Source organism: Anomaloglossus baeobatrachus, chromosome 4 (genome assembly GCF_048569485.1).
Source record: "Anomaloglossus baeobatrachus isolate aAnoBae1 chromosome 4, aAnoBae1.hap1, whole genome shotgun sequence".
Classification (NCBI taxonomy): Eukaryota; Metazoa; Chordata; class Amphibia; order Anura; family Aromobatidae; genus Anomaloglossus; species Anomaloglossus baeobatrachus.
This window is the reverse complement of record NC_134356.1, coordinates 280,972,099-281,044,187: the sequence shown is the minus strand read 5'-3', so window position 1 is coordinate 281,044,187 and position 72,089 is coordinate 280,972,099.

The following is a 72,089-nucleotide window of genomic DNA, read 5'->3' as shown; positions in this document are numbered from 1 at the left end:
TACCGCAGCCCCTTACCACAGATTACCGGAGACGTGCACATTACCGCAGCCCCTTACCACAGATTACCGGAGACGTGCACATTACCGCAGCCCCTTACCACAGATTACCGGAGACGTGCACATTACCGCAGCCCCTTACCACAGATTACCGGAGACGTGCACATTACTGCAGCCCCTTCCCACAGATTACCGGAGACGTGCACATTACCGCAGCCCCTTACCACAGATTACCGGAGACGTGCACATTACCGCAGCCCCTTACCACAGATTACCGGAGACGTGCACATTACCGCAGCCCCTTACCACAGATTACCGGAGACGTGCACATTACTGCAGCCCCTTACCACAGATTACCGGAGACGTGCACATTACCGCAGCCCCTTACCACAGCCTACCGGAGACGTGCACATTACTGCAGCCCCTTACCACAGATTACCGGAGACGTGCACATTACCGCAGCCCCTTACCACAGATTACCGGAGACGTGCACATTACTGCAGCCCCTTACCACAGATTACCGGAGACGTGCACATTACTGCAGCCCCTTCCCACAGATTACCGGAGACGTGCACATTACTGCAGCCCCTTACCACAGATTACCGGAGACGTGCACATTACCGCAGCCCCTTACCACAGCCTAGCGGAGACGTGCACATTACCGGACCTCCTCACCGCCCCGCTAGTTACCGCAGCCCTTAGCACTAATTACCGGAGGTCTGCACATTACCGGAGTCCAGCATGTCACCGGAGCCCCATACGTTACTGGTGACCCTCACCCCAGGTTACAGCAGCCCCTAACTGCAGATTACCAAAGCTCCACTCCGCCATGTACATTATCAGAGACCATATTACCGGAGCTCCGCTTCACCCCCACACGTTACTGGAGCCCCTAACTGCAGATAACCAGAGACCCGCATATTACTCTGTTACCGGGGTCCGGCGCTGCCCTGCGCGTTACCGGGGTCCGGCGCTGCCCTGCGCGTTACCGGGGTCCGGCGCTGCCCTGCGCGTTACCGGGGTCCGGCGCTGCCCTGCGCGTTACCGGGGTCCGGCGCTGCCCTGCGCGTTACCGGGGTCCGGCGCTGCCCTGCGCGTTACCGGGGTCCGGCGCTGCCCTGCGCGTTACCGGGGTCCGGCGCTGCCCTGCGCGTTACCGGGGTCCGGCGCTGCCCTGCGCGTTACCGGGGTCCGGCGCCATTCCTACCTTTATAACCCTATCTCACACCACCTTTCCTTATACCAGTCATGGCGAACCTTTTACAGGCCGAGTGCCCAAACTGTAGCCCTAAACCCAATTTTTTTTTTCCGAAGTGCCAACCAATCCTATTGTATAAAGAATTGATTTTAATCTTACCTTCGCCGTCTTCTCTTCAGCAGGGGGCATCACGCTCATACATGCTTACCACACATTGGAGCTGAGCCCCTGACCTTTCCAGACACAGCAGTTGGATTGATCTTTCTGGAAAAAATTGCAGCATATTAGACAGAGATTTTAGCCTGGAATGCAATCAGATTTCACCCTGTAATCCACATCTACATGTCAAAGTCTGAACATCTCGAAATCCCATAAAGACGTTCGAGTTGCTCCCCTCCTCTTCATTCTGTAGTTCTGTCCCTCTTCCTGGCCACTTCCTGGTAAACATGTCCCCCATCCTGATATATATTTCCTACATTCTGTTATATTTGTCCCCACCACGGCCCCATCCTGGTAAATGTCCTCCATCCTGGTAAATGTCCTCCATCCTGGTAAATGTCCTCCATCCTGGTAAATGTTATCCATTCTGGCATGTTCCCCCATGCTGGTAAATGTACCCCATCCTGACATATTGCCCATCCTTGTAAATGTTCCCCCATCCCAGCATGTACCCCATTCCTGGTAAATGTTCCCAATCCTGGTTAATTTACCCCATCCAGGTAAATGTACCCCTTCCTGGTAAATGTACCCTATCGTGGCATGTTTCCTCCATCCTGGCATGCATGTTTCCTCCATCCTGGCATGCATGTTTCCCCCATCCTGGCATGCATGTTTCCCCCATCCTGGCATGCATGTTTCCCCCATCCTGGCATGCATGTTTCCCCCATCCTGGCATGCATGTTTCCTCCATCCTGGCATGCATGTTTCCCCCATCCTGGCATGCATGTTTCCTCCATCCTGGCATGCATGTTTCCTCCATCCTGGCATGCATGTTTCCCCCATCCTGGCATGCATGTTTCCCCCATCCTGGCATGCATGTTTCCCCCATCCTGGCATGCATGTTTCCTCCATCCTGGCATGCATGTTTCCCCCATCCTGGCATGTATGTTTCCTCCATCCTGGCATGCATGTTTCCCCCATCCTGGCATGCATGTTTCCCCCATCCTGGCATGCATGTTTCCTCCATCCTGGCATGCATGTTTCCCCCATCCTGGCATGCATGTTTCCCCCATCCTGGCATGCATGTTTCCCCCATCCTGGCATGCATGTTTCCTCCATCCTGGCATGCATGTTTCCTCCATCCTGGCATGCATGTTTCCTCCATCCTGGCATGCATGTTTCCTCCATCCTGGCATGCATGTTTCCTCCATCCTGGCATGCATGTTTCCTCCATCCTGGCATGCATGTTTCCTCCATCCTGGCATGCATGTTTTCCCCCATCCTGGCATGCATGTTTCCTCCATCCTGGCATGCATGTTTCCCCCCATCCTGGCATGCATGTTTCCCCCCATCCTGGCATGCATGTCTCCTCCATCCTGGCATGCATGTTTCCCCCCCACACTGGCATGTGCGTCCCCCCCCCACCCCACGCTGGCATGTGCGTCCCACCCCACGCTGGCATGTGCGTCCCCCCCCACCCCACGCTGGCATGTGCGTCCCCCCCCACCCCAGGCTGGCATGTGCGTCCCCCCCCCCACCCCAGGCTGGCATGTGCGTCCCCCCCCACCCCACGCTGGCATGTGCGTCCCCACCCCACGCTGGCATGTTCGTCCCACCCCACGCTGGCATGTTCGTCCCCCCCCACCCCACGCTGGCATGTGCGTTCCCCCACCCCACGCTGGCATGTGCGTTCCCCCACCCCACGCTGGCATGTGCGTTCCCCCACCCCACGCTGCCATGTGCGTTCCCCCACCCCCCCCCACGCTGCCATGTGCGTCCCCCCCCACGCTGGCATGTTCGTCCCCCCCCCACCCCACGCTGGCATGTTCGTCCCCCCCACCCCACGCTGGCATGTGCGTTCCCCCTCTCCCACCCCACGCTGCCATGTGCGTTCCCCCACCCCATGCTGGCGCTGCCGCACACGAGTTATAAAAAAAAAAAAAGCAACACACAACTTACCTTCCTGCACCCGCTGCACGCTGCTCAGTTCCCACGTGGCCAGCAGACGGCGCTGGCGCCGCTCTCTGACGCTTTTCCGTCTCCTAGGCAACACACCTGCAGCCTGGGGGAGGAGGAGTGTCAGAGCGGAGGAGAAATGTCTCCTCCGCTCCAACACAGATTTGATCTGCCGGCGCGACTGCACTAGCAGACCAAAACTGCAGGATCGGGCGACAGCACGCGTGCCAACAGAATGGGCTCAGCGTGCCCCTGGTGGCATGCGTGCCATAGGTTCGCCATCACTGCCTTATACGTTCCTTCACATAGTAGAGTGCATCTGACAATTCATTTCCACTGGAGCGGTGCTCGTGGACATGAGGGCTTCACCTGACATTAAAAGGGTTATCCGGCTTCTTTTGACTTTTTCTTATTACACTATTGGGCTACATTGGGGCAGGTAAGTAGATCGTGACTACCTACCTGCCCTGCTGTCAGCCCCTCTCCCCCGGATCAGTGTGGTCATGTGTCCGCTCCTGCCAGGATTTTGCAGTTTCCTGTGATGTCACGACGAGTGGGCATGCGCTTATGCTGCCTTGTCTACGGCCATCCCAGCCGACATCATGTAGCTGCCCTGCTGGGCAGGTACATGGCGCCGGAGTCACCGCCCCTTCCTCCCCACATTCCATAGTGCAGGGGTCTCGCCGCCTGTACACTGCATACAGCCCCTGATGCTGCTGGTGGCGTGCAGGCAGTGGCCCCCTTGCTGATCACAGCCTGTGCAGGTGCCCATGCAGTCAGTGCTGTATAGCAGATGATAGATTCCCTAGCGCTGTATACAGCGATTATCAGCCACCGGCCACACAGGCCAGCAGCGGATCATTGCAGTAGATGTATACAGAGTTTTGGCTGTGCAGAGTGCCCTGGAATCTGTATCTGATATAAAGCGCTGTCAGTGGCCTGTGCAGTCAGCGCTTTATAACAGATGACAGATTCCCGGGCACTCTGCACTGCAGCGCCGAGCTCTGTCCAATTAGAGGCCAGCAGCAGATCACTGCAGAAGCTGCATCAAGAGCGCGTCCTGCACAGTGCCTAGAGATCAGTCATGTGATATACAGCGCTGACTGCAAGGCCCCTGCACAGGCAGCGATCAGCAAGGAGGAGGCTGCAAGAGGCAGACAGGACACCGAGGGAACCAGGACAGGTGAGGAAAATGTTTTTTGTTTTTTTTTTGTGTGTGTGTGAAGACTGGCAGACTACAAGGCAATTCTACAGGACAGAGCATTACTACAAGGAGCCCTATTAAAGGGGACAGTGCCATGGTATGGGGACAGGGATGGGCACAGTGCCATGGTATGGGGACAGGGATGGGCACAGTGCCATGGTATGGGGACAGGGATGGGCACAGTGCCATGGTATGGGGACAGGGATGGGCACAGTGCCATGGTATGGGGACAGGGATGGGCACAGTGCCATGGTATGGGGACAGGGATGGGCACAGTGCCATGGTATGGGGACAGGGATGGGCACAGTGCCATGGTATGGGGACAGGGATGGGCACAGTGCCATGGTATGGGGACAGGGAGGGGCACAGTGCCATGGTATGGGGACAGGGAGGGGCACAGTGCCATGGTATGGGGACAGGGAGGGGCACAGTGCCATGGTATGGGGACAGGGAGGGGCACAGTGCCATGGTATGGGGACAGGGAGGGGCACAGTGCCATGGTATGGGGACAGGGAGGGGCACAGTCCCATGGTATGGGGACAGGGATGGGCACAGTCCCATGGTATGGGGACAGGGATGGGCACAGTGCCATGGTATGGGGACAGGGAGGGGCACAGTGCCATGGTATGGGGACAGGGATGGGCACAGTGCCATGGTATGGGGACAGGGAGGGGCACAGTGCCATGGTATGGGGACAGGGATGGGCACAGTCCCATGGTATGGGGACAGGGATGGGCACAGTGCCATGGTATGGGGACAGGGATGTGAGGATCACTGCTCTGTACTACCAATGATTGGATATAGGCTTCTTTCACACATCCGTTTTTTGCGGTGCAGCTCAATCCGGCTCAAAAACCTATGCAACGGATGCGGCGAAAAAAAAACTGATCCGTTGCATACGTTTTTCCATGCGGCTCGTCCGGTTTTTGACTGATGCGGCTTGATATTGAGCATGCTCAGTACAAAAAAACCGCATCCGGCGGTGGGATGTGGTTTTTGCCACAGGACGCCGCATCCGGCGTCCATAGGCTTGCATTGTGAATCTGTGAATCGCGCCGGATCCCCGGCGCAATGCGTTTTTTTTTTTTTTTTTTTGCCGCACAAAAAAAAGTGCCAGGCAACGTTCCGGCCGCCGCATGGGCTAAATATGCCGCATCCGGCAAAAACCGGACGCAACACAAGGCCATGTGGCACAATACGGCGCTAATGCAAGTCTATGCGGAAAACGCAACCGGCGGCAAAAAAAAGGTTGCGTTTTTTCTGCTGAGCTCCTTATTGTGCCGCACGGCAAAAAACGGATGTGTGAAAGCGGCCTTACAGAGCAGTGATATCTCCTCTTTGACAGCACGATCACTGCACATATAATGTAGTAATGGTCAGTGCTGGAGCAGAATACTGACAGCCAATAAGTGTGCAGGGGGCGGGGTTGGTAAGTGAGGCCGGGCGGTGCAAGCTCTGACTGAAGTTCGGCAGTCAGGCATGTCATGTTTGGTTGAGCTGTATGTAAACAAAGAGCTTCAGAGAAGAAAGTGATAATTCAAGAGGAACAAAAGTTAGAAAACAAAAAAAAAAATAATGTAGGGGTGATTTATATAACAATACAGCACAGATTAGCTTAAAAAAATTTTGGGAGTTTGTCGGACAACTCCTTTAACCCCTTCACGACCATGGACTGATATATCCGTCATGGATCGTGTCCCGTTAAGCCCCGCCCCCTGCCGCGAGCAGGCGGTGATCAGCACACATTTTTTCAACAGCTGACATGTGTGCCTGCATGTTGCCAGTGGAATCGCTTCCACTCGCAACATTTAACCCCTTAAATCTCGCTGCCAAAGTCTGGCAGCGAGATCTATATGCGCGCGGCCATGATTTTTACTTACCGCCGCCCCCACGGGAAGTCACATGCGTGATCACGTGACTTTCGGTGGTTGCCATCGTAGCACAGGGTCATGTGATGACGCCTGCAGCTATGAAGTTTTACTTTCGTTTTCCCTCGGCCGGGAGCAGAGGGAAACAGGAAGTGACTGTATCTGCTGTTTACAGCTGTATAGCTGTGATCAGGAGATGGATAAAAGCGATTGGATTGCTGATCGCTATAGCCCCCTAGGGGGACTAGTAAAATAAAAAAAAAGTTTAAAAAAAAAAGTTCAAATCACCCCCCCTTTCCCCCCATTGAAAATTAAAGGGTTAAAAAATAAATAAATATACACATATTTGGTATCGCCGCGTTCAGAAATGCCCGATTTATCAAAATATAAAATCAATTAATCTGATTGGTAAACGGCGTAGTGGCAAAAAAATTCCAAACGCCAAAATTACGTTTTTTGGTCGCCGCAAGTTTTAGCAAAATGCAATAACAGGCGATCAAAACGTAGCATCTGCGCAAAAATTGTACCATTAGAAACGTCAGCTCGAGACGCAAAAAATAAGCCGTCACTGAGCCATAGATCCCGAAAAATGAGAACACTACATGTTTCTGAAAATGGCGCAAAACGTGCACCACTTTTATTGGACAAGCTTGTGAATTTTTTTTTACCCTTACCCCTTAGATACAAGTAAACCTATACATGTTTGGTGTCTACAAACTCGCACCGACCTGTGTCATCACACTGAGACATCAGTTTTACCATATAGTGAACACCGTGAATAAAACATCCCAAAAACTATTGTGCCATCACTTTTTTTGCAGTTTTTCCACACTTGGAATTTTTTTTGCTGTTTTCCAGTACACCATATGGTAAAACTTATGGTTTCATTTAATCCCTTCACGACCGGCCGATTTTTCGCTTTCCGTTTTTTTTTTGCCATTCTTTTTCTGAGACGTAACTTTTTTATTTTTCAGTCAATATGGTCATGTGAGGGCTCATTTTTTGCGGAACGAGCTCTACTTTTAAATTAAACCATCAGTTGTACCATATAGTGTACTGGAAAACGGCAAAAAAATTCCAAATGCAGAAAAATTGCAAAAAAAGTGCGATAGCACTATGGTTTTTGAGATATTTTATTCAGTGTTCACTATATGGTAAAACGGATGTGTGGGTGTGATGCCTCAGGTCAGTGCCAGTTTGTAGACAACAAACATGTATAGGTTTACTTTTATATAAGGGGTTAAAAATAAATCTGACGTTTGTCCAAAAAAAGTGGCGCACGTTTTAGCCATATTCCGTGACCCGTAGCGTTCTCAGTTTTCGGGATCTATGGCTCAGTGACGGCTTATTTTTTGCGTCTTGAGCTGACGTTTTTAACGGTACCATTTTTGCGCAGATGCTACGTTTTGATCGCCTCTTATTGCATTTTCCGCAAAAGTTGTGCCGACAAAAAGTCGTTTTGGCGTTTGGAATTTTTTGCCGTTACGCCGTATACTGATCAGATTAATTGATTTTATATTTTGATAGGGCGTTTCTGAACGCAGCGATACCAAATGTGTGTATATTTTTTATTTTTTTAACCCTTTAATTTTCTATAGGGCGAATGGGGGGGTGATTTGAACTTTTTAGGTTTTTTTTTTTTTTTTATTTTTTAAAACTTTTTTTTTTATTTTACTAGTCCCCCTAGGGGGCTATTGCGATCAGCAATTCGATCGCTCTGCAGTATCTGCTGATCACAGCTACAAGGCTGTAAACAGCAGATACGCTCTTTCTCTTTTGCTGTGCCGCTGGCACAGCGAAAGTGAAAGCAAGTCAGGTGTAGTACAGGAGTCATCACATGACCCTGTGCTACCATGACAACTATCGGAAGTCACATGATCGCGTCACGTGACTTCCGGTATCGGGCGGTAAGTAAAAGTTTACCGTGATCGCGCTTATAATGGCGCTGTCACATATTGACAGCACCATATAAGGGGTTAAACGGCACGAGCAGATAACGATTCTGCTCGTGCCTATCAGGCACACATCTCAGCTGTGAAAATCAGCTGAGATGTGTGCCGATCGCAGCATGATGCTGCCGGCAGACCGCGGGCAGTAACGTTATGACCGCAAGGACGTAATTTTACGGCCCGCGGTCATTAAGGGGTTAAAAGTACAAGTCGTCCCGCAAAAAACAAGTCCTCATATGGCAAGATTGATGGAAAAATAAAAAAGTTACGGCTCTCGGAAGAAGGGGAGCATAAAACAAAAACTGAAAGTGCCCGGGGGCTGAAGGGGTTAAGGCTCGGCTCCATTCTGGTTGTAGCATCTGTGTGTCACATTTATCAGCTTGTGATTGAGTACATGTTAGATATTTTCACTGTGAATCCACAGGAAAATCATTGTGTGTAACGTGCAATTCACTGGTGAAAATTGTGAGGATGGGGGTGAGATTTTACAGATCTCATCAGAATTCCTAACAGTATAAATCATTTACCTGCACAAATCCAGAATCTTTCCAGCCTGTGTGGACCTACCTGTGCGGCCTTTAGAAATGAGGCCATGTTCGGACAAGTATAAACACAATTATTACTTTTTATTCAGAAAATAAACTTGACTTTTTCATATGTACGGCCATGTTTTACATCAATGTGTCTCTTTTGTACACCTGTATGTTGTCTGGTTTTTACATGAACAATTTAATAAATAATCAAGGACAAATAGTTACTAATTATAATGGATCTGTGAGTGTGCGTGATGTACAGGTGGTAACCTTTCTGTGATCAGATTTTTATTTATATAATGGGCAAGTGTGATCTGAAATGCGGATCAGATTAGTGGATACTGTGGTTTATTTTTATATGAAGATTGTCAATTCGTATGTAAAACGATCATGTAAGCTATCACGTGGACTTGTGCTGTATATAGACTACCCGGTTTGCATACAGACAGCAGAGAGACTGATTATGCGGTCATCAGAACAAACCCTTCGGTTATTACCGTCTAAACCAGCCAATTTTGGTCAGACCAGCTACCGTATTGTGAGCCGAAAGACACATTATCATGTTGAATACTTAGTGCAAAACACACGTAAGGAGACTTATTCAAATATAAATATAATTTTTATTGAAAAATAGACATACAATGATAAAAATGTGCATTTTCCATATGATCAATAAATGAGGTAGGTGGATTCAATCACACCCACCCACCAGGGAAACCAGCCACATTAACCCATCCTTGCTCCATAGGCTAAATAGTAAATACTAAGTCTAGTGAACCATGTGCTGGAGATGCACTACAGGATCAAATTGATCATAGTATAGAAAAAGAGCGTTTCAAACTTACCCATAGTGTAAAGATAGAGGGTCTACAGCTGGCAGTCCCAAAGTTGGTGAGTGAGCAACCTTTCTCCCGGACGCGCGTTATCGCAAATGCTTCATCACGGGGCACAGGTAAGTGGATCCATTTTTATCATTGTATGTCTATTTTTCAATAAAAATTAGATTTATATTTGAATAAGTCTCCTTACGTGTGTTTTGCACTAAGTATTCAGTTGTTTGGGAGTATATTCGATAATATTATCCGTACAGGGGATTGTGACTGTTTTCACTATGATAAAATTGAAAAACTTTATTTTTTTTTTAATTTACATCTACTGGGTTAGTAATGGTGGTGTCTGATATATGCACATGTATATATACAGCTGGCCTCAACTCCATAAACTATTACCCCCATTGCCACCGCACCAGGGCAATCGGGAAAAGCCAGGTTCAGAGCCAGAATTGGTAAATCTAATGGATGTGCCACTTGTGCCAATAACCATGGGCCTTCCCACCCTAATAATACCAGCCCCCAGCTGTTTGCTGCTCCATGGGTAAATTATGAAAAATGGAAGGGGGGGGACTCCCCAAGCCATTTTTTTTAAACTAAATAATTAAAAATAGAGGGAATCCCATGCTGGGTTATTTTTCTTAACCAGCTAAGGTACAGCAGACAGCTGAGGGTGCAGTCCAAAGTTTTACCTGTGCTGGTTATGAAAAATAGGGGAACCCCACATAATTGTTTGGGTAAATAGCTGTACAGGCACTATGTAGCTGTGTATCTCAGCATTTATATATCATGTATCTAGCCTTTATCTCTCTTTGCACATATTTAAACATAAAAGAACCATTAATTTTAGTATTATCAGTTTGTTCTCGATACGTGCCTCACAGGTGCAATCCATGTGATGTCCATATAATTAGTCCATGCTGCCGGAAAAAAAATGGACATCTGTGTGGAACACACAGTCCGTGTGAAAACACGGAAACACAAAAGGTGTGACGATACCAATGTGTCTCGGGCAAGTGTTAAAACGGACACCATAGGTACTGGAGACATGGACCTGTGAAGGGGGTCTAAGACAGTCATGTTATATTCTTTTTATATGAAAAAATGTCTCAAAATATATATATTTTTTTTTATTTCAGCCCTTGGAAATAGCTCAACATGATGATGTCAAATAGGTCATAGACAAAAAGGGGAAAAAATCATTTAAATAAAAAAAACCTCCTGACTATCCATCATTCCAAAATGTATTACAGTCATATGAAAAAGTTTGGGCACCCCTATTAATGTTAACCTTTTTTCTTTATAACAATTTGGGTTTTTGCAACAGCTATTTCAGTTTCATATATCTAATAACTGATGGACTCGGTAATATTTCTAGATTGAAATGAGGTTTATTGTACTAACAGAAAATGTGCAATCCGCATTTAAACAAAATTTGACCGGTGCAAAAGTATGGGCACCTCAACATAAAAGTGACATTAATATTTTGTAGATCCTCCTTTTGCAAAAATCACAACCTCTAGTCTCTTCCTGTAGCTTTTAATGAGTTCCTGGATGAAGGTATATTTGACCATTCCTGTTTACAAAACAATTCCAGTTCAGTTAAGTTTACTGATCGCCGAGCATGGACAGCTCGCTTCAAATCATCCCACAGATTTTCAATGATATTCAAGTCTGGGGACTGGGATGGCCATTCCAGAACATTGTAATTGTTCCTCTGCATGAATGCCTGAGTATATTTGGAGCAGTGTTTTGGATCACTGTCTTGCTGAAATATCCATCCCCTGCTCTGCTGATACTGAGTTGAATCCATGCGACCCTCAACTTTAACAAGATTCCCGGTGCCGGCATTGGCCACACAGCCCCAAAGCATGATGGAACTTCCACCAAATTTTACCGTGTGTAACAAGTGCTTTTCTTGGAATGCCGTGTGTTTTTGCCTCCATGCATAATGCCTTTTTGTATGACCAAGCAACTCAATCTTTGTTTCATCAGTCCACAGGACCTTCTTCCAAAATGTATCTGGCTTGTCCAAATGTGCTTTTGCATACCTCAGGCGACTCTGCTTGTGGCGTGCTTGCAGAAACTGCTTCTTTCGCATCACTCTCCCATACAGCTTCTCCTTGTGCAACGTGCGCTGTATTGTTGACCGATGTACATTGACACCATGTGCAGCAAGATAATGCTGAAGGTCTTTGGAGGTGGTCTGTGGATTGTCCTTGACCAGGGTTCCCCAACTCCAGTCCTCGAGGGCCGCCAACAGTGCATGTTTTCAGGATTTCCTTAGCATTGCATGGGTGTTGGAATCATCAACTGTGCAGGTGATTAAATTATCACCTGTGCAATACTAAGGAAATCCTGAAAACTTGCACTGTTGGCGGCCCTTGAGGACTGGAATTGGGGACCCATGTCCTTGACTGTTCTCACCATCATTCTTCTCTGCCTTTCTGATATTTTTCTTGGCCTGCCACTTCTGGGCCTAACAAGAACTGTACCTGTGTTCTTCCATTTCCTTACTATGTTCCTTTTTGTATCCTTCCCCTGAACAACTATGTTGAATAATCTTTGTTTTCAGATCATTTGAGAGTTGTTTTGAGGAGCCCATGATGCCACTCTTCAAGGAGATTCAAATAGGAGAACAACTTGCAAGTGGCCACCTTAAATACCTTTTCTCATGATTGGATACACCTGCCTATGAAGTTTAAAGCTCAATGAGGTTACAAAACCAATTTAGTGCTTTAGTAAGTAAAAAGTAGTTAGGAGTGTTCAAATCAAGAAATTGGTAAGGGTGCACATACTTTTGCACCGGTCAAATTTTGTTTAAATGCAGATTACACATTTTCTGTTATAAGAAAGAAGTCCAGCGCAGTCCTCAGGATGTAGACTTTAAAATCATCAATATTTATTTGTGAAATCCAATAAAAGCCATAAGGTGTAAAGCGGTCAGCAAAAAATACAGGGGATACAGATATGAAGACCCCACAGAACTACGCGTTTCGACACACAGTCTTACTCATGTTCTAGTGAGGAAAGAATGTCGGTCTCCTAAATGGTGTAGCACACACCCTCCATAATTGCATACACATGTGAGTTACCTACCGTATTTTTCGGACCATAAGACGCACTTTTTTCCCCCCAAATGTTGGGGGAAAGTTGGGGGTGCGTCTTATGGTCTGACTATAGGGCTGCGGCTGGGAATGAGGGTGCTGTGGGTCATCGGGGGCACGAGCAGGCAGCAGCAGCGCCTGCTCGTGACCACGTGGGCCCGCTCATTACATATGCACGCCCATCCTCCCGCCCATCTCTCAGCGCTGAAGCCGGCACTGACAGGTGGGCGGGAGGACGAGCGGGGACGCGCGCATAGTAAAGAGCCGGCATGATCACCCCTGGCAATTACAGCCTGGAGTGATCATGTGCGGCTGTATTCACTGCACCCCGCGCGTCATTACCAGCGCGGGGTGCAGTGAATCAGTACACTCACCCGTCCCCGTGTGTGGAGCCGCCCCCCTGCTGCACGCGATGACTTCCTGTCTGTGCCGGTCAGCTGAGCTGGTCAGCTGATCGGCACAGACAGGAAGACATCGCGTGCTGCAGGGGAACGGCTCCACACACACAGATCAGCGTGCCAGAGAGGAAGATATGATCGGTGCTGCAGGGAGTGAGGAAAAGGTGAGTATAAACGTTTATTTTTTTCTCTGTGCTATAGGATACAGGCCATATACCAGGATGGTATATGAGCAGGCAGGATGGGGGGGCATGTGAACAGGCAGGATGGGGGGGGCATGTGAACAGGCAGGATGGGGGGGGCATGTGAACAGGCAGGATGGGGGGGGCATGTGAACAGGCAGGATGGGGGGGGCATGTGAACAGGCAGGATGGGGGGGGCATGTGAACAGGCAGGATTGGGGGGGCATGTGAACAGGCAGGATGGGGGGGGCATGTGAACAGGCAGGATGGGGGGGGCATGTGAACAGGCAGGATGGGGGGGGCATGTGAACAGGCAGGATGGGGGGGGCATGTGAACAGGCAGGATGGGGGGGGCATGTGAACAGGCAGGATGGGGGGGGCATGTGAACAGGCAGGATGGGGGGGGCATGTGAACAGGCAGGATGGGGGGGGCATGTGAACAGGCAGGATGGGGGGGGCATGTGAACAGGCAGGATGGGGGGGGCATGTGAACAGGCAGGATGGGGGGGGCATGTGAACAGGCAGGATGGGGGGGGGCATGTGAACAGGCAGGATGGGGGGGGCATGTGAACAGGCAGGATGGGGGGGGGCATGTGAACAGGCAGGATGGGGGGGGGCATGTGAACAGGCAGGATGGGGGGGGGCATGTGAACAGGCAGGATGGGGGGGGGCATGTGAACAGGCAGGATGGGGGGGGGCATGTGAACAGGCAGGATGGGGGGGGGCATGTGAACAGGCAGGATGGGGGGGGCATGTGAACAGGCAGGATGGGGGGGGCATGTGAACAGGCAGGATGGGGGGGGGGCATGTGAACAGGCAGGATGGGGGGGGGCATGTGAACAGGCAGGATGGGGGGGGGCATGTGAACAGGCAGGATGGGGGGGGGCATGTGAACAGGCAGGATGGGGGGGGCATGTGAACAGGCAGGATGGGGGGGGGCATGTGAACAGGCAGGATGGGGGGGGGCATGTGAACAGGCAGGATGGGGGGGGCATGTGAACAGGCAGGATGGGGGGGGGCATGTGAACAGGCAGGATGGGGGGGGGCATGTGAACAGGCTGGATGGGGGGGGCATGTGAACAGGCTGGATGGGGGGGGCATGTGAACAGGCTGGATGGGGGGGGGGCATGTGAACAGGCTGGATGGGGGGGGGGCATGTGAACAGGCTGGATGGGGGGGGGGCATGTGAACAGGCTGGATGGGGGGGGGGGCATGTGAACAGGCTGGATGGGGGGGGGCATGTGAACAGGCTGGATGGGGGGGGCATGTGAACAGGCTGGATGGGGGGGGCATGTGAACAGGCTGGATGGGGGGGGGGCATGTGAACAGGCTGGATGGGGGGGGGCATGTGAACAGGCTGGATGGGGGGGGGCATGTGAACAGGCTGGATGGGGGGGGGGCATGTGAACAGGCTGGATGGGGGGGGGCATGTGAACAGGCTGGATGGGGGGGGCATGTGAACAGGCTGGATGGGGGGGGGGCATGTGAACAGGCTGGATGGGGGGGGGGCATGTGAACAGGCTGGATGGGGGGGGGGCATGTGAACAGGCTGGATGGGGGGGGGGCATGTGAACAGGCTGGATGGGGGGGGGGGCATGTGAACAGGCTGGATGGGGGGGGGGGCATGTGAACAGGCTGGATGGGGGGGGGCATGTGAACAGGCTGGATGGGGGGGGGGCATGTGAACAGGCTGGATGGGGGGGGCATGTGAACAGGCTGGATGGGGGGGGGGCATGTGAACAGGCTGGATGGGGGGGGCATGTGAACAGGCTGGATGGGGGGGGGCATGTGAACAGGCTGGATGGGGGGGGGCATGTGAACAGGCTGGATGGGGGGGGCATGTGAACAGGCTGGATGGGGGGGGGGCATGTGAACAGGCTGGATGGGGGGGGCATGTGAACAGGCTGGATGGGGGGGGGGCATGTGAACAGGCTGGATGGGGGGGGGGGGTATGTGAACAGGATGGATGGGGGTTTACAGCAGGATCATATACAAGGCAGGAGGATCATTACCAGGATGGGGTACCTTAGTAGAGAATTTGGGGACATTACCCCCATAACAGTGTCAGCAGCAGATCCTCGCCCTATAACAGTGTGTCATGACCACATTTTTTGCTTAAAGTTTTATTTTCCCATTTTCCTCCTCTAAAACCAGGGTGCGTCTTATAGTCCGGTGCGTCTTATAGTCCGAAAAATACGGTACATGGGTTCCATATACATAGTAAATGGTTGCAATGCGGTTTTTTAAATAAAATTAAGGAGAAGTGAAAGAAAAAATGATAGTGGTTTAAAATAGTAAAATCACATGTTGCTAAACATGTATATCTTGGTATTCTATGCGTGCATTAGTTATGTATTCTGTATCAATATTCTATATGACATATTTATAAGTTTAAGAATGCAATCACAATAGCCATAATATAGTCATTAGTATAGGAACCTCTTATAAAATCCAATAAATGCACGTTTAATCTGATCCTAATTCCCATATTATATATGTATCAATATATGATTATCTGTAGTGGAGGATTATTGAGAAACTGGTAACGATAACGCATTTGCTCTAATCACCCTATTACTTCTACCATAATTTTAAAGCGCCAGATTCTGGTCCCCATATACATATATGGGAAGCAACGTCCGGGATCAATTCCGTGCTGGAACTGGGTTGTTTTTTTTTTTTTTAAAACCCGGTTAGACTTGACATTCCCAGGTATCTGCAGGTACGCCAATCACTACTCTTAGACCATGCTCCTTGGGTTGCCATTGCAACAATTGGGCCCTCGCGATAATGTCACAGAAGCACAGATCAGACAGGAGAGGAAGCTTCCTCTTCCAGCCCCCTAACTGTTGTGTTCAATGTTGATCTCTGCAATTAGAGGGTAAACAGCCCAAGCAGTGCAGGCATCGCTAATGGCTGAGAGCTGGGGCTCGGCGGTCACGTAAGCGGCGGCGATCACACTGATTCTATCTGAAACCCTGCAGCAGAAACCAGATGACCTAAGCATTGTACTTCATAATGACATTTCTCTAGTTTAGCAAATAAATGATTGTCATGATGAATGTGAAAGCCCAGCTGGACATGTTTATGGATTTCCTTCTAAGAACGTGAGTAAATTAATATAGAGCAAAAAATGTAATTGTTGATACTCTTAAAAACCATTGGAATGTTGGTAAACCAGAACGGCATTATCAGATTTTCCAAAATAACCCTCAGGCAAACGCGTATAAGTTTATATGCCCCCCTTAAGTCAAGTTTAGAAAACCATTTAGCTCAAATTAATTGGTTAAACAGGCAAGATATAAGGGGTAAAAGATAGGGATTGGCGACCGCGATTTTATTAATCTCTCCAAGCATGAACGCAACCATCTATATTTTTTCTAAAACCTCACAGCGACTGGAGAGGTGGACGGCCGTACATGTCCTTTGGCTAGACTTTTTTTAATGTACTATTTCAAGACCTCTTTGTCTGGAAGAGAGGTTAAATAAATGAGACTTAGATATTTTCGCACGTGGTATGAATTCGATAATGTCCTATGTGGTAGGAGAACGTCACACTCAGTCTCCGAATATACATCATTAAAGTCTTGAATCAATTCTGGAAGGTGAGACACCACAGAAGTCAGGGCTCCAGATAAACATCTAGAAAAATTAGTCGCACCAAAACATAAACTCTTTGAGTCTCCAAATTGAAAGTGGAATTGTGCTTAACCAGCCTAGGCAAGCCTAACACTAATTTTTCAAGTAAAGAAAAAAACACTATAAATGTAATGGATCCATGTGTATTACCCCAAGCTTTATACATACATCCTCGAACTTCAAAGTCACGTGGCTTTGAGAAAGAGAATTATCATTTGCTGAAACTTGAAAGGGAAATTCGATAGTAGAGACATTATACCCACACTTTAATATTGAAGTAATGATAATAATAATATTCAAAGCAGAACCTGAATCAACAATTACAAGTGTAAAAACAAAACTTCTTTTAGTCTTCAAGGACACCTGATGCTTGTATCAGATATAGTATTAAACTCTTGGAAAGGAGAGAGGGGAGCCAGCACTGCTTAGGAATGGCTTGCAACAATGAAGAAATAAAAAGTGTAATATTCACAAATTCGTTCCTACTGTAAAAATTCAATGAGATTTTTAGCAAATGATTGATCAATGATTTGAGCCCCCCTGCCCCGTCACGGCAAATCTCTATAGGGGGGTCCCTAACGCTATATTATAAATTATTATGTACCAAAAGGTCTCATATAATGAGCAGGACCATATGAAGACACCACTTACCTGAGACATGTCTGAACCGCTCCCATGCTGCCAGGACTGACAACCGCGAATAAAGGCAGCCCAGGTGCCAGTGTGTGTGGCAGAACCACACACACCAGCACAATGTCAGGACTGGCCCTCACCAGTGCCTGAACCTTGTTCCGCCCTCATCCATGTTTGCTGGTCTGGCACTGTGAGGGCCAGTCCTGACATTGTGCTGGTGTGTGTGGTTCTGCCACACACACTGGCACCTGGGCTGCCTTTATTCGCGGTTGTCAGTCCTGGCAGCATGGGAGCGGTTCAGACATGTCTCAGGTAAGTGGTGTCTTCATATGGTCCTGCTCATTATATGAGACCTTTTGGTACATAATTTATAATATAGCGTTAGGGACCCCCCTATAGAGATTTGCCGTGACGGGGCAGGGGGGCTCAAATCATTGATCAATCATTTGCTAAAAATCTCATTGAATTTTTACAGTAGGAACGAATTTGTGAATATTACACTTTTTATTTCTTCATTGTTGCAAGCCATTCCTAAGCAGTGCTGGCTCCCCTCTCTCCTATTAAACTCTTGGAACCTGCTTCTTCACACTTGGAGGTTATTCAAGACTTTGACATTGATCGCCTATCCTTAGGGCGGCTTTGCACGTTGCGACATCGCAAGCCGATGCTGCGATGTCGCACGCGATTGTCCCCGCCCCCGTCGCAGGTACGATATCGTGTGTTTGCTGGCGTAGCGAAAATTATCGCTACGCCAGCTTCACATGCACTCACCTGCCCTGCGATCGTCGCTGTGGCCGGCGACCCCTTCCTTCCTAAGGGGGCGGGTCGTGCGGCGTCATAGCGACGTCACACGGGAGGGGCGGAGATAGGCAGGATGTAAACATCCCGCCCACCTCCTTCCGTCCACATATCCTACGGAAGCCGCAGTGAGGTTGGTAGGAGATGTTCCTCGCTCCTGCGGCTTCACACAGCGATGTGTGCTGCCGCAGGAGCGAGGAACAACATCGGACCGTCGCGTCAGCGTAATTATGGATTACGCCGACGCTGCACCGATGATGCGCTCGTTAATCGTATCATCTAGGCTTTACACAGTACGATGTCGCATGCGATGCCGGATGTGCGTCACTTTCAATTTGACCCCACCGACATCGCACCTGCGATATCGTAGTGTGCAAAGCCCGCCTTAGGATAGGTCATCGATGTTTGATCGGGCGGGGTCCTGCACCCCCCCTGATCAGCTGTTTGTGGCGGCAGTATGCAGTCGTAAAATTCTCAATTTCGGAGCTTCCCTGTCTTATGATAGCAGCCAGGCACTGCACATCTGCATTCTATTGATTTGAATGGGAGGCAAATGTGCAGTACCCATCTGTGGATGTTATAGGGTGCTTTACACGCTGCGTCATCGCTAGCGATAGCACCCGCCCCCGTCGTTCGTGCGATATTTGGTGCTCACTGCCGTAGCGAACATTATCGCTACGGCAGCGTCACATCAGCGACGTCGCTGTGACCACCGAACAATCCCACCCTCAAGGGGGAGGTGCGTTCGGCGTCATAGCGTCGTCATTGCGGCGTCACTAAGCGGCCACCCAATAGAAGCGGAGGGATGGAGATGAGTCGGACGTAACATCCCGCCCACCTCCTTCCTTCCGCATTGCCGGTGGACCCAGGTAAGGAGATGTTCGGCGTTCCTGCGGTGTCACACATAGCGATGTCACACATAGCGATGTGTGATGCCGTAGGAACAACAAACAACATCGTACCTGTGGCAGCAGCGATATTAAGGAAAGAAGCGACGTGTCAACGACCACCGTTTTTGAACGATTTTGCGATCACTGATCGTCGCTCCTTGGTGTCGCGTGCTGCGATGTCGCTACCGGCGCCGGATGTGCGTCACTAACGACGTGACCCCGACGATATATTGGTAGCGATGTCGCAGCGTGTAAAGTACCCTTATCAGTTGACAAACTGAGCATTTCCAGCCGCCCGCTACTGCCACCGAGAATTAAAACAGCTGATCAACAGAGTGCGGGGCTTCAGATCCGGCTAATCGGACATCGATGATCTATCCTAAGAATAGGCCTTCAATGTAAAAGTAGTAGATAACTTCTTAACATATGACGTACTGGGGCAGCTGGCAGCAATCCCTGCACATGTCAGCTGATTTGAATAGCTGACGTGAGGCTTTCAGGCACGAGTGGGTCCGGGACCCACTTGCGCCTGTCAACCCCTTGCAGCTCGCTGTCAAAATGTGACAGTCAGATGAAACAGTGCACCGCAGTAAGCATTCACTTACATGGTGCCTTCGGACGTCACATGATGTGATCACATGGATCCAATAGTTGTCATGATAGCATAGGGTCATGTGATGACTCCTGTAGCTATTATGAGTCACTTCCTCTTACAGCTGGCAGAGCGCCATGTGTGAGAGTAAGGCCGCTTTCACACTTGCGTTGGCTTCAATCCGTTAGGTCCGTTGCTGCGTCAAAACGACGCATCCGTCAATTTTATGTTGCCAACGGACCTAACGGATGCGTTATTTTGCAGGAATCCGTTAATGGATTCCTGCAAAATAACGCATCCGTTAGGTCCGTTGCATCCGTTTTGCGTCAAAATAACGGAATCTGTCATCCGTTATTTTTTAATTGGGACCGCCCAAGGGGTGTTCCTGGTAATTTGGAGTTTTATATATATCAGAGTTGCCACAGTCCATCTGTGACAGATCTGAGAAGGAGAAAAATGGATGTCGTCAGGCTATGTGCGCACGTTGCGTAATTGCATGCAGTTACGCTGCGATCTGCACCACAGCGTAACTGCATGCGTCCTGCGTCCCCAGCACAATCTAATGAGATTGTGCAGGAGACGTGCGCACGTGGCGTATTAGAGCGCAGCGTTTTGGCTGCTGCCCGAAGCGTGCGTTCTAAGAAGTGACATGTCACTTCTTTCGTGCGCTCTGCATGAAGTCCCTGCTCTGTCTATGGGAGGGGCTACATGCGGAGCGCATGGAATCGCTTTTGTTTCTGCAGCAATTTAAAGTGCACGTGTGCTGTTCAAATCGCTGCAGAAATTTCTGCAGGGCCAGTACTCAACGTGCGCACACAGCCTCACTTGGAAAATAGTAGAAGTCCTCCCATCCATCAATAATTTCCACTGCAACTTCTCCCCAGAGCTGCCGGGTGAAGACAGAATCGGCATGACGATTCTTGATGGTGGTCTTGCATGTCCCACAACGGCTGCCAAGCATAGACGAGGTTGATGAGGAGGTCAACATCTATTCCGGCTTCCTCCCCATCCAATTCTTAATCCTGCCTCCGCTGTGAGACCTGTGGAAGAAACAAAATTACACATAAAAAATAATTCAATACTAATCCATTTTTAACATTTGAAATCCATGTAAACAAAAAAAACTCACACGTCTGCGACCACCACCACGCTGACGATGACCCTGGGAGCAGCTTGGAGGACCTCTAGGTTGGTTAGGAACTGCGACCTGAAAATAAACTGAAAACATTAACTAATGCAATACAATAGGTAATTGTTATGTAAAATTAGGTATGTATTCTTTATGTATGTAGTGTGTAGATAGGTGGGTAGGTACCGTGTTTTTCCAAAAATAAGACACTGTCTTATATTTTTTTTGCCCCCCAAAAAAGCACTAGGGCTTATTTTTGGAGGAGGTCTTATTCTTGGAGAAACACGGTTGGGGGTAAGTTTACCCCCCAAAAAAGCAGACCCTCCCCCCACTTCCCAGGAGACTCATACTCACCAGACCAGGATGTCTGCGTGGTTCCCAGGTCCTTCTGTGATCTCCGGTCGGTGCTGCACGCCGTCCTACCTGCTGCTAGCTGACACACACACACACACACACACCAGATGGCAGATATACACAGCAGATCACACACAGCAGATCGCAGGCACACACAGCCGATCACAGGCACACACACACAGCAGATCGCAGATATACACAGCAGATCACACACAGCCATCACAGATACACACATCCGATCACAGACACACACACAGCCGATCACAGATACACACATCCGAACGCAGCCACACACAGTCGATCGCAGAAAAACACAGCCGATTGCAGACACACACAGCAGATCACACACACACATCACATCCAGCACTTACGGCAGCAGGGAATGAGAGCAAGTCACGTGTCCGGCCACAGGTCCTGTTCGTCGCGCTGCACCGCACTGCCTCTCAGGATTCTCCCGGCGAGAAGAGATCGGTGTCACTGGATGAGGTGAGTGTGTATGCGATCCGATGTGTGTGCGATTCGATGTTTGCGTGTGATCCGATGTTTGTGTGTGCGATCTGATTATGTGTGCGATCTGACTGTGTGTGCGATCCGATGTGTGTGTGTGTGAGCTGATATGTGCGGCTGTGCGATCACTGCAGGTCCTGCTGCTCGGCGTCTGGTGAGTGTGATTGCCGGGTGCCGCTGTGTATTATGAAGTGTCCTGCAGTATCTGTAACATTTTTAGCTGCACGGACACTTCATTATTGATCCGGGACTAGGGCTTATTTTTGGGGGAGGTCTTATTTTTGGAAAAACATGGTAGATAGGTAGGCATGTATGTAGGTAGGTATGTATGTATGTAGGCATGTATGTAGGTAGTTATGTAGGTAGATACGTAGTTAGGTAGATAGGTATGTATATAGGTAGGTATGTGCATGTAGGTCGGTAGGTATGTAGTAATGTTTGTGATGTCAATCAAGTGTATATACTTGCATCCTGCGAGCTTTCTCCATGCATTTCTCCACCACTTTCGCCTTCTTCCGATAGACCCTCTGCTGCAGCTTCCTCCTAAATTAAATAAAAAAAATTTTAAGAAAAATTTATGTAAAAAAAATTACAAATATTAAATGTAATTGAAATTACCTGCAATTGCTGAGGCCTTTGGAGTGGTGCTATCAGAAGAAGACATTTCTATTGCGTGAGCTATTAGCCCAAAAAAATTAACAATTACTAAAATGGTTAGCATTTACAGTAAAATATACTTACATGTGTTTTTGATTTCTCCAAAAATATGTCGGTTTGGTTATTTTTGCCTATTTTGGGAACATAAAAAATCATATTAATTATAAAAAGTAAAATGAAAAAGGGATAGATTAGTTCTAAAAAATGAAAAAAGAGGATAAATAAAAATTGAAAAAAAAAAAAAAGAAATATGCATTGCAGTAATGCACAAGTATTAAAAATCGCCACCATAACTTTAGCATGCTATAAACCACCTACCCACAATTAGCATTTTAATATTCAATATCCCAAAACCATACCCAGTAATCCAACATTACTTGAAATTCACCACATAACCAACCTTCACTAATAATCCCATTACCACACAATATCCCGCCCACCCACTGAAATTTTAATTTTTCAAACAAAGTTTAAAAAAAACACCAAAAACCTAGGTTATACAATAAAATATAAAGCTAAATAGACGTGAAATAAGGCAAAACACACTGATTGGTAAGAATTTTATTATTTATTTATTTAACTTTTTTGAAAAAAAAAAAAGGAGCATAAAGCTCTTTATTTCAGCAAATGCAACAATGAAGCCATACAAAGAAGAGAAAAAAAAAAGACAGATCAAAAAAAAATGACAGACAATAGGTTTCAGCTTTTGCTCACCAAGCCAATCCCTTGTTCGACCACGAGCTGCAGGGTCTGCAAGTTCCAAGTCGCTTGGTCTTCTGTTGGAGATGGTTTCCTGCTGGGTCCTCTTTGGAAAGTTCAGAGAGCATTGTCTGGCTCTGAAATTAAAGGCCCCGTAACACTAAGCAACATCGCTAGCAACATCGCTGCTAACGAACAACTTTTGTGATGTTGCTAGTGATGTCGCTGTGTGTGACATCCAGCAACAACCTGGCCCCTGCTGTGAGGTCGTTGGTTGTTGCTGAATGTCCTGGGCCATTTTTTAGTTGTTGCTATCCTGCTGTGAAGCACAGATCGCTGTGTGTGACAGCGAGACAGCAACAACTAAATGTGCAGGCAGCAGGAGCCGGCTTCTGCGGAGGCTGGTAACCAATGTAAACATCGGGTAACCAAGAAGCCCTGTCCTTGGTTACCCGATATTTACCTTTGTTACCAGCCTCCGCCGCTCTCACTGTCAGTGCCGGCTCCTGCTCTGTGCACATGTAGCTGCAGGACACATCGGGTTAATTAACCCGATGTGTGCTGTAGCTAGGAGAGCAAGGAGCCAGCGCTCAGTGTGCGCTGCTCCCTGCTCTGTGCACATTTAGCTGCAGCACACATCGGGTAATTAACCCGATGTGTGCTGTAACTAGGAGAGCAGGGAGCCAGCGCTCAGTGTGCGCTGCTCCCTGCTCTCTGCACGTGTAGCTGCGTGCACTGGTAACCAAGGTAAATATCGGGTTGGTTACCCGATATTTACCTTAGTTACCAAGCGCAGCATCTTCCACGCGGCGCTGGGGGCTGGTCACTGGTTGCTGGTGAGCTCACCAGCAACTCGTGTAGCCACGCTCCAGCGATCCCTGCCAGGTCAGGTTGCTGGTGGGATCGCTGGAGCGTCGCAGTGTGACAGCTCACCAGCAACCTCCTAGCAACTTACCAGCGATCCCTATCGTTGTTGGGATCGCTGGTAAGTTGCTTAGTGTGACTGGACCTTTAGACTTCTATATATACCCCTTCACTAATTGGGAGTAATCATGTTAATTGGCATGAAAAGAAAAAATGACGGATTCCGCTAGCGGATTCCGCCGCTTAACGCATTGCGCCGGAATCCGCCACCATAGACCATCATTAGACATCTTGGCGGATTCCAACGTAAACCGTCAAGGTGTGCTATTTTAACGAGACAAAAACGCTACATGCAGCGTTCATTCCGCCAGATGCAGCGTCAAAATAAAGATGCAGCGTCGTACAGCGGATGCAACACAGACACTTGCGTTACAGTGCGTCGTCCATACAAGTCTATGGAGAATAGCACAGTGTGTTAACGGACTGCGCTATTCTCAATAGCAGTGGATTGCGCTGAACGCAAGTGTGAAAGCGGCCTATGTGTCCACGATGCGTTTTTACTTGCTTTTCTGCGGCGTTTTCAACTGCACCTTTTTAATGCCAAAATGCATGCGTTTTGATTTCCCAGCAAAGTCTATGAGAAATAGGGATTTCTTGTGCCCACCATACAGTTCAAAACGCTGCGTTTAATTTGCATAATTTTGGGCAAAAACTCAGCGTTTAAAGAAGCAGCATGTAATTTGTTTTTGCCATTTTGGGCTGCGTTTTGATAACATTGAAGTCAATGAGAAGTTGCAAAAAGCAACAAACATCAAAATTCCTGCTTTTTACATGCTTTTTAGGTGCAGAAAACATGCGTTTTGGACTAACAAAACGCATGCTTTTTGGACATCAAAATCAAGATTTGATATGTCCCTTTACACACACACACACATAGTCCGATAATTAAATTGATGAAAAATATCAATTTATTGCTATTTTACCCCTAAATAGTATATAACCCTAGAATTATATGAAATATAACTATTTTATTTTAATAAATGATATATTTTGTGCTTTTTTTTTTTCTCTTTTTTCATTATGTTTGACTGTTTAATCTTTATTTAGCAGTGTCTTTATTTTCAAAACGCATCTGTCAAAACGCTATTGAAAAGCATGTAAAAAGCGCTAAAAACGCACCTAAAACGCGGTAAATACGCATGCGTTTTAGCGCTATTTTATGGTAAAAAGCAACTTTGGCCAAATTAATTACTGTCAGAGGGTGCGTTTAGAACTGCACCTAGCTCGACGCATCGTGGACACATAGCCTAAGGCTGGACTCACATGAGCGTATGGCATCCGATGCGAGAGCATCGGCTGCGATATGCTAATGTCCCCCGGCTCAGGCTCTGCTGCGAGCGTGAGCCGGGTGTCATGCGACTGTAACCCGATCTTGCGATCGGGTCACAGCTGTGAAGCTGAGTGCAGGCGCTGCGGAGGAGAGGGAGGGGTTAATCCTCCCATCTCCACTGTCAGCCTGTGCGTAGATCGCACTGCACTGGGATAACATCCGAGTGCAGTCCGATGTATCTCTCGCATCCATTCACTTGAATGGGTGCGAGAGATACGGCGGTCGCAGCAAAACGCAGCATGCTGCCGCTTTTCTCGCATCCAGAATCTGGATGCGAGAAAAGCTGACCAACAGCTCAACCTCATTGCCTAACATTGGTCAGAGTGCAATGCGAGAATTTCTCGCATTGCACTCGTCCGATTTTCACGCTCGTGTGAGCGTACCCTAAAGCAGCTTTTCTGCAGATCTCAGCTGTGCAGCTGGGATCTTCAGAAAGTAACAAGCAATCAGACTGCTGATCCTTATCCTAGGGGGAATAGTAAATTAAAAAAAAGTTCTAAAAAATTTAAAAATAAAACAACTAAAATATAAAAATCACCCCCATTCGCCCCATTGAAAATTAAAGAGTTAAAAAAATACACACACATTAGGTATCACTGCGTTCAGAAATGCCAGATCTATCAAAATATAAAATCAATTAATCTGATCGGTAAACGGCGTAGCAGCAAAAAAATCCAAACGCCTAAATAACATTTTTTTTTGGTCGCCACATATTTTTCACAATATGCAATAACAGGCGATCAAAATGTAGCATCTGCGCAAAAATAGTACCATTAAAAATGTCAGCTCGAGACAAAAAATAAGCCGTCGCTGAGCCATAGATCCTGAAAAATGAGAATGCTACGGATCGCGGAAAATGACGTAAAAGGTGTGCCTTTTCTTCGGCGCTCCATTGGGAGACCCAGACGATTGGGTGTATAGTTACTGCCTCCGGAGGCCACACAAAGTATTACACTAAAAAGTGTAAGGCCCCTCCCCTTCTGGCTATACACCCCCAGTGGGATCACTGGCTCACCAGTTTTCTGCTTTGTGCGAAGGAGGTCAGACATCCACGCATAGCTCCACTGTTTAGTCAGCAGTAGCTGCTGACTATATCGGATGGAAGAAAAGAGGGCCCATATAGGGCCCCCAGCATGCTCCCTTCTCACCCCACTTGTGGTTTGTAAGGTTGAGGTACCTATTGCTGGTACGGCGGCTGGAGCCCACATGCTGTTTTCCTTCCACATCCCCCTGAGGGGCTCTGAGGAAGTGGGATCTTACCGGCCCCAAAGCCCTGAGGCCGGGCTCCATCCACAGACCCATTGAACCTGCTGGATACGGAGCTGGGTACCGTTCAGGGACATGGCCCTGCACCATTCAGGTACTCTGTGTCCCCGTACACACAGGCACAGCACACTCCAGACTTGCTGGGTGTGCTAGTGCGCCGGGGACAGTAAAGGGTTACAGTCACTACAGCCTAGCTGAGTGACTTTATGTATGGGGAACTACCGCGCCGGACGCTCCGGGAGCGGCGGCGTGGCTGGGACTTGTAGTGCGCCGGGGACTTAGCGCCGACCGCGCTTTTACGGCGGCGGCGCTTATAAATCCAGTCCCCGGCTTTTGCGGCCTAGCTCCGCTTCGTTCCCGCCCCCACCCTGTCAATCAGGGTAGGGGAGAGACGCTGTACAATCAGCAGCGCCGAGGGCTGGAGCCTTATTTACATGCTCCAGCCCTCTCACTGGACACTGTGGGACGCCGGTTTCCCGCTCTGACTTGGGGGCACGCCCACGGCCCGCCCCCTACTCACACGAGCGGGAGAAGGACGCCGGCAGCCATTCCTGCAGTCCGAGCTGAGAGATCGGACTCTGGGCGACCAGGCACAGGACTAGGGCGACCACACACCCGCTTATAGGCGGGCGGTAAGCGGCACCTGAAGTGCTGACCCCACTAAATACCGCAGTTGTCCATTGGTATTTTTATGCTTACACTGCATAGGTCGCTATTTTTGGCTATATGCCCTCTTAGATGGCGACACATCAGCAGCAGGAAAGCAGGGGTGCTAAGGCACAGGCTTTCTATGCTGCTTGTATTGCATGTACTGAAGTGTTCATGTGTATACACTGCACTGTACGGTCGCTAGTCTGGGCTATTTTCGCCTAGAATGACTAGATTACAGCAGCAGAAAAGCAGGGGTGCTGAGGCACAGGTTTTTTCTATGCTGCTTGTATTGCAGGGGTTGCAGTGTTCATTTGTACTTATGCTTGTATGCTATACATTGCACTGTATGGTCGATATTCTGGGCTATATTCCCCTAGATGGCTAGTCGACAGCAGCAGAAAAGCAGGGGTGCCAAGGCACAGGCTTCTATGCTGCTTGTATTGCATGTGCTGCAGTGTTCATTGTACTTTATGCTGGTATACTATACATTGCATTGTACGGTCGCCATTCTTGGCTATGTCCTAGATGGCTAGTCGGCAGCAGCATATAAGCAACTCAGGCTTTCGATGCTGTTTTTACTGCATGTGATACTGTTCCACGGCACTGAACCCCATTGTGTGCAATGCTCCCCTGGAGCACTTGGTCAGCCGGGGTCTCTACTAGACGTGGCCAAAGGAACCACCTGTCAACCCTGTCCAAGGACAGGGATGGAGTTGCAATGGGATAGAGACTTGCAGTCCGGACAGGCCATGGGCAATCTGGATCATTGCTCCCTGGCCACCCTCATTGGGAATAAAATCGGTGCTCCGGGGGGGGTCCCAGGAGGCTCTCTGTATGATGGGGCAGACGTAGCTGATCAGGACTTTGATCCTGACAACGCTCTCAATCCGGATACACCGGATGGTGACGCCATAAGGAATGATCCTATAGCGTCCATCAATGGAATGTTGGATCTTTCTCCCTCAGCTCCCCCAGCGGAGGAGTCAGCTTCACAGCAGGAGAAGTCCCTTTTCAGTAGCTCAAACGTAGATTGAGTATTTTTCTGGCCACGCTGACTTTAGAGAAGCAGTCCAGGAACACCACGCTTACCAGATAAGCGTTTTCTCCAAACGTATTAAGGATACACGTTATCCTTTTCCCCCTGACGTGGTCAAGCGTGGGACCCAGGGTCCAAAGGTGGATTCTCCAATCTCCAGGCTTGCGGCTAGAGCTATAGCTGCAGTGGAGATGGGACTTCACTTAAAGATGCCAGACAGATGGACTCTGGTTGAAATCTGTCTATGAGGCTATCGGCGTGTCGGTTGCTCCGGCATTTACAGCCGTATGGGCACCCTAAGCTTTTCAGCTGTTCTTGCACAGCTGGTCTTGAGCATATGTACATTTGTGCCGCAGGGGCGTCCGTAACCTCGCAATGTCTGCATTGCGACTTACCCTATTAATGCTGTCCTGGAAGGACAGTCGAGGTTTCGGTCCTTCCCAAGCTCGGGCAGGTCCCAATTGTCCTCGTCCAAAAGAGCTGAAAAGCCTCAGAGGGGCTCAGTTTCCGGGGGCTCAATCACGCCCAAGGAAGGCAGCCGGAGGAACCGCTACCAAGGCGGTCTCCTCATGACTCTCAGCTCTCTCATCTCTCCGCATCCGCGGTTGATGGCAGACTCGCTCGCCTTTGCGACATTTAGCTGCCACAGGTCACAGACCGGTGGGTGAGGGACATTGTGCCCACGTGCACAGGACAGGGTTCTGTTCTCGTCCTCCGACTCGATTCTTCAGAACGTCCCCACCTCCCCACCGAGCCGATGCTCTTCTGCAGGCAGAAGGAGTGGTAATCCCTGTTCCTCTTCAGGAACAAGACACGGTTTTCCTCCAATCTGGTTGTGGTGCCAAAAAAGGATGGCTCTTCCCGTTCCGTTCTGGACCTAAAACTGCTCAACAAGCACGTGGAGGCCAGGCGGTTCCGGATGAAACCCTCCACTCCGTCATTGCCTCAATGTCTCAAGGATATTTCCTAGCATCAATAGACATCAAAGATGCTTATCTCCACGTGCCGATTGCTACAGAGCACCAACGTTTTCTACGTTTCGTGATGGGAGACGAGCATCTTCAGTTCGTAGCTCTGCCATTCGGTCTGGCGACAGCCCCACGGGTGTTCACCAAGGTCATGGCGGCAGTGGTAGCAGTCTTGCACTCACAGGGACACTCTGTGATCCCTTACTTGGACGATCTACTTGTCAAGGCACCCTCTCAAGAGGCATGCCAACTCAGCCTGAATGTTGCGCTGGAGACTCTCCAGACGTTCGGGTGGATCATCGACTTCTCAAAGTCAAACCTGTCACCGACCCAATCACTAACGTATCTTGGCATGGTGTTTCATACCCTCTCAGCGCTAGTGAAGCTTCCGCTGGACAAGCAGCGGTCACTACAGACTGGGGTGCAGACTCTCCGTCAAGGTCAGTCGCACTCCTTAAGACGCCTCATGCACTTCCTCGGGAAGTTGGTGGCGGCAATGGGACGGTTCCGTTTGCGCAGTTTCATCTGCGTCCTCTTATTGGGACATTCTCCGCCAATGGGACGGGAAGTCAACATCCCTGAACAGGAAAATATCCTTTTCACAGAAGGACTCTCTGCAATGGTGGCCTCTTCCCACCTCATTATCACAGGGAAGATCCTTCCTACCACCGTCTTGGGCGGTAGTCACGACAGACGCGAGTCTGTCAGGGTGGGGAGCAGTTTTTCTCCACCACAGGGCTCAGGGTACGTGGACTCAGCAGGAGTCCACCCTTCAGATCCATGTTCTGGAAATCAGAGCAGTGTATCTTGCCCTACTAGCCTTCCAGCAGTGGCTGGAAGGAAAGCAGATCCGAATTCAGTCGGACAACTCCACAGCGGTGGCATACATCAATCACCAAGGAGGGACACGCAGTCGGCAAGCCTTCCAGGAAGTCCGGCGGATTCTGATGTGGGTGGAAGCCACGGCCTCCACCGTATCCGCAGTTCACATCCCCGGCGTAGAAAACTGGGAAGCAGACTTCCTCAGCCGCCAGGGCATGGACGCAGGGGAATGGTCCCTTCACCCGGACGTGTTTCAGGAAATCTGTAGCCGCTGGGGAAGGCCGGACGTCGACCTAATGGTGTCCAGGCACAACAACAAGGTCCCAACCTTCATAGCACGGTCTCGCGATCACAGAGCTCTGGCGGCAGACGCCTTAGTGCAAGATTGGTCGCAGTTCCGGCTCCCTTATGTGTTTCCACCTCTGGCACTCTTGCCCAGAGTGCTACGCAAGATCAGATCCGACTGCAGCCGCGTCATACTCGTCGCCCCAGACTGGCCAAGGAGGGCGTGGTATCCGGATCTGTGGCATCTCACGGTCGGCCAACCGTCGGCACTACCAGACCGACCAGACTTACTGTCCCAAGGGCCGTTTTTTCCATCGGAATTCTGCGGCCTTGAACCTGACTGTGTGGCCATTGAGTCCTGGATCCTAGCGTCTTCAGGATTATCCCAAGGGGTCGTTGCCACCATGAGACAGGCTAGGAAGCCCACGTCCGCTAAGATCTACCACAGAACGTGGAGGATATTTTTATCCTGGTGCTCTGCTCAGGGAGTGTCTCCCTGGCCATTTGCATTGTCTACCTTTCTTTCTTTCCTGCAATCTGGGTTAGAAAAAGGTTTGTCGCTCGGCTCCCTTAAAGGGCAAGTCTCGGCGCTATCCGTCTTTTTTCAAAAGCGTCTAGCACGACTTCCTAGGGTGCGCACGTTCCTGCAGGGGGTTCGTCATATTGTACCCCCGTACAAGCGGCCGTTAGATCCATGGGATCTGAACAGGGTACTAGTTGCCCTCCAGAAGCCGCCCTTCGAGCCTCTGAGGGAGGTTTCACTTTCTAGACTATCACAGAAAGTGGCTTTTCTGGTAGCGATCACATCTCTTCGGAGAGTGTCTGAGCTAGCAGCGCTGTCATCCAAGGCTCCTTTCCTGGTCTTCCACCAGGACAAGGTAGTGCTGCGCCCCATTCAGGAGTTTCTCCAGAAGGTGGTATCCTCTTTTCATCTTAATCAGGATATCTCTTTGCCTTCTTTTTGTCCTCATGCAGTTCATCGGTATGAGAAGAATTTACATTTGTTAGATCTGGTGAGAGCACTCAGAATCTACATTTCCCGCACGGCGCCCCTGCGCCGCTCCGATGCACTCTTTGTCCTTGTCGCTGGTAAGCGCAAAGGGTCGCAGGCTTCCAAAGCCACCCTGGCTCGATGGATCAAAGAACCAATTCTTGAAGCCTACCGTTCTGCTGGGCTTCCGGTTCCATCAGGGCTGAAGGCCCATTCTACCAGAGCCGTGGGTGCGTCCTGGGCATTGCGACACCAGGCTACGGCTCAACAGGTGTGCCAGGCAGCTACCTGGTCGAGTCTGCACACTTTCACCAAACATTATCAGGTGCATACCTATGCTTCGGCGGACGCCAGCCTAGGTAGAAGAGTCCTGCAGGCGGCAGTTGCCTCCCCGTAGGGGAGGGCTGTCTTCGCAGCTCTAACATAAGGTATTTCTTTACCCACCCAGGGACAGCTTTTGGACGTCCCAATCGTCTGGGTCTCCCAATGGAGCGCCGAAGAAGAAGGGAATTTTGTTACTTACCGTAAATTCCTTTTCTTCTAGCTCCTATTGGGAGACCCAGCACCCGCCCTGTTGTCCTTCGGGATTTTTGGGTTTTTTCGGGTACACATGTTGTTCATGTTGAACGGTTTTTCAGTTCTCCGATGTTACTCGGAGTGAATTTGTTTAACCAAGTTATTGGCTTTCCTTCTTCTTGCTTTTGCACTAAAACTGGTGAGCCAGTGATCCCACTGGGGGTGTATAGCCAGAAGGGGAGGGGCCTTACACTTTTTAGTGTAATACTTTGTGTGGCCTCCGGAGGCAGTAGCTATACACCCAATCGTCTGGGTCTCCCAATAGGAGCTAGAAGAAAAGGAATTTACGGTAAGTAACAAAATTCCCTTCTTTCTGGACAAACTTGTGAATTTTTTTTAACCTTTTAGATAAAAGTAAACCTATACATGTTTGGTGTCTACAAACTCGTACCGACCTGGGGCATCACACCGACACACCAGTTTTACAATATATTGAACACGGTGAATAAAATATCCCAAAAGCAATCGGGCAGTCGCACTTTTTTGCAATTTTGCCGTTTTCCACTACACTATATGAAAAAACTAACGGTTTCATTCAAAAGTACAATTCGTCCTGCAAAACATAAGCTTTCATATGGCAAGATTGTTGGAAAAATATAAAAGTTACGGCTCTCGGAAGAAGGGGAGGGGAAACAAATAGACAGAAAATTGTCTGGGGGTGAAGGGGTTAAGGGTTTTTTTTCTCTTTGAAATTCATTAATGTACTTGAAACATTGAACCCTAACATGAGCATAACGACCACAATGTAATAAAAAATGAGTTGGTATTCCATGTTCCATATTGTCTCTGGAATTCCTGCAAGCACTAATTTACAAATGTTCGCCAGTTTCAACTGATGGAGGCACTAGCAAACTACCCTTAAATGTGTCTATATAATAAAGAATAATATTCCTTAGACGAGTGTTTAAACGATTAGCAAGGGTCATTGCTTGCTCCAAAGACTGTAGACAGGAATTTTAAGTCATTCTGTCCTTAATTTGATCTGACAGTCCCCTTAGGCCCTGTGCTCATGGAAGAATATACCTACACATTTAGCTGCAGAAAATCTGTAGATTTTCCTTATAAATTCGCAGGTTTGTTCAAGTACAGACACTCCCCATATTATCCTATTTGGGGAGTGCTGTTTCATTGCTGCGGATTTTGCTCCTACGGAAAATGTGGCGGATTTTCCGCAGCCACAAAGAACTGCATGTCAGTTATTTATGCGGATTTTCATGCGGATTTCCTGCCTTTCTACTATGGAGACACAGGGGGGGAAATCCGCAGGAATAACGCTCGAATTCTGCACGTTTTCGGTATGGTTTCAGCAACAATTTCGCATGAAATCCGCATAAATGGATAGCTGCCGTTTACGGGGAGCTGCTGCGTGAACCTGCGGAAATACCTACAGAAAATTCTGCATGTAGTGTCTCCCGTGGGCACAGTGCCTTACAGTACTGACTGTCAAGAGCAAGGTTATTCCAAGAGGTCTCTACAGCCCAATGTCTAAACTCTGAGCAGAAATCCTCCAATCTACAATATTCCGGAAACAATCTACAAATATTAGATTCAGCTGCATCAATTTTATCATAGTCGTCATAAATGAGGACTAGAGAAATGCCTCTACAAAGGCAAACTCTGGAGAATCCTCAGGCAAATATAAAAAGCCCAGGCCTGTGAATCTCCTTGGAATAAAGACAAAATAATGCCTATTTGTTGACTCTCAGACTCAGAGGATACTGGACATGAATTATAATTTACATAAAGCAGCGAAAATAGAAAACTTACTTTGGTCACCATCAAAGCAATCCAGAACCTTTATATTAGTTCCAATGTAGTACACTGAAGACCTTGGTCATTAGTTGCAGCTGCAAGTGTCTGCTGCGATTGGTCCCTAATTTCTGCAACCTCCAGGGATAGTAATTGTGTGGCCAAGGAGTAAACCATATCCATACAGATGCCCCAGAACACACCAAGTGGGCTGGCTATAATGTTACGGCTGAGCCCTTCCATTCACACAGGGATTAAGAACCCAGGTAAATGTTAACCAGAGCTCCCCAAACAGACTAGAAGAATCCCTAAACCTGACCATGTTTTGTCCCTGCCTGACCTCGGAAGTTGGCAACCTAAAGTTACACAATGGCGCCCCCATTCAATGTCGGCTGACCCTGTGTATCCTTAAATGTGCCCTAAACTATAAACCAAGTGTAATACAAAATACCAATAAACTTAAAGGAAGTGTATACAGGCAGAGGGTGAGACCAGGCTAAAGACATGTTCACACAGTCATACAGGCAAGACAGAGGAAGCTGAATGAAACCCATAAAGACATGGAATAAGTGGAAAGCATCCAAATGTTAAATTAAACAGAATGCAAGAATGTTGGAAATGGAAAAACAAACAAACTGTAGGGAAAAGCAAAAACAATTACTCAGCAACATCATAAACTGAAGACCTGGGACTCCAAACATTCATGAACACTGGAATATAGCCAGCACTAAAGATATGCATGGTAAGTATAAATAGCCCCTACCAAGATGTGATAGGGCAAACAAAATGTGGAAGTGAACACACCTGAATAGAAATAAGGCAAAGGAATGGAAGACAAGAGAATTAACAGCAGTTTGACAAGCCCAAATAGGCTGTGGTCCAACAGAGAGGGAAACCGACCACACAACCAGAGGTCACTGGATCGGGCCCCGGAGTTGAGCTATGACAGTCAGAAGTCACAGTCTATTGCAGCAGAATACCTCTGCTTGGACACTCCTCCACAGAAAAAGGCAACAATTGCTATGTGAGTATCTGATATACACCTTGATGTAGTAATGAAAGAAGTTGGCCTCCCTTGGTATGATTAAACACATGGCCTCAGGAGTTTAGTCCTCAGGGGAAATTGTGGAGATCTTTATTATTTGTCTCTTTATTACTTGTCTCAGGAAGTTGATTCTGATACTGACACAAGTAGTCAAAGTTGTCAATCTAGCATCTCCTTATCTTTTCCAAGTACTAATCTGCAATATCCTCTTCTACTCCATATTTCCAGTTTTCTATGTGCTGCTACCTTTAAAGGGACGCCAAGGAAAAAATATAGATGAAGGATCCAGCACGATTTTTCTTGTTAGATAAAAACATCAAAGCTTTATTTTGAATAATTAAAAATAACAAAAACGTGAAGACCGAGGTGTTTAAGGAATCAAAATGGGAACTTAACGCGTTTCGGACTTCATTTTTAAAAACATACAGAGTCCTTAATCATTTATGATGTATGTTTTTAAAAATGAAGTCCGAAACGCGTTAAGTTCCCATTTTGATTCCTTAAACACCTCGGTCTTCACGTTTTTGTTATTTTTAATTATTCAAAATAAAGCTTTGATGTTTTTATCTAACAAGAAAAATCGTGCTGGATCCTTCATCTATATTTTTTTCTTGGCGTACATAACCGGTTGGGACTCACCGGCGGATCCAAGGCACCCGTAAGGAGTAGCAGTATTGATGCAGGTGAGCTGAGAATTTTTCCTTTTTCCTACCTTTAAAGGGAACCTGTCTTGCAATTCATACTGCCCAAACCACGGTTAGTGACCGGCACCCTTTTGATAAACACCCATGTTTCACAATAAAACACTCAAGAGACCTGTCAATCATGCACAGCCAGACAGGTAAAAACTCGTAAGGGCCAACATTGGTGACTAGTCACCATGATGCGGGTTCTCTCCTTTAAATGTGTTTCTCTGAAATCCAGCACTGAACCAGGAATTTTTAACCTTTGTCCGGCTGAATAGGTACAGTTGTAACTATTCCCTTTTTAAATTGCAATAACTTTTTTTTCGAAAAGCCGTAGAGGGCTGAAATTTCGTGACATCTCAGCAGTTTTGGTCCAGAATATATTGGCCAAATTTCAATGAAATATCTCCACCCTCTTCCGAGATAAGGGGTTGGAAAATTTTGTCAAAATTATGCAGCCTGACGAAGGTTAATAATAAAGCCTGCCCCTAATTTATTTTCCTTGTCATTCAAGCACATTGAATTACATGACAGGTACTGTTTGTTGCTTTAGCTTTCTTTTGTTTTAGTTTTTTTTTTTATATATTGGAAGTAGTGTCTGTGGTCTTCCTGCCAGTATCTTTATAGTCCTAAACAGAGTATAGTAAACTATGCACTAAAAACTGTAGATGTCTTTTAGGATGTACGTCATAAAAACATCAGCTTGTTCTTGGCAGCGATAACTGAACTGTATTCCTAAATATCCACAAAGTCATTGCTATTGTACATAGTAAATTCAATTGTTTTAATTTATAGTGGCATATATCTTTGAGCAAAAAACGATTTGCCAAATCTGTCAAGCTAGATAATGTACAACAAGACTTTTACTGTATATGACATTAAGGGCTTGTGATGTAGTAGCATGATCTGTGGTTGAGCAAGATCTCTGACAGGAACATATAGGATGTGAAAGTGTAACAGCTGTAAAATACTGAGCCTGTGAACTCTCCATGGTAACAGGAAATAAACTTTTAGACTGATTATTCCGTAAAGAGAATTTATTTTTAAAGGGAACCTGTCACCAGTTCTGGGGCCGATAAGCTGCGGCCACCACCAGTGGGCTCCTATATACAGCATTCTAACATGTAAATTCATGTAAGACCGGCGCCTCCTCTTTCAGCCATCTTGGTCTTCCTTCTTCTGAAGCCTGGGTGTATGACGCGTCCTATGTCATACACACATGCCGGTATTGAGGTCCTGCACAGGTGCACTACAATACTTTGATCTGCCCTGAGCAAGGCAGATCAAAGTGCGCCTGCGCAGGACCTCAGTGCTGGTGAGTGTATATGACGTAGGATGCGTCATGCACGGCGGCTTCAGAAGTAGGAAGACTAAGATGGCTGAGAGAGGAGGCGCCGATCCCGGAGAACGGCGCCACCCATCCGACTGGTGTGCACCGGAGCGACCTAGGTGTGTATTATAAAGTGGTTTTTATGTTCTACACAGCGGCCTGGGCTCTTATATACAGCATGTTAGAATACTGTATATGAGAGCCCATTGGTGGTGGCCGCAGCTTATAGGCCCCAAAACTGGTGACAGGTTCCTTTTCAAGCATGTAATAGTGGGTCTTCAGATTTGTATTACACTATTTAAAAAAAACACTCATGTCCTCCAATGGTAGGGAGACAAGCTATGGTATGGATTTTCTTCATGGGCTTCCCACATGTAACAGATTAGGAAACCAATAGCCATAAACATATATCTGTGCTACAAATGGCACAAACGTCTACCTACAATTTTTAGAATGAGCGTTTTATTAGCTGGGGAGGCCCAGTATGGAACCAACATATGTGCACAGGTCTTTATAAGTTCCTGTATAAATTCAGCCTTTGTTTCTTTCCTAGAAAATAAGTTAATTTTGATAATCTAATTGACTCCAGACTGTCAACTATGTCACAACAAGAACTGGTACTAAACACATTTATTAACAAGGTTTATTATTATTTATAGAGCACCATTGATTCCATGGTGCTGTACATGAGAAGTGGTTAAATACAAAATACAGATATAAATTACAGTAGACAGACTGGTACAGAGGGGTGAGCGGGCCCTCCGTACCTTGCAGGCTGGCTTATATTCTACAGGATAATGGTGAGAAGACAGTAAGTTGTGGGGGGTTGCAGTAGCTCCAGTGATGATGAGATGGCAGTGGGGTCAATGCTTTCTTGAAGAGATGGGTTTCTTGAAGAGATGGGTTTTCAAGTTCTGGTATAAGCTTGTAAGCAGATAATTGAATGTTTTGGGAACAAAACTCCAGAGGATGGGGAATACTAGGGAGAAGTCTTGGAGGCGGTTGGATGATCAACAGATAAGTGTGGAGGGGAGAAGGAGGTCTTCGGTGGACCGGAGATTGTGTGTGAGTATATTGGGAGATTAGTTCGTAGATATACAGAGGAGACCGATTATGGACAGCTTTGTAGGTCAGTAGTTTGAATTGGATATGCTGGGGAATTGGCAGCCAATGAAGGGATTTGCAGAGGAAAGAAGTGGAGGAGTAGTAAGGAAAGAGGTGGATTATTTGGGAGGCAGTGTTAAAGGGGTATTGCCATCTCCCAGATCCTATACCAATGTGTAGTGTGCATAATAATAATAGGAATTACAGTACCTCCAAATAAAAATGTATTGTTCTCCTGATATAGCCATGTCTCTTACCTCATGTGCAGGGCATTGCAGCTTGGGCATCCATGGTTACTTCCATTAATATAGTGACAGCTCGATAGTTAGTTGCTTGTGGCCGTAATCATGGATACCTATACTGCAATGTCCTGCACATGAGGTAAAAGACATAGCTTTATCAGTAAAACTATGCTACATTTCTAATTTGAGGTATTTTCTAATATCATTATTATTACATCCACTACATATTGGGATGGGATCTTGAAGAGGGGAATAGCTCTTTAAGGACGGACTGGAGAGGTATGGAGTATTAGTAGGTAGGCCACAAAGGAGGATATTGCAGTAGTCGAGGCGGGAGATGATGTTCTCATGTTGGTGTGGGTTTCCTCCATGTATTCTGGTTTCCTCCCATAGGCCAAAGACATACTGATAGGGAATTTAGATTGTGAGCCCCAATGGGGACAGTGATGAGCATGACTGTAAAATTGTGTGAAATTCATGGAGCTATATAAGTGAACAGAATAAGATAAATAAGGGTATGAACTAGAATTTTCGTAGATTAGGAATTGAGGATGGATTCTAGAAATATTTTTGAAGGTATATGCAACTTACAAGGTCCTTATCCTTGTTGGTAATCTGATGATTAATGTAAAATTATCTGACTGCTGTTCTAGCAATACCATTACAATGTAACACAATGCTGACTAAAAGTCAATAACCAAAAGAACGTGCATCGCTAAAGTAATTTAAAAACAAAAAAAAAGAAACAATAGGCTTTTATTGAATAGCAATTAAAAGGCAAATATGTATATCCACCAATCCTCATAATAAAATTACAAAGATCACTATGTATAGGCAGTGTGTAAGAAGGAATATAGGCTGAAGAACATATGATGGCATCAGAAATCCAGGATACATAAGTTCATTGAGATCGGAGTGCCAACAAATAATAATTCCAAGAGGTAAACCCCATAAAGTGCAAGCCGTAGTAGCAAGGAGGTAGTAAAGCTCAAACACCCAACTTTGGTTTCACAAATGCTACACTTGTGACTAGTTTAAAGATTTCTCTTTTGCTTCAATGCTCTATATATCACCTATGATAATTTCTAGCTAGTTTCTAGGTTTTTATATGTTAAAGGCACCCCGAGGCCCAGCTTCTTGTTTGCTTAAATATAAAGCATAGACAAGATACCTGGTACCTTGATTTAAACCTCCGCCACTGCCATTTCCAAGTGCAAAGGCTGCTTCCAGTGCCTTGATATTGAGCAGCGCTGATAATGTCAGAGGTGCATTCATCCCTGCTGTGAAGGTGAGGGCAGGTGTTGTTCACACTTCTACTTTATTCCCCATGCGACTGCAGCTTCCACTTTGGTCACTGAGGAAGCAGTCCATAGTCAAATGTTTTTAGCTAGTCTGGGGTTGTCCTTGCAAATCACCTTAACAATAATTATAGATTAGGGTTGGCGTTTTGGAGTTAGCATTTATATGGTGTCTGGAAATTGTTTTCATGTAGAATTTCCAGTTTTACTTAAAGGGGTGGTTCACCCATATTTTTTATTTTCTAGATCGATATTATGTTCAGAAACAATGTTTCTCTCAAATACCTTCTGTTGGCAACAGTGCCTGTGAGAGGCGCTATTGTAGACCACTGTTCCCCGCTCTGTGACCCTCGGGCTGTGTAACCTCAGGGATCCGGTGATGTCACGTCAAGTTCCTGTTACACCGCGGCCAGCCGCAGTGTCCGTTAGTGATGGGATGTGGGCGGTGTTTCACCGTTCGTCACAGCCCATCAGCTCCCTACTCCCTTACCAGGGCTGTGGAGTCGGAGTCGGAGTCGTGGAGTCGGAGTCGGAGTCGGAGCTCATTTTGGTGGAGTCGGAGTCGGAGTTGGAGTCGGTATAAAATGCACCGACTCCGACTCCTAAAATATATAATAAATTGGGGACAGGAGTGCAATGCAGAATGTGCTGAATATTTTACTAAATAATAACATTTAGTATAATGCTTATATTTAAGTGAAAAATTTATTGTAGTATAATGTGAACATCAGACATTTAATTGTTTTTATGATACAATAATCAAGATATTTGGATAGAACATAAAATATTTATTGGATACAACTTTAGAACACAAAAAACTAATAAATTGTAAATATGTAATATTATATATATATACACAGTGTATATACACACACAAGATATATATGTAATCTACTGTATATTACATAGTGTATTACATATTTACAATTTATTACAGTTTTTTGTGTTCTAAAGTTGTATCCAATAAATATATTTTATGTTCTATCCAAATATCTTGATTATTGTATCATAAAAATTATTAAATGTCTAATGTTCACATACACATATTCATGTACTACAATAAATTTTTCACCTAACTATAAGCAATATATGTAGGAGTCGGAGTCGGAGCCGGAGTCGGAGCCGGAGTCGGAGTCGGTGCAAGAGAATTTGAGGAGTCGGAGTCGGAGTCGAAGGTTTGGCTTACCGACTCCACAGCCCTGTCCCTTACTGCAGAGCACTGCAAGCAGGAGACACGCTGGGCTGTGACAAGCGGTGAAACGCCGCCCACAGCCCAGTGACTCAGGAAGACTGCGGCCGGCCTCGGTGATGTCATGTGATCCTGAACTTGACGTGACGTCACCTGATCCCCGAGGTCATGGAGCCCGGGGCTCAGGCGATGAGGAACAGCGGTCCACAATAGCGTCTCTCAGAGGCACTATTGCCAACATAAGGTATTTGACAGAAACATTGTTTCTCAATATAATATCGATCTAGAAAATAAAAAATATGGGTGAACCGCCCTTTTAATTTGCATGCTATTATACCTGTTGTATTTGAGGTGTTACTTTTTCAAAATTTCCACTTGAAGACAATCTGTCATCTCTCCTAATATGTCTGTTTTATTAAATGCTTGTATCCCCTATTTAAAAAGCAGTTGTGGTGCTTCTTGGCAACTGAATATACCCTCTCCCTTTTCAAAGGGAAGCAGTTTATTCACATATTTGTCAGAACAGTGGGATATAAACGGAAAAAATGCTCCTGATTTTTTATTTTATGATAAATATCCAAAGAAAGCTGACAGATCCTCATTAAAGACGTCTCGAGATGAATCTTCAGGAGCGCACCTCTCCTTCCCCCTTGTTGCTTGTTTTGCCAGGAGCTGTGTGGTCTTGAAAATAAGCACACTGTTCAGACCAGTGTCATGGTTGCATTCTGCCAGCTTTAGAGCGTCCAGAAATCCTACCAATATCAGAGCACCCCCAAGTAGGCTGCTTTATAGCCTGCTCTTACCACATGCTCCTTGCCTTTGTAGCCGCCCAATCTTGGACTGTAGGACAACTGGGAATGACTACTACTGAAACATGACCGTTCAGATAAGTACCTTTGATTTTTAATATTTTTGGTGGTAAGTGCTTTAGTTTGGGCAGGGTCACTGTAGGGCAGTGGTGTGGGGGGGGATAGTATACAGAGGGGCAACGTATGTGAGGGATATACAGAGGGGCAGTGTGTGTGTGCCCAGATGTGTCAATGAAGGGGTCTTTGACACCTCACTGTAATGTAAATCAGTGCTGCCTCTTCATAGCCCAGTGTGATATTATACAGAGGGGCAGTGTGTGGGGGATACACAGAGGAGCAGTGTGTGTGGGGGAGATATAATACAGAGGGGCAGTGTATGTGGGAGAGATATTGTAGAGAGGGGCAATGTGTGGGGGATATTACACAGAGGAGCAGTGTGTAAGGGGATATTATACAGAGGGGCAGTGTGTGTGGGAGAGATATTCTAGAGAGCGGCAGTGTGTTGGGGATATTATACAGAGGGGTAGTGTGTAGGGGAAATATTCTACATAGCAGCATAGATATTATGGAGAGGGGCGGTATAGAGGGTGTATTGTATGGAGGGTGTATTATGGAGAGGGCCAGTGTAATGGGTGTATTTTTAATTTTCTGAGGGAAATACTTTATTTACTGTGTGTGTGTGTGTGTGTGTGTGTGTGTGTGTGTGTGTGTGTGTGTGTGTGTGTATATATATAAACACACATGTTTTTCCAAGAATAGTAGTGAGACATTGAAAGGTTTGAGGGGTGGAGGCGGAGCTGGGGTGAAACCTGGGAGGAATCTCAATGGGGGCCCAAACATTTTGCCTGTTTGAGGCCCTGAAATTCCAAGTGGCAGCCCTGGTCCAACCCCTGTGTACAGAAATCTAATTATCATAACACTTCAAATGCTAATTAATTCAAGCCCGCTTTACACGCTACAACATACCTAACGATGTGTTGGCGGGGTCACGTCATAAGTGACGCACATCCGGCATCGTTAGTGGTGTTCTAGCATGTGACAGCTATGTGCGACTGCGATTGAACGTAAAACCGTTCATCGCATACACGTCGTTCATTTCCTAAATATTGCACGTCGGGTTGTTCAATGTTCCCGAGGCAGCACACATCGCAGTGTGTGACACCCCGGGAACGATGAACATATCTTACCTGCGTCCCGCCAGCAATGAGGAAGGAGGAGGGGGGGATGTTTACGTCCCGCTCATCTCCGCTCCTCCGCTTCTATTGGCCGGCTGCCGTGTGACGTCGGTGTGACGCCGAACGTCCCTCCCACTCCAGGAAGTGGATGTTCGCCGCCCACATCGAGGTCGTATGGAAGGGTAAGTACGTGTGACAGCTTTTAATCGATTGTGCGACATGGTCAACAAATTGAACGTGCTGCACATGCGATGGGGGCGTGTCACATCGCATACGATATCGTATGCTTAATTGAAAGGTATAAAGCAGGCTTAAGACCCACAAAGCAGATTTCTTCACTAAAGGTATTAATTTAATCTTATAACAGCACCATTACAGCCATATATTTACTTTAACTTAAAAAATTAAGCTGACAGGTTCCTTTTAAGAGGTTAGAAGTGATACGTAGTAGCGCCGTCCGTTGCTGTTAAAGGCAGATAACAGCTATGTGATATACAGTATATCACAAAAGTGAGTGCACTCCACACATTTTTGTAAATATTTTATATATTTTCATGGGACAACACTGAAGACATAACACTTTGATACAACGTAAAGTAGTCAGTGTACAGCTTGTATAATAGTGTGTTTGATATTTTCCCCTCTAAAACACTACAGGGAGCTGCTGCTGAAATCCTACTGTAGAACTAGCTCACATTACAACTGCAGTAAAAGTGGGCGGAATCTGCTTTTGTGTGTGATGTCATACCTCCCCCTCCCATGCTGGGTGTTTCCAAAAGAATAAGAAAGAATGAAGTTTAGGATCACAGTGTTGTCCATTTTGTTGGTGACCACAAAGTGATCCTAACATGTCTAAAGTTTCACTATTTATAGCTGAAATAGTACCCCAATGTATTCCGCACCCCACTGTATACCATGTCCCACTGTATCCCGTGCCCCACTGTATACCATGCCCCACTGTATACCATGTCCCACTGTATCCTGCACCCCACTGTATGCCGTGTCCCACTGTATGCCATGTCCCTATATACTGTACTGCCAGTCGGGATCGGAGGTCTGAGGTGACATGCGACGAGGAGGGGTGATCTGCAGCCTGAGCGGCACTGCACTATAGATGTCACGCCACTTTTACTGCTCTCTAATTATGCACTCACCTCAGACCTGCACCCCCAGCAGTCTGTCCTGTCAGCCTGGTGTCTGTTCCTCCTGTCAACAATCACAACACAGAGCAGCGAGGAGCTGCTTGAAGCGGATGCCCTAGTTGAGCACACTCTGGGAAGGGGTGGTGAGCTGCAGAGGAGGAGGGGTGAGTGGAGGGGGGTAGTGAGCGGCGGGAGAGGGGGGTGGGGTGAGCAGCCAGGAAGGGGGTGGTGAGTGGCGGGGTGGGGAGCAGCACGCCAGGATCAGTTACGGTGCAATCACCACTGCCCGACACCAGTACTCACTCCAGCCAGAGCGGGTGACAGGGGGAAGGTGCAGGATACACTGTGAGCTTTACAAAGATGGGGGCGATCTCCTCCCTCTGATGTGATCTGGACAGCCCAGGGGGCGTGTTCAGCTCGCAGCAGCAGTAGATTTAATTTACAAAAATTGAGATGTCTCTCTACTGAATGATTAATTAAGGTCTGTCACCTATTTTGGGTGTACACCCTCTAAAAGACATTGGGGCTGAATTTATTGCACTGTTTGATCAGCCAAGCAGCTCACACTTGACCTTCATTGCTAAAAATGCTAAACTTGTTCAGGTAATTCTGTTAGAGTAACAGGAATGTGCCCAAATGGATTAAAGTGGACCACTCACCAGCCAGATACATCCAGTATTTGATCTCAAGATTATTATTGATGATATTCAGTTCCTTAGCCGAAAATGATGGCCAAGAGCTAAACCTTTTTCATACAAAGACAAAAGAAAAGGCCTAGGACCTTCAAAGTAGATGCCTTTTCAGCTCTGATGCCTACTAAATCCAGTTAAAGGACTTTTTGTCAACTTTAATGTCTATGAAAACCACTCAAAGGACTTGTACATATCTGAAAAGGTGACTAGAGACAACATCTTGGAGGCCAATGGCCTTCAAAGTGGATTGTACATTTACAGCTCTAATTTTTAATAAATCCAATCAGAGAACATGGAGTCAATCCATAAACGCACCACTTTAGGTGGCTAAGAGCATTCAAAGTGCTTGATCCCTTTTCAGCTCTAAACCCTCCTAAATCCAGTCAGAATATTTGGGCACAATCCAGAGGATGAATAGAGATACCACTGTAGGGGCAAAGGGCCATCAAGATGGTTGAGACTCTCTCAGCTCCGATACCTACTTAAGGCCCAGTCACACTAAACAACTTACCAGCGATCCCAACAACGATACAACCTGATAGGGATCGCTGGTAAGTTGCTAGGAGGTCACTGGTGAGATGTCACACTAAGCGACGCTCCAGCGATCCCACCAGCAACCTGACCTGGCAGGGATCGCTGGAGCGTCGCTACACGTGGAAGCATGCTGCGCTTGGTAACTAAGGTAAATATTGGGTAACCAACCCAATATTTACCTTGGTTACCAGTGCACACCGCTTTGCGCTGGCTCCCTGCACACCTAGCCACAGTACACATCGGGTTAATTACCCGATGTGTACTCTGCTATGTTTGCAGGGAGCCGGCTTCTGCGGACGCTGGTAACTACGGTAAACATCGAACCAAGAAGCCCTTCCCTTGGTTACCCGATATTTACCTTCGTTACCAGCGTCCGCCGCTCTCACACTGCCAGTGCCGGCTCCCTGTTCCCTGCACACATAGCCACAGTACACATCGGGTTAATTACCGGATGTGTACTCCGGCTACGTGTGCAGAGAGCCGGCACTGACAGCTGATTGCGGCGGACGCTGGTAACGAAGGTAAATATCGGGTAACCAAGGGAAGGGCTTCTTGGTTACCTTATGTTTACCGTGGTTACCAGCGTCCGCAGAAGCCGGCTCCTGCTGCCTGCACATTTAGTTGTTGCTGTCACACACAGCGATCTGTGCTTCACAGCGGGAGAGCAACAACTAAAAAATGGTCCAGGACATTCAGCAACAACCAACGACCTCACAGCAGGGGCCAGGTTGTTGCTGGATGTCACACTAAGCAACATCGCTAGCAAGTTGTGCCTCAGTAGCGATGTTGCTAGCGATGTTGCTTAGTGTGACGGTACCTTTAGTCTGGTCAGATGACCATGAGCTCACCCAGAGAATGAAAAGACTATGGTATCTTTATAGACCAAAGGCCTTTAAATTGGATAATACCTTTACAGCTCTGATGTCTACTAAATTCAGTCAAAGTATTTGGAGATAGGGCAGAAAGTGACTAGAGAAACTACCTAAGAGGAGGTAAAGTAAGTTGTATTTTAGAGCATTTTTTTTATTATTAACAACTATGTTCTCAATCAACCCAAAAGACTCATAAAGATCAAAGCTTAATATTTTTGGAAGTTGGAGTGGTTTTTTTTTAGATTTGGCTATTTTAGGAGGATATCTATTTTTGCAGGTAACTATTACTGTGCAGAATTATTAGGCAACTTAATAAAAACCAAATATATTCCCATCTCACTTGTTTATTTTCACCAGGTAAACCAATATAACTGCATAAAATTTAGAAATAAACATTTCTGACATGCAAAAACAAAACCCTAAAAATTAGTGACCAATATAGCCACCTTTCTTTATGATGACACTCAACAGTCTACCATCCATAGATTCTGTCAGTTGCTTGATCTGCTTACGATCAACATTGCATGCATCAGCCACCACAGCCTCCCAGACACTGTTCTGAGAGATGTACTGTTTTCCCACCCTGTAGATCTCACATTTTATGAGGGACCACAGGTTCTCTATGAGGTTCATATCACGTGAACAAGGTGGCCATGTCATTATTTTTTCATCTTTTAGACCTTTACTGGCCAGCCGCGCTGTGGAGTAGTTGGATGCATGTGATGGAGCATTGTCTGGCATGAAAATCATGTTTTTCTTGAATGGTACCGACTTTTTCCTGTACCACTGCTTGAAGAAGTTGTCTTCCAGAAACTGGCAGTAGGTCTGGGAGTTCAGCTTCACTCCATCCTCAACCCGAAAAGGTCCCGCAAGTTCATCTTTGGTAATACCAGCCCATACCAGTACGCCAACTCCACCTTGCATCTGGTAATCACTAGGGTCATTTTGGACTACAATAAGGCCTTGCCGCACTAACTCTACACGGCCCACTTTAATGGTCACCTCCTTGAACACAATTGAGTCACAGGTAACCCGTTGACAGCATAGATAGTCAGACCGTCGTCTGGTGGGGTCAAGTCGTCATCCAGCCAGAATTTCTTATACAGTCATATGAAAAAGTTTGGGCACCCCTATTAATGTTAACTTTTTTTCTTTATAACAATTTGGGTTTTTGCAACAGCTATTTCAGTTTTATATATCTAATAACTGATGGACTGAGTAATATTTCTGGATTGAAATGAGGTTTATTGTACTAACAGAAAATGTGCAATCCGCATTTAAACAAAATTTGACCGGTGCAAAAGTATGGGCACCTCAACATAAAAGTGACATTAATATTTTGTAGATCCTCCTTTTGCAAAAATAACAGCCTCTAGTCGCTTCCTGTAGCTTTTAATGAGTTCCTGGATCCTGGATGAAGGTATATTTGACCATTCCTGTTTACAAAACAATTCCAGTTCAGTTAAGCTTGATGGTCGCCGAGTATGGACAGCCCGCTTCAAATCACCCCACAGATGTTCAATGATGTTCAGGTCTGGGGACTGGGATGGCCATTCCATAACATTGTAATTGTTCCTCTGCATGAATGCCTGAGTAGATTTGGAGCGGTGTTTTTGATCATTGTCTTGCTGAAATATCCATCCCCTGCGTAACTTCAACTTCGTCACTGATTCTTGCACATTATTGTCAAGAATCTGCTGATACTGAGTTGAATCCATGCGACCCTCAACTTTAACAAGATTCTCGGTGCCGGCATTAGCCACACAGCCCCAAAGCTTGATGGAACCTCCACCAAATTTTACTGTGGGTAGCAAGTGCTTTTCTTGGAATGCCGTGTTTTTTTGCCTCCATGCATAACGCCTTTTTGTATGACCAAACAACTCAATCTTTCTTTCATCAGTCCACAGGACCTTTTTCCAAAATGTAACTGGCTTGTCCAAATGTGCTTTTGCATACCTCAGGCGACTCTGTTTGTAGCGTGCTTGCAGAAACGGCTTCTTTCGCATCACTCTCCCATACAGCTTCTCCTTCTGCAACATGCGCTGTATTGTTGACCGATGCACATTGACACAATCTGCAGCAAGATGATGCTGCAGGTCTTTGGAGGTGGTCTGTGGATTGTCCTTGACTGTTCTCACCATTTTTCTTCTCTGCCTTTCTGATATTTTTCTTGGCCTGCCACTTATGGGCTTAACAAGAACTTTACCTGTGTTTTTCCATTTCCTTACTATGTTCCTCACAGTGTAAACTGACAGTTTAAATCTCTGAGACAACTTTTTGTATCCTTCCCCTGAACAACTACCGTATGTTGAATAATCTTTGTTTTCAGATCATTTGAGAGTTGTTTTGAGGAGCCCATGATGCCACTCTTCATAGGAGATTGAAATAGGAGAACAACTTGCAAGTGGCCACCTTAAATACCTTTTCTCATGATTGGATAAACCTGCCTATGAAGTTCAAACCTCAATGAGGTTACAAAACCAATTTAGTGCTTTAGTAAGTCAGTAAAAAGTAGTTAGGAGTGTTCAAATCAAGAAACTGATAAGGGTGCCCATACTTTTGCACCGGTCACATTTTGTTTAAATGCGGATTGCACATTTTCTGTTAGTACAATAAACCTCATTTCAATCCAGAAATATTACTCAGTCCATCAGTTATTAGATATATGAAACAGAAATAGCTGTTGCACAAACCCAAATTGTTAAAAAGAAAAAAGGTTAACATTAATAGGGGTGCCCAAACATTTTCATATGACTGTATAGTACATAAGGAATAGTTGTTACCTGAGAGCCGGTGTCAAGAAGTGCAGAGGTTGGGATCCCATCCAGGGTAATAGAAACGATGGGCCGTCCCCCTACGTACCGCTCTCTTCAATCTGCTGGGCCTTGGCAATTTATTCCTGGGGATTGGCCCTTGGCCCCAGGGGTTGCTCGTTTAAAGGACAGCTTTTTGCGTAATGACCGGTCTTGCTGCACTTGTAGCAGGCAGGTGGGCTGTACCGGTCGCCGCTCCGTCCTTTATATGCAGAGGTCCACTTCCTCATCCAGGGGATGTCCTCTGGGCAGTCGGCCAGTTGGATCTCCCTTGACGAGGTGGTCTGGGACGGGTACAGGAGCTCAGCTCCGCAGCATGACCTTTCACTGTCACTGCTGCACTCAAACTGACTACTGACTGACACTTCTGGCCCTCCTTCTACCATCCCTCCATCCGGGTGGCCCTATTCCCCTCAGGCTGCCCAATGGGTCTGGTGGGTGTGGTGCCGAGTGTTCTTCAGGATTTGTGTATACCTGTTCTTAGCAACACCAAAGGGACAGGACCTATAACCAAGGAGGAACGGGTACCATGCAGGAAGGGAAGATTGCACGGCACTCTTGTGACGACCTGATAGGCCAGGGCGTCACACTCCCCAGATTAACTATTTATAGTTTTATGTCTAAATTATCATAACTATGCCTTGCACCTGCTGTTAATAGATATCTGCATTTTATTTATCTGATGCTTTGACTGTGGATGTTGTGCTATCCCCTGAATTTTGTATTATAGCACCGGCTATATTTAATTTATGAAATTTGTTTTTAATATATGTTTTTATTATAGTAATGAAATATAAATAAATACATATTTATTGAGCATAATACTTGTTTTTGGTTGAGTTTGTGCAACCTTAAGTGTTGCCATTTTAACATGCTAATGGAGCCGACTGCCAAGGGAACTAACGCCCAAGGGACTAGTGCCCTCGCTCATTAGCATATAATATAAGATCTTTAGAAATACTTTTCTAAAGATCCCTTTATCTATGCTAGTGTATACAGGGACGGTTAGGCAGTGATTAGCAATTTGCACCCAGAACTGCTCGTGGTTCTGGGTGCATATTGGACCTGACAAGTTCAATTTAAGCTTTGTTGGTCTTGTGCAATGTATATTGCACTTTGTTTGCTATTCTTATTTAACGCTGACCCAGCCTATTAGCCTATTAATTAAGTTGCAGGCTTCCAGGGGTCTTATCCTTCTTAATATGTTCGTTTGGGCCTATGGGTTTAATCTTATAGAGGCATGGTAGCGTCAACTATTACATATAAAGGTACCGTCACACTAAGCAACTTACCAGCGATCCCAACAACGATAGGGATCGCTGGTAAGTTGCTAGGAGGTTGCTGGTGAGATGTCACACTGCGACGCTCCAGCGATCCCACCAGCAACCTGACCTGGCAGGGATCGCTGGAGCGTCGCTACACAAGTTGCTGGTGAGCTCACCAGCAACCAGTGACAAGCCCCCAGCGCTGCGTGGAAGTTGCTGCGCTTGGTAACTAAGGTAAATATTGGGTAACCAACCCGATATTTACCTTGGTTACCACCGCACGGAGCTACACGTGCAGAGAGCAGGGAGCAGCGCACACTGAGCGCTGGCTCCCTGCTCTCCTAGTTACAGCACACATCGGGTTAATTACCCGATGTGTGCTGCAGCTAAATGTGCACAGAGCAGGGAGCAGCGCACAATGCTTAGCGCTGGCTCCTTGCTCTCCTAGTTACAGCACACATCGGGTTAATTAACCCGATGTATGCTGCAGCTACATGTGCACAGAGCAGGAGCCGGCACTGACAGTGAGAGGGCGGAGGCTGGTATCGAAGGTAAATATCGGGTAACCAAGGACAGGGCTTCTTGGTTACCCGATGTTTACATTGGTTACCAGCCTCCACAGAAGCCGGCTCCTGCTGCCTGCACATTTAGTTGTTGCTGTCTCGCTGTCACACACAGCGATCTGTGCTTCACAGCAGGACAGCAACAACTAAAAAATGGCCCAGGACATTCAGCAACAACCAACGACCTCACAGCAGGGGCCAGGTTGTTGCTGGATGTCACACACAGCAACATCGCTAGCAACGTCACAAAAGTTGTTCGTTAGCAGCGATGTTGCTAGCGATGTTGCTTAGTGTGACGGGGCCTTAACTCCTATGGCCTCTCCTACTTGGATACTACAATTTTGTAACTAACATGACTGTCTCTTTACATCACATATGTATGCTTTGACAGTCATTTTTGCCTTTGTCATATTTTGCATGTATGTTTTTGTATGTCCAAACCTTTTTTATTGTACCTAATTAAAGTATATGTTTTATATATAGCACCTGTTTTGAAGTCCACATTTTTTTTCTACTTTTGTTTCACCAAAAATAATGGATAGTATAATAAAAGACAGTAACGTCCCAGGAAACAACATGCGAACAGTCAAATTCAAATTTTCTGATCCAATCACCCCTTATATTAACAGTTTGGTCTGTTGGATTGTTCTAACAGCATTCCCTTTACGTTTCTGCTTGGATAAGATATTTTTTTTAATCACAAACATGACATTTTCTTTCTACAATAAAATAACACTCTTACAAAATTGGATGAAGACATCTTTGAGTGTAAACTTTATTGGGGTGCTATTTTCAGAATATGTTTAGGTACGGTGGAATAATAGTATTGTTTTATTTTAGAAGTCAGGCTTCATTTGTCAAAGTGAGTAGTGTGAAAAAAATATCCAGAAATTGTAGCAGTGAAAGAATTACATCTCCTAACGCCTAAACTTGACACCTAGGCAAAATGTGCATTGAGATGGGTAACCCAGGGAGGTCTTCAGTCTCACAGTTTCTATAACTCATTTATCAAACATTAATAACACATTTCTGTTTAAAGGGGTGGTTCACCCCTTTTCATTATTGGCCACATCGATATGTTGAGAAACAAGGATTGTCTCAAATACCTTGTGTAGCCAATAGTGCCTTTGAGTGGCGCTATTGCGGTCCGCACACTCCCTTCGCATGACCCCCGGGCTCTGTGACCTCTGATGTCCAGTGATCCGGTCCGGTGTAATCATCGCGGCTGGGCCCAGTCTCTGTGAGTCACTGGGCTGTGGGCAGCGTTTCATCGCTCGTCACAGCCCAGCATCACTCCTGCTTGTGTGCTCTGCAGGGAAGGGAAGGAGCAGGGAGATGATGGGCTGTGACGAGCGGTGAAACGCTGCTCACAGCCCAGTCACTCAGAAAGACTGCGGCCCGCCTCAGTGGACGTTACATCACCGGACATCAGAGATCACAGAGCCCAGGGGTGAGCGGATGCTCAGAGGCATTATTTGCAACACAAGGTATTTGAGAGAAACCTTGTTTCTCAACATAATATTGATGTGGACAGTAATGAAAAGGGGTATACCACCCCTTTAAAGACTATTACTGGTTTATGCTGTATATTATACATAAGTTTTTTAGATATTTTATATGATAGTTTTTAGATATATTTTTTTCTTCAGCATACATCCATGAACATTTGTAGTAGGAAAAAAATCAAGATATTGACTCTCTGTGCTTTCGTAGTACACTACATTAGAGTTGAGTTGAAACCAGGCAAAACTTCTAGCAAGAAATTTGTTGCATGGCTTCATCTTTTGAAGGTTAACTGTACCGATACCTGCTGGTTTTCAAAGTAATATCTGCCTGTAACACTTTGCTCTGTTATTGCACTTTCAACCATATAGACTAATGTGGCAACAGATAGGAAATGTTAGTACTCTGATCAAATGGTTCAGAACTTTGATATTTCATCTTGCTTTATGTATTTTCACATGAGAAAGTTTTACGAGAGAACTTTGGGTATTTGTACACTGCTTTTTTATGTTTTCAAAGGACATCAAATGAAAATAAACTGTAAACTTTCAATCTGTAAGATCAAACAGATAATCTCCATTGTGTGTAGGTTTTGAGATGTCTACAGAATAGGCAAATGTCATGTTTAGGTACCAAATCTGTGCACCAACCCAGATATTAATATACAAAATTATCTATATTCCAACAATTGATCTCGCTGGCTTTTATGGCATCAGTAGGTGTCTGATCCCAGCTGGCTGAACGATTCTGCCCCCTGAAAATAATGGACAGATGATTGAATGGTGGGGAAAGTGATACTAACAGATCGATTTTTTTTTTGTGAAAAATTTAATTAAAGGAAACCTGTCAGGTCCAATATGCACTCAGAACCACGAGCAATTCTGGGTACATATTGCTAATCTCTGCCTAACTGTCCCTACAACTAGTAGCACGGATAAAGGGATCTTTAGAAAAAGTATTTCTAAAGATCTTTTATCGTATGCTAATGAGCGAGGGGACTAGTCTCAATGGCGTTGCTTCCCTTGCCAGTCGGCTCCATTAGCATGTTAATACACCCCTGTGGGTGTGCTAACATGCTAATGAATGAGCAGTGTCAGAGGATAATCTCACTCTCCTCTCCGTTGCCATCGCCGCCCGACTCTGGATTTCGGCTTAGTCGCATGATCCCGGACTTACGGTCATGCGCACTACTTCAGTTTGAAGCCAGGATACATACACCCGGCCTCATAGTGCGCATGACTGAAACTCCAGGGTCATGCGCACTTAGCTGAAATCCAGCATGGGGTGGCAATGGCAATGGAGAGGAGAGTGAGATAATCATCTGATGCTGCTCATTCATTAGCATGTTAGCACGCTCACAGGGTTGTACTAAGATGCTAATGGGGCCAACTGACAAGGGAAGCAACGCCCTTGGGATTAGTTCCCTCGCTCATTAGCATACCATAAAATATCTTTAGATCGAAAGATCTCTTTATCTATGCTAGAAATAGAAATAGCATTGCAGGAGTATAAAGATATCAATAGGCAATGCAAAAAAGAAATCAAACAAGCAAATCTAGCTACTGAAACAAAAATCGCCAATGACATTAAAATAAATCCCAAAATCTTTTATAAATACATTAATGCCAAAAGGAAAACAAAGGATAGTATTGGCCCCTTAAAATATAATAACAAGTTAGTTATAGAGGACAAACAAAAGACTGAGATATTAAATAGGCATTTCTCATCTGTGTTCACCAAGGAACTGACTGTACCAGGCATCATTCAACAAGTGAAAAATCAAAGTTCACCACCCGATATAATTAATTTAACACAAGAAGAAGTACGCCTACGTCTGAGTAAATTAAACATTGACAAATCCCCAGGGCCAGATGGCATTCATCCACGAATATTGAGGGAATTGAGCTCCGTAATTGACAGACCGCTGTATCTCATCTTTTTAGACTCGCTTGTAACAGGGTTGGTGCCTCAGGATTGGAGGATTGCTGATGTGGTACCGATATTTAAGAAAGGTAAGAGGGTAGATCCAGGCAACTACCGTCCAGTAAGCCTGACGTCAGTAGTATGCAAAGTTTTTTAGGGCATTTTAAGGGATGACATGCAAAAATATGTTGCAGAAAATAATATAATAACTGACAGACAGCATGGATTCATGAAAGATAAGTCGTGTCTAACCAACCTGTTGGGGTTCTATGAGGGGGTAAGTGCAAACCTGGATATTGGTAATGCAGCTGATATGATTTATTTGGACTTTGCAAAGGCATTTGATACTGTACCACATAATAGCCTTATACTAAAGCTCCAGAATCAAGGACTGGGGGAAACTATATGCAACTGGGTAAGGAATTGGCTAAAAGATAGGAAACAAAGAGTAGTCATAAATGGAACATTCTCTAAATGGGCCATAGTCAGCAGTGGGGTGCCGCAGGGATCTGTGCTAGGACCAATTCTTTTTAATCTCTTTATTAATGACCTTGTGGATGGGATTGATAGTAAAGTGTCAGTCTTTGCTGATGACACAAAACTATGTAGGATATTAAAAACTGACCTTGATAGTATAATATTACAAAAAGATCTAGATAAGATGTCAGAATGGGCAGATACTTGGCAAATGAGATTTAATGTTGATAAATGTAAAGTAATGCACCTAGGACGGAGTAATCCTATAACTGCGTATACATTAAATGGAAGTAAACTCGGGACTACAGAACAGGAGAAGGACTTGGGTATTCTCATAACAAATAAGCTGAGCAGCAGCACTCAATGTCAAGCAGCAGCTGCAAAAGCAAACAAGATTCTAGAGTGTATAAAAAGAGAGAATAGATCCCGCGATCCCAACGTATTATTACCCCTCTATAAATCACTTGTAAGGCCACATCTGGAATATGGGGTCCAGTTTTGGACTCCACATTTTAAAAAGGACATTCAGAAGTTAGAGTCAGTTCAAAGGCAGGCAACTAGACTACTACAAGGAATGGAAGGCCTCCCATATGATGACAGGTTGAAAAAGTTAGATATGTTTAGCTTAAAAAAAAGATGTCTCAGAGGAGATCTCATTTATATGTATAAATATATTTGTGGTCAATATAAAGGACTGGCACATGACTTATTTCTTCCAAAGACAATACTAAAGACCAGGGGGCACTCACTGCGATTGGAAGAAAAGCGATTCCGGCAGCTAAATAGGAAAGGGTTCTTTACAGTTAGAGCGGTCAGACTGTGGAATGCCCTACCACAAGAGGTAGTAATGGCAGATACTATAACAGCTTTCAAAAAAGGGCTGGATGATTTCCTCACTACACACAACATTGTTGGTTATAAATGACTTAGTGACCAAATGTAGAACTGGTGGAGAAAGGTTGAACTAGATGGACCCAGGTCTTTTTTCAACCTTAGTAACTATGTAACTATGTAACTATATATATATATATATATATATATATATATATATATAAGCATAAAAGATCCACATACATAGGAAAAAGAAGCGAGGTGAATCATATAGTAGATAAACACCTAACTTCAGAGCTACTCAATTAGCATGATTGAACAGAGAAACAAGAGTAGAAAAGCTTCAAACAGTTATTTTATTAGTAAGAAATAATGAATATTTATGAACAAGGTCAGCCAAGACCAGGGTATTTCAATAGGGCACAAGATGGGGACCAGATGAAAAAAGTGGGCAAAAAGACCGGACAGCTGCACTTCACAAGAGATAAAAGTCTAACATATTAGCCCCAGACAAGATCATATGTATCTAAACAAGCTCTGATCCCTGGAGGCTTTAACATCTGAGGCTATTATGCTTTCTTGAAAAACGAAAAAATCTCCTGATGAGCTCCGTAGTTTATCTATATGGAGTGAAACGCGTTGAGATGAGATATGATGAGATCCTAAAAATATGAAATGAAATCATATGGACTCTGTAAAAAGAAATTGATGGACGTTCTCTAGGCACACATGATACAGACTTGCAGATAAGTGGAAAGCCCAATCTTTGAATAACAGTACTATTCCTGAGATTTAAGAGCTTATTCTGAGTTAGAAAATTATTGTAATTTTTCGAATATTAACATTACTTGAATAAGAACTGCTATTCATTTCTCAGGAATATAGGGTCTTTCTAGGGCAAGCCGCCGAGGAATGGGGGCACCGTAAAAATAAGGGTGTACTCCATTGTCAGGCAGGCGATAGATTATTTAGGAACAGCCCGTTTCTTTGAAACACTGCTAGTCTGTATAAATCAAACTATTGTATTTTTTGTGTGCCAGAGGTATTGGTGGTCTTTACCACATATAGAGACGCCTTTATTTATTTTTCTGAGAGGGATAGAGAAGGGACATGTAAGGGTGAGCCGCCGAGGAATGGGGGCATCGTTTAACTAAGGATGTTTTCCATTGACAGGCAGGGACTCTTCTTGCGAGGGGAAGACTAAGGATAGAATACTTTCCTACTCACCTCTTTTTTGAATATTGATGTTATCTCGGGTGGAAGTACTGTTAGTCTTCCACTCTATACCTCTCTAATTGTCTCCAGTAAAGTGGTTGAGACTATTTTTGGTCATTCACTATATGTGTTATTGCTCACTATATGTGTTAGTGTTATGTTTGTCTTGGTCTAAAAAAACTTCCTTTTAATATATTTGAATAAAAGTTTTTAAAGTTTTGTCACTTAAAGTGAATAGGTATTTTTTGACAATGCTGATTTGAGATACCTCTTAAAACTTAGTTTCTGAGATCTTCTCGATATTGATGACCTATCATAGAGATGGATTCTTAATATCATAAAACTAGACAAACCTCTTTAATTCACAATGATTAAAATTTTAATCCGCACATTACTGATTTCAAGCTGTGGAGTGGTTATCATCCCATGTGAACATTTTATTAACCATGTGAATGAGGCATGAAATAACCTTTATTAGGGTTAGGCCAGTGTCACGCACCAACTTTCACAGTCCATACATGGACCACCGTGTCCTTACTAATTTCAGGTAACCAGACACAAACTCAACAGTCTCAGGGTATATTCACACAGGGCTTTTTTGGTAAGTTTTTGCTGCATTTTTTAGCTGCAGATTTGCCTTGGTTTTATGCATTCTAATAAAAAGCTGCTTTTTACAATCCTATCAAAGTCTATGAGATTCCAGAAATCTCATGCACACACACAAACACATCAGTTTTTTTTTTCCTGTTTTGACAAATATTTGTGTTTTTGGTCAGATTTTTAAAGAATGAGTATGTCAATTCTTTGCTGCAGATTTGCTGCGTTTTTTCATTGATACAACACATTTTGTAGAAAAAAAGCAGCAAATCCGCACCAAATCTGCAGCAAAAACGTCACTAAAAAACGCACCAAAAACGCAGATGACTCAAAGGAGATTTCCTGCCACAAGATCAGCTTTTGGTCAGGAAAAAAATTTACCAAAAAAGCCCTGTGTGAAGAACGTAGCCTAAGGCCATGTGCGCACGTTGTGTTCAGTGACTTGCAGAAATGAATTCATCCTCTGGCAGAATTTGTCATTGTCAAATTTGGTTTTGACCACATAAACGCAGGAAATACACAAGCGTTTTTATAGCGTTTTTGCCGTGTTTTGACCGCGTTTTACATGCATTTTATGTGCTTAAATTGAGATGTGTTTTCAATACAAATACACAACTAAATAAAGTTTGAACATTCAAACAGTAGGGAAAAAAATAAATAAATAATAATCTTTAAATCAAACACTATAATGATAATTTACCGAAAATGATTAATGAGATTTACTGTATTTTTCGCTTTATAAGACGCACTTTTGTTCCCCCAAATTTTTGGGGAAAGTAGGGGGTGCGTCTTATAATCCAAATATACGAGGGGGGGTGTATATATATATATATATATATATATATATATATATATACACACACTACAGAGTCCAGGGGAGATGGGGGCAGCTCTGGAGCTCTGCTGGGGGCAGGTGAAAGCTGCGGGCGGCAGCATTTGATCTCCTGCTCCCGCTCATATAATATGCACAGCCGCTGTCCATCACCATGGTGCTGAAACCGCACCGCGGCGATGGGCTGGGGCAGCGGCGCATATTATATCTGCCTGTGCCCTCCTTTGATCGCACATGCCCCCCCTGTGTTAGCTATGGCCCCCATGCTGCTGCCCATATTAAAATAAAACACTCTTTACTCACCTCCTCCAGTGCTGATTTCCCAGTCTCCCTCCTGCTGCTGTGATCATGCACGCAGAGATGATATCACTCTGCTGTGCCGATCACATGACCAGCCGAGAACCAGGAAATGCAGGCAGGAGGCCAGAGCTCAACCCCAAGGAGGGAGTCACGAGACAGGACAGTGCTGGAGAAGGTAAGGAAAGAGTTTATTTTACTAAAAGCAGCAGCCTGGGGGCAATATCTAACACAGGGTGCTGTATGCCAGCAATAGTGGACCGTGTGCCAGCCACAGGGAGCCATGTGCATCCACAGTTGGCCGTGTGCCAGCCACAGTTGGCCGTGTGCCAGCCACAGGGGGCCATGTGCATCCACAGGGGGCCGTGTCCCAGCCACAGGGGGCCGTGTACAGCCACAGGGGGCCGTGTGCATCCACAGGGGGCCGTGTGCCAGCCACAGTGGGCCATGTGCCCGCCATAGAGGACATGTGACATCACTGGGGGACGTGTCCCAGCACAAGGGGGATATATTCCATATAAGGTGGCCATATCCAGATTAAGGGGGCTAATTTTAGGATGGGGGGGCTATGAGGGACATATACCCTATATGATTTGTTAGACGGACACTGGCATTATAAGACGGACCCCATTTATTAAAAAATTCTCTATTCCTTCACCAAATTTGGGGGTGCGTCTTATAATCAGGTGCGTCTTATAAAGCAAAAAATACGGTGATAATTATGTTCAAAATAAAGTAAAAGTATTGTTTGACTCATTTTTTAAAGTCAGAATGGATGTGAGGGCAAATGGAAACCTCTGGACCTCACTACAGTCATATGAAAAAGTTTGGGCATCCCTATTAATATTAACCTTTTTTCTTTATAACAATTTGGGTTTTTGCAACAGCTATTTCAGTTTCATATATCTAATAACTGATGGACTGAGTAATATTTCTGGATTGAAATGAGGTTTATTGTACTAACAGAAAATGTGCAATCCGCATTTAAACAAAATTTGACCGGTGCAAAAGTATGGGCACCGCAACATAAAAGTGACATTAATATTCTGTAGATCCTCCTTTTGCAAAAAATAACAGCCTCTAGTCGCTTCTTGTAGCTTTTAATGAGTTACTGGATGAAGATATATTTGACCATTCCTGTTTACAAAACAATTCCAGTTCAGTTAAGTTTGATGGTCGCCGAGCATGGACAGCATGCTTCAAATCATCCCACAGATGTTCAATGATATTCAGGTCTGGGGACTGGGATGGCCATTCCAGAACATTGTAATTGTTCCTCTGCATGAATGCATGAGTAGATTTGGAGTGGTGTTTTGGATCATTGTCTTGCTGTAATATCCATCCCCTGCGTAACTTCAACTTTGTCACTGATTCTTGCACATTATTGTCAAGAATCTGCTGATACTGAGTTGAATCCATGCGACCCTCAACTTTAACAAGATTCCCGGTGCTGGCATTGGCCACACAGCCCCAAAGCATGATGGAACCTCCACCAAATTTTACTGTGGGTAGCAAGTGCTTTTCTTGGAATGCCGTGTTTTTTTGCCTCCATGCATAACGCCTTTTTGTATGACCAAACAACTCAATCTTTGTTTCATCAGTCCACAGGACTTTCTTCCAAAATGTAACTGGTTTGTCAAAATGTGCTTTTGCATACCTCAGGCGACTCTGTTTGTGGCGTGCTTGCAGAAACGGCTTCTTTTGCATCACTCTCCCATACAGCTTCTCCTTGTGCAACGTGCGCTGTATTGTTGACCGATGCACATTGACACCATCTGCAGCAAGATGATGCTGCAGGTCTTTGGAGGTGGTCTGTGGATTGTTCTTGACTGTTCTCACCATTCTTCTTCTCTGCTTTTCTGATATTTTTCTTGGCCTGCCACTTCTGGGCTTAACAAGAACTGTACCTGTGTTCTTCCATTGCCTTACTATGTTCCTCACAGTGGAAACTGACAGTTTAAATCTGTAAGATAACATTTTGTATCCTTCCCCTGAACAACTATGTTGAATAATCTTTGTTTTCAGATCATTTGAGAGTTGTTTTGAGGAGCCCATGATGCCACTCTTCATAGGAGATTCAAATAGGAGAACAACTTGCAAGTGGCCACCTTAAATACCTTTTCTCATGATTGGATACACCTGCCTATGAAGTTCAAAGCTCAATGAGGTTACAAAATCAATTTAGTGCTTTAGTAAGTCAGTAAAAAGTAGTTAGGAGTGTTCAAATCAAGAAATTGATAAGGGTGCCCAAAATTTTGCACCGGTCAAATTTTGTTTAAATGCGGATTGCACATTTTCTGTTAGTACAATAAACCTCATTTCAATCCAGAAATATTACTCAGTCCATCAGTTATTAGATTTATGAAACTGAAATAGCTGTTGCAAAAACCCAAATTGTTATAAAGAAAAAAGGTTAACATTAATAGGGGTGCCCAAACTTTTCATATGACTGTATAATGCCAAAAACGCATGCTTTGATTTTGACAAAAAAGCATGCGTTTAGCATCAAAAAAGCAAGAAAAACGCTAGAAATTTCTTTTAGAATGCGTTTTGAGAATTCTCATTGACTACCATGTTAGCAAAACGCTGCCAAAATGGCAAAAACAATTGACATGTGGCTTCTTCAAACGCAAAGATTTTGACAAATTTTTTACACCAAAAACGTTGCATTTTTAAAAGCATCGTGCGCACAAGAAAGCCATATTTTCCATAGACTTTGCCTGGAAATCAAAGCGCATGCAATTTTGTATTAAAACGCTGCAGCACAAAAAGCTGCGGAAACGCATGAAAAAATGCAATGTGCGCACATGGCCTAAGGCTATGTGCCCACGCTGTGGATAATGCGCGGATTTTGCCGCGGATTTCTCGCGGAAATGCAGCAGATTTTTCAGAAATCTGCAGCACAGCTACTCCCCAGCCATTTCTAAGGCATTTGGGAAATGCTGTGCCCACGCTGCGGATTTTTCCGCAGGGGAAATCATGCGGATTTCCGCGCGGAAAAATCTGCAGCATGTCAATTTTGTTGCGGATTTACCTGCGGATTTTGCCTATTCAATTGAATGTAAAAAAATTGCAAAATCCGCACAAAATCAGCACCTAAGGTGCGGATTACGGGGGAATGCTGCGGATTTAGCTGCAGAAAAATCTGCAGATTCAGAGTCCCGTGGGCACATAGCCTTAGGGTCCTGTTACACATAGCGACGTACCAGCGATCCCACCAGGATCGCTGGAACGTCGCTACATGGTCGCTGTTGAGCTGTCAATCAGGCAGATCTCCACAGCGACCTGCCATCAGCCACCAGCGACCTGTATAATGACAGCTCCATGCACACTCAGAATCAGCGCTCGTTGGTCTCCTGCCGTCAAAAACACCGATGTGTGCTGCACAGCGGGAGACCAATGAGCAAAAAATGGTCCTGATCGTTTTGTCACGATCAGTGACCTCGCAGCAGGGGCCTCTCGGTGCTGCTTGTCACACACAGCGATATCGATGGCGAGGACACTGATACGTCACAAAACCTGTGACGTTTTAGCGATCTCGCTAGCGATCTCGCTATGTGTGACGGGCGCTTTAGTGTATCTCTCCAGACCCTTACATATGTGTGAACAATCAGCTTGGATAAGCGTTTATGTGTTCACTATGATTCATCTGGCAGTGCTTATCTGCCTAGAGATCAAAATGATTGGACGATACTAATCTCACCCACATCATCAGTGGGGGGATAGTTGGAAAGTCCCCATACAGATTAGTTGAGCAGCTGAGCCCGCTGAAATCGGAGGGATCAGACAACTTATATGAAGTAAGAATGGAAACCTTTGGGATCAGGTCTGCATGGTAATCACTTTTTAAATAAGCCATTAGGCCAGGTTCAAGCTGCATTTTTGTCTAAATGTCTATTTCAGATTTTTTTTTAAGTATTTTTTTTTTTTTAACTGCGGAGGGATTTCAAATTTCAATATTCTACAAATATTTCATTGTTGGAGTTCATGTATATTCCAGTTATCGTTTCCTCTTCTTTTTCACCTGTGGTCTGTTACCTAAAGGAAGACAGTAGATCCGTAGTGGGATATTTCTAAAATAACTTGACACCCAGGGCCTAGGAGAGAATATATTTATCAGCATTAGTCCTTCACCTTGTTGCACACAACACGAAATAACTTTCTAATAAAAATGGCTTTATATTTTAGTTACTGCAGAGCAGAAACATCTGTGGCAATGAACTAATCTTTCAGCAAAACATAACAACCATGCACTGCATAATAGTGCTGAACCATATAGAAGGCAATTTAAAGTTTGTTATGCGGCACAAGCATTTTGGCGATTTCATTACTTGGATTTATGCTGTGAATGAACTGTTTTATCAGAACTGTTGTGCTGCAGTAACATGAGTAGAACTCTACTGATTCTTTGCTGTAGTACTAGTTCTGGATGATTTTAACAAAATTGGCTTTTGCTTTATTATAGATAGTATTCATATTTAGCAAAACCCAAGCACTGAGTAAGGAGCAGAGAAAAAAGTTTGCAAGTGTTTTTTTTTATTGACAACCGACAAACTGCAACATGTGAATCCTGACATACAGTTAGGTCCAGAAATATTTGGACAGTGACACAAGTTTTGTTATTTTAGCTGTTTACAAAAACATGTTCAGAAATACAATTATATATATAATATGGGCTGAAAGTGCACACTCCCAGCTGCAATATGTGAGTTTTCACATCCAAATCGGAGAAAGGGTTTAGGAATCATAGCTCTGTAATGCATAGCCTCCTCTTTTTCAAGGGACCAAAAGTAATTGGACAAGGGACTCTACGGGCTGCAATTAACTCTGAAGGCGTCTCCCTCGTTAACCTGTAATCAATGAAGTAGTTAAAAGGTCTGGGGTTGATTACAGGTGTGTGGTTTTGCATTTGGAAGCTGTTGCTGTGAGCAGACAACATGCGGTCTAAGGAACTCTCAATTGAGGTGAAGCAGAACATCCTGAGGCTGAAAAAAAAGAAAAAATCCATCAGAGAGATAGCAGACATGCTTGGAGTAGCAAAATCAACAGTCGGGTACATTCTGAGAAAAAAGGAATTGACTGGTGAGCTTGGGAACTCAAAAAGGCCTGGGCGTCCACGGATGACAACAGTGGTGGATGATCGCCGCATACTTTCTTTGGTGAAGAAGAACCCGTTCACAACATCAACTGAAGTCCAGAACACTCTCAGTGAAGTAGGTGTATCTGTCTCTAAGTCAACAGTAAAGAGAAGACTCCATACAAAGGGTTCACATCTAGATGCAAACCATTCATCAATTCCAAAAATAGACAGGCCAGAGTTAAATTTGCTGAAAAACACCTCATGAAGCCAGCTCAGTTTTGGAAAAGTATTCTATGGACAGATGAGACAAAGATCAACCTGTACCAGAATGATGGGAAGAAAAAAGTTTGGAAAAGAAAGGGAACGGCACATGATCCAAGGCCCACCACATCCTCTGTAAAACATGGTGGAGGCAACGTGATGGCATGGGCATGCATGGCTTTCAATGGCACTGGGTCACTTGTGTTTATTGATGACATAACAGCAGACAAGAGTAGCCGGATGAATTCTGAAGTGTACCGGGATATACTTTCAGCCCAGATTCAGCCAAATGCCGCAAAGTTGATCGGACGGCGCTTCATAGTACAGATGGACAATGACCCCAAGCATACAGCCAAAGCTACCAAGGAGTTCATGAGTGCAAAAAAGTGGAACATTCTGCAATGGCCAAGTCAATCACCAGATCTTAACCCAGTTGAGCATGCATTTCACTTGCTCAAATCCAGACTTAAGACGGAAAGACCCACAAACAAGCAAGACCTGAAGGCTGCGGCTGTAAAGGCCTGGCAAAGCATTAAGAAGGAGGAAACCCAGCGTTTGGTGATGTCCATGGGTTCCAGACTTAAGGCAGTGATTGCCTCCAAAGGATTCGCAACAAAATATTGAAAATAAAAATATTTTGTTTGGGTTTGGTTTATTTGTCCAATTACTTTTGACCTCCTAAAATGTGGAGTGTTTGTAAAGAAATGTGTACAATTCCTAAAATTTCTATCAGATATTTTTGTTCAAACCTTCAAATTAAACGTTACAATCTGCACTTGAATTCTGTTGTAGAGGTTTCATTTCAAATCCAATGTGGTGGCATGCAGAGCGCAACTCACGAAAATTGTGTCACTGTCCAAATATTTCTGGACCTAACTGTAGCAACAACCAACGTTTCGGTTTTTACACCTTTTTCAAGGTAGTTGCTTAATATAGAGATGCTAGGTCATACGGGTCAACTCGGACAACCGTCAAGGTAGACATAGATGGAGGGCATCACATTTGACAGTATGCGGTATCAGGGTGGTGGTGATGTGGTGAGCAAAAGCAAAGGAGTGGAAGAAAAGATGCCTGCTTGTAGATGACCATGGGGTGATGTAACAGCGGTGGCAGTGGTAGCAGCGGCTACCATTTTCCACATGCATTTTTCTATCAATATTAACAGATGTGACACGCACTTGATAAAAAAGGGAGGTCGGGCCTTGTGAATGTGACACATACTGTAATTCTATGTTGTATACTTTAGCTATATCTGATTCCTCTAGAGGCCTTATTTCAGAAATATATAAAAGGTTACTATCTGTTGACAGTCAAAATTAAAAGGGAGAAAGACCTGGGTCCCTTAGCTGATGACCAATGGTCAGATATACTAGAACAGATTCCTAAAATGGCGGTCTCAGAGGCTCTTTCAACTGTTTCTTATTCACAGGGTATACAAGACACCTAGCCTCCTGTTCAAGATAGAACTTAGATCAAATGCACAGTGTGTTAGGTGTGGACAGGAAGGGGCCCATTTAATGCATGTCATGTGAGAGTGCGGGCATATCGGCGAATTCTGGAAGCAAGCCCTGGGACTTATAGAACAGGTATACCATATTAAAATACAGCCCTCACCCCATATTTGTTTGGTGAACTTGTGGGAGGAGGGAGTAGATCCAGATTCACCAATGGCATTTGGTATGTCACGTATTCTTTACCAAGCAAAGAAACTATTGGCGTACCACTGGCTAGACCCCTCACCCCCGACTATATTAGAGCTCAAAAATAAGTTGAATAATGTACTACGATTGGAGAGAGGAGTCTATTTAAAGAGGAAAGTACTGGGTACATTTTACAAGATCTGGCAGCCATCCATGGATGTGCCAGGTCTTCCCTCTGGAGCGCTAATTCAGGATGATATGTTGGATCGTTTTTTATTAGCTTGCAATAAAGGGGGTCATCCTGAAGGATGCTTTGTGTGTCATCGGGACCTCTGAAGGGTATTGAGAGGAGATATTGGGAGGAATGATTTGACGATTGGGAGAGAGGAGGAGAGGTGGACATGGGCAGGAAAATGTTATGGAGTGATATGGCTGGAAAATCAGTAGTAAGTCAGACAGATGTAATATTGGAAAATTTCATCCTTAAAAATATTTTTGTTACCTTAGTAAAGTTAAGTTTTTTTTAACTGTTTCTTTTACAGAAAACCAAAATAGTGACACAAATTTTTACAGAGAGTGGATTTGTAACCCTGAATAATATTGTGACATTCAGTTTACTATGATATAAGTATATACTGTATGTATTATGCAATCTCTATTTTTGCTTGCTCTGTACCCTTGTCTTATGTTTAATAAAAATGATCTGATTAAAAAAAATGTGTAAAACAAGGAAGCCGCGGAGACACCATCACATGTTTCTCAACGCTGGCAGGTAACTAGCCAGGTCTTTCACCAGGAAGGAAAAACCACGGGAAAGGCAGTCTCCAGTCAAGGAAACCACCTATGCCAAACATGGTATCCACCCACAGACAGCTGTTTCGGGGTATGTGTCCCTTATCAGTGGGGAGTAGGAAACCGGCTAGTGGGAGCAGTGCCTAGTAGCAATGCCCTTCCTGTGGTTTTTCCTTCCCGGTGAAAGACCTGGCTAGTTTCCTGCCAGCATTGAGAAACATGTGATGGTGTCTCCGCGGCTTCCTTGTTTTACATATTTCCCAGGGGGCATTGCTCTAGAATCACTGCATTGAGAAAACACGTGATGGTGCTCCGCGGTGCTGGATGTTGATCTTCCTAAGGTCAACCATCCTTACCTATAAAAAAAAAATGTGTGTTATATATGAATTTGTACCATTAGGAATATACTCTTTAAGTTCTATGCCATTTTCTATGTTGGTTAAGCTACACCCACTTGCTCGATCAGCCTTCTGTGCTATTGGTACAGCGGTGTAGTTCATAAGATGGCTGCTGATGGAAGGACATCTCATTCCTCCTTCTCCAATGAAAACACATTGCACACTGGACATGCACCGCCATCAACAGACTTTTACAGAAGTGACCTCTAAAGGCCGCTTTACACACTGCGATATCAGTACCGATATCGCCAGCGTGCGTACCCACCCCCATCGGTTGTGCGACACGGGCAAATCTCTGCCCGTGTCGCACAACATCGCCCGGACCCGTCACACGGACTTACCTTCCCTGCGACGTTGCTGTGTCCGGCAATCCGCCTTCTTTCTAAGGGGGCGGTTCATTCAGCGTCACAGTGACGTCACAGCAGCGTCACTGAACCGCCGCCCAATAGAAGCGGCGGGGGGAAGATGAGCGGGACGAACATCCCGCCCACCTCCTTACTTCCGCATTGTGGCTGGGAGGCAGGTAAGGAGAGGTTCCTCGTTCCTGCGGTGTCACACGGAGCGAGGTGTGCTGCCACAGGAACGAGGAACAACTTCGTTACTGCTGCAGTAACGATATTTGAGAATGGACCCCCATGTCACCGATGAGCGATTTTGCAAGTTTTTGCAATGATGCAAAATTGCTCATAGGTGTCACACGCAACGGCATTGCTAAAGCGACCGGATGTGCGTCACAAATTTCGTGACCCTAACGAGATCACTTGAGCGATGTGGTAGCGTGTAAAGCCCGCTTTAGGCTGCTTTCACACATCCGGTTTTTGCTGAGCGGCACAATACGGCACTTTGCAGAAAAAACGCAACCGTTTTTTTTTTGCCGCCGGTTGCGTTTTTTCCACATAGACTTGCATTAGCGCCGTATTGTGCCGCATGGCCTTGCGTTGCGTCCATTTTTTGCCAGATGCGGCATATTTAGCCGATGGGGTGGCCGGATGGAATGTTGGCTGGCACGTTTTTTTTTTTGTGCGGCAAAAAAACGCATTGTGACAGATCCGGCGCGATGCGGCGCGATTTACAATGCAAGCCTATGGACGCCGGATGCGGCGTCCTGCGTCAAAAACCGCATCCGGCCACTGGCTGCGTTTTTTTTTTAACTGCGCATGCTCAGTATCAAGCCGCATCCGTCAAAAAATGGACGGGCCGCATGGAAAAACTTATGCAACGGATCCGTTTTTTTCGGCGCATCTGTTGCATAGGTTTTTGAGCCGGATTGTGCCTGATGCAAAAAAACTGATGTGTGAAAGCAGCCTTAGCGAATGACATATGATTCTGATCAAAGAATATTAAAACCACTGCAGTGTAATCCGTGAACTTCTTCAATCCGCTGGTCAGCAGTAATGTTGAAAGAAGGACATTCACCAAGTTAATATTGATGACCTATTGTATCATAAGGATAGGATTAAAAGCAAAAGCTACACAAAACAGAAATAACATTTACACAAAAATACTAAATATAACAAGAAAAAGGGCAACAGTATTTACCTGCCCAGGTCACAGAAACTAATGCACTAGCAGGAAACAGAAGCCCCCCTTGATAAAGGCAGGTGCTGCAATATCCCGCATACATTTCTGTGGCTTAGGTAGATAAATATTGTTGGCCTTTTTTGCTGTTGTCACCTAAGGCGGGCTTTGCACGTTGTAACATCGGTAACAATGTGTTACCGATGCAGCAGCGATAGTCCCGCCCACGTCGCACGTTCGATATCTAGTGAAAGCTGCCGTAGCGATTATTATCGCTACGGCAGCTTTACACGCACATACCTGCCGTGCGACGTCCCTCTGGCCGGCGAGCCGCCTCCTTCCTTAGGGGGCGGGTCGTGCGGCGTCACAGTGACGTCACACGGCAGGCGGCCAATTGAAGCGGAGGGGCGGAGATGAGCAGGATGTAAACATCCCGCCCACCTCCGTCCTTCTCATTGCAGCCGGCGGCAGGTAAGTTGAAGTTCCTCGCTCCTGCGGCTTCACACACAGCGATGTGTGCTGCCGCAGGAGCGAGGAACAACATCGTACCTGTCGCTGCATCGGCATTATGGAAATGTCGGAGGCTGCAGCGATGATACGATAACGACGCTTTTGCGCTCGTTCATCGTATCAAAAAGGTTTTAAACGTTGCGATATCGACTGTGACGCCGGATGTGCGTCACTTTCGATTTGACCCCATCGACATCGCACGTGCAATATCGCAACGTGCAAAGCCACCCTAAGGATAAGCCAATAATTTAAAAAGAACTGAAAAACCCCTTTAACAAGTTAGTGAACCTGTATTGTAATTGCAGCTTCCCATCAATTTTTGTGTGTTCAATCATTTAAGGATTAAGTCCTTACTGACATCCACCATACATGTACGATGCAAGTTGGCAGGTGGTGAGCTTACTCCATACCAAGAAGGTAATGGCTGTGTGTTACAGCCAGGACCTGCCGCTAACAGCTCCACCTGTGACTATTAACCCATTAAATGCCGCTGTCAAACACTGACTGCGGCATTAACAGTGTGCTGACATGGGGAACTTCATTCTATCCACCCATTGACACTCCCGTGATGCGATCATAGGGCGCCAATGGATTGCTTTGACAGGTGGGGGTATGTTGAAGACCTCCATCACTGTCATTATGGAACTCCCTTGAAATCCTGCCTGTGACTGGGCTTCAAAGGAGACCATGATTTTTAATGCTTTGTTTCCCCAAAAATAAGACATTGTCTTATATTTTATTTTTGTCCAAACAAATGCGCTAGTGCTTATTTTTGGGGAAGTGCTTATTCTCGGAGAAACATGGTTGTGGGAAAGTTTATCCCCCTCCCCCCAAAAAAATGCAGATTCCCCTTCCCAGGAGAATCATACTTGCCAGACCCCGGGTGTCTGCATCACTCCCAGGTCCTCCTGCGATCTTTGGTGGGCGCTCCCAGCAGTTATGCTCCACGCGATCCTCCCCTGTTTCTGGCCGACGTTCACATCAGATTGCGCATACATGCACACACACGCGCACTCACACACACACACACACACATCAGATCGTACACTCACCAATGATTAATTGCAGCCAGCAGAGTATCCTGGGACGCAGTGCAGTGGAGCGCGAGGACCTGCAGTGGGACGCATAGAGGACCTGCAGTGTAATGCATCGATGCGTTCCAATGCATTTCCTCGCGCTCCACTTCACTGCATCCCAGGTTCACTTGCCAGCCAGAAGTAATCGGTATCACTGGATGTGGAGAGTGTGTGTGTGTGTGTGTCATCTGATGTGTGATGTGTGATTGTGTGATCTGATGTGTGTGGATGTGCGATCTGATGTGTGCACCATCTGGTGTGTGTGGGTGTGCATTCACTGCAGGTCCTCCCATTCGGCGTCTGGCGAGTATGATTGCAGAGTTTTCTGTCTTCTTCTCTCATTTGGGTGTCTTCTCTCTTTTGGGTGTGTCTGCTTACTACAGTGAAGTGTTCTACTGTATTCTTCAACTTTTTTAGCTGCATGGACACTTCATTATTGAAACGCGAAAATAGGGCTCATTTTTGGGGTAGGGTTATATTTAAGCCTTACGCCGAAAATGCTGAAAATGTATTTTCGGTGTAGGTCTTATTTTCAGGGAAACACACTATATACAGCAGTAATGTGGTGTTCCTGTATACAGCACAAGTTATCAGACAGGTACAATTAATCACAGGTTCAAGCACCCTAAAAGTAAAAAAAAAGTTAAAAATAAAGAAAAACATTAAAAAAAGGTCAAATCACCCCCTTTTTCTTGATTAAAAATAAGGATAAAAAGTAAAAAAAACAATTCACAGATATGGTGTCACTACATCTAGAAAAGTCAGAGCTATCAAAATATAAAAATGACTAACCCCATCAGGAAACACCGTAAATGGAAGAAAATTAAAAACGTGTGTTTTTTTTTTTCTTGCTTTAATACCACAAAAATGCTGTCAGAAGTGATCAAAATGTTATATGTATCCCAAAATGATATCAATGTTATCTCAACCCTCAAAAAATAAGCCCTCACACAGGTAAGCGACCAAAAAATGAAAATGGTATGTGTCTCTGAAAATGGCACCACAATAAAAATTACATTTTGTTTAAAATTTCAATTTTTTTTACCACTAATATAATGGGGGAAAAAAACTGGACAAGTTTTGGTATCACTAATCAGGAGAATCATATTGCAAGGTCATATTTACCACACAATATACGCTGTTAAAACAGTTTCCAAATTTGCGTGGTTTGTTTTACAATATTACCACACTTAGAATTTTTTTTTTACCATTTTCCAATACACTGTGTTAACATAAATTATGTAATTCAACTGTAACTCCAAAGTACGACTTGCCCCAGAAAACACAAGCCCATATACAGCTATGGGGTTAGAAAAATAAAAAAAAAGTTATGGCTCCTGGAAGGAGAGGTAAAAATGGCGAAAAAAGGCCAAGTATTGTGGGTGTTTGAGGACTATGCTCAAGTCCCGGTTCTGCATGTTTCCCGGCTGTTAGAGAGCCAATAAATATGCAGGGATTGACAGCCATACATAGCAATGCCATAGCCATGACGGCTAATAGCATTACTTGATGACACATCGTGTCATCAAGTCTGGAACCAGTTCAGGGTGGTTTGATCTAGGAGGGAGAGCTTAGATTACTGCAGGGTTTATACACTTGCACTCTTTAGTGGCACTAAAGGATGTTTTTAGCCTTGTTTAGCCTAATAAATAAATAATTTTAAAAAAATGACGTGGAGTCCCTCCTATATTTGATAACCAGCCTAGGTAAAGCAGACAGCTTGGGGCTAGTATTATCAGGCTAGGAAGGCCAATGGTTATTTGGCCCATAACATGGGAGTTAGAGATGCGTCCAGGCATCTTCCCCATGCTGTTCCCATTCTATTTGAGCACTTTTTCCATCAATTTTTAGAAATTCCCAAGCTCTCCTGTTAGGGTCTTCTGGAAAATGCTTGAATTTCCCATTGACTTCCATTATACCTACTTAAGTCAAGCCCGTGTGCGTTGGACCTGCTCAGTTTCAGTACCGAGAACTTGAGCATTTTAGTGCTTACTTCTCACTGGTTAAAAATCTAACATAAATCTTATCAAAATTAGAAGCAACTTCCTCATAAATCCGCACATTGCTATGCTCTGCCAAATATATACAACATTTGTATAGTTATTACAACTTAAGTTATGATTTTTATTTATAGAATTGTACAACTGTTGTACTATGTATCTAGTCAGTGTTTATTCACCAGCCTTACTTGCTTAAACATTGGTTGAGAGTTATAAAATGCAAATTTCTCCATCGTTCCCGATTTTCTTCTTGCTGAAGGTATTCTTGTTCCAAAGCTTTTCTCTCCTTCTCCTTTCTTTGTTCTTCAAAGATAGCAAGCTTCAAAGAAAAGGGACATATTAATAAGGATCTATGCATTCATTAAAGGGAACCTATCACGTTCTTTTTCGATTTTTAAACTGCCCCCAATGTCTTGTTAGTGATGCAATGTTCATCACTAGCATGGTTTTGTCAAACAAAAGTTCCTCATATTTATCTTAAAAAAACCCACACTTTTTCTTAT